Here is a 72,089-nt window from a genome sequence, read left to right as displayed (position 1 = left end):
GTGGATCACAGGCTCTAGGCGTGCAGGCTCAGTAGTTGTGGCTCACAGGCTCTAGAGCACAGGCTCAGCAGTTGTGGTGCATGGTCTTAGTTGCTCCACGGCATGTGGGGTCTTCCCAGAACAGGGCTGGAACCTGTGCCCCCTGCACTGGCAGGTGGATTCTTAACCACTGTGCCACCAGGGAAGCACTCTCATTGTAGTATTAATTTGCATTTCCTTAACTAATGATGTTCAATATCTTTTCATGTTCTAGCTGGCCATTTGTTTATTTTGTTTTGTTTTGTCTTTAATGAAGTATCTGTCCAAATTTTTTGCCCCTTTTCAGGGTTCCTTTTATTGAGTTGTTACAGTTCTTTATTCTGGATATAAATCCTCTGTCATCTGTATTAGTCACCTCAGGCTGTTACAACAAAATACCACAGACTGAGTGGTTTACACTATAGAATTTTATTTCCTCACAGTTATGGAGTCTGGGAAGTCTAAGATCAAGGTACTGGCTGATTGGATGCCTAGTGATAGCTCACTTCCTGGCTTGCAGATGACTGCCTTCTTGCTGTGTCTTCATAGGTGGAGAGAGGAAGAGTGAGTTTTCTGTGTCTCTTCTTATAAAGATATTAATCCTATTGGATCAAGGCCTAAAGCCTATGACTTCATTTAACCATAACTACCTCCTTATAGATCCTGTCTCCAAATATAGTCATATTGAGAGTTAAGGCTTTAACATATGAATTTGGGGGGGGGGGTACAGTTCACTCCATAGCAGTCTATGTATGTATTGCAAATATTTTCTCTTAGTAGGTTATATTTTCATTTTTTAAACTATGCCTTTCAAGATTGTCTATATTGTCATAATGTAAAATTTATCAATTTTTCTTTTGTGATTTTTGCTTTCTGCATCCTCTAAAAGGAGCGTCTGCCTATCACAAGTTAATAAACATTTTCTATTAATGCTTCTGCTTAGAGGGTTTGCAGTTTTATATATTTACATCTAGCTTAAATATTTAGGTCTGTGATCCATTCCAAATTGAGTTTTGATTATAGTGTGAGATAAGGGTTAAGTTTTTGGTTTTGATTCCAGATACATATCCAGAAATTCTAGTACCATTTGATGAAAAAATTATTGGGTCAGAGATGCCCAAGGCCACAAGCAGGCTGGATGATTTGCTAAAAAAAACTCACAAGACTCAGAAAAGCTGTTATACTCATGGTTATGGTTTATGATAGTGAAAGGGTACAGATTAAAATCAGCAAAGGGAAAAGGCACATGGGGTAAAGTTCAGGAGAAATGGCACAAGCTTCTAGGTGTCTACTTCCAATGGAGTCACATGGGGATCTGTTAATTCTCCCAACAATGCCATATGACAACACTTTGTGGTTTTGCTGAACAGGGAAGCTCACTCAGATTTTACTGAGTCAGTCGTGTAAGCATGCAGTGCCCCAGGCCTGGGTTTCTCAAAATCTACACACCTATTCTTCCCTTATTGAATTACATGGGCACTTCTGTCAAAAATCAATTGACCACATATGAATGTGCTTACTTGTGAACTTTCTATTCTTTTTGCTTGATCTCAATGTATACACTTACATCAATACCAGTCTGCCAAAATTACTATAGCATTATAGTAAGTCTTGAAATAAAGTAGTATGATGCCGAGGATTCATTAAATGTAACAATGGTAACTTAATTCTGTAACCTGGAAGTACTGAATTTGCTTAGGATAGTCAACTGGATTTTTAACTTCTTGTTAGAAAAGGATTGACATAGCAGAAAAATAACCAGAGGACAAATTATTTTAATTCAACTATGCATAGCATCTAACTCAGTATTATGAATCCATGCCATTTAATGCCTGTTTTTCTATTCTTTTCTTTTACTGCTAGCCATGCTTCCTATTACTGATCACAGGTATACCAATGACATTAAACAATAATCTAAAAATACCTTTTTAGTTGAACTTTGTATTAATTATTTTAGCAATTATGCTTTATTTTCTAGAGGATGTAAAAATGATATATTCTTGTTCTTATAAAATAGAAGCAATATATTAAGTAAACTATTAAATTAGGGAGATACTGATTTATATTTTTAAAACCTGCACCCACTGATTAAGTAGCTTTTTGAATTATTTGAAACTAGGTATTTTCCCATAAAGGAATAGGACAAAACCGCCTATTACTTCAAACTAATTAGAAATAAATCATTGGTAAACTTGGTAAAATGTTCTTGGAAATGTCAGAACAGAAATGTTGAAAACACCCAAGAAAATATATTTTGGAAACACTAACTGCTAACCAAAAGAACGCCCAATTCTAAACTATACTTCAGTTGATTTATGAGTTATTATTAGTCATAGATCCAAATACTATACCTCAAAAAGTGAATCTTTGTCAATACTTCGTGTGTATATGTGAGTAGATATAGTAGTACTTAACTGATTTCGTTTTTAATGTGAGTACACTATATTTTGCTCCATGACACCAATTAAGTTAGTTTTTCTCTGATTCTTCAAAAACGAGTTTTCTTCAAAAACGAGGTGGGGTCAATAATATTTTCTCATTCCCACTTTGTAGTAGTTTGCAAATACAAAAAGAGAAATGGTTATTTTTAGAAAAGAACAAATATCCATGGAATGTCTAAAACGATAATTATTAAGCTTTTTTCGTATACAATAAGTCCTCTACATATGAACCTTCAAGTTGCGAAATTTCAAAGATGCGAACATGCGTTCACATGTCCAGTCACGTAAGTTAGTTCACGTGTCTGGTATGCATTGTCACGTGCATGCATCCTCTACAAGCGGTTGTGCTTTTGTGTACTTTACTGTACAGTACTGTATAGAGTACAGTAGTACAGTATCTTTATTTCAAGCCCAGGATGTCAGGAAGCAAGCGCAAAACCAGTGGTGATGTAGCTGGTAATGCTAAGAAGTGCCAAGCGATAATGATGGAAACAAAAGTGAAAATAATTGAGAGTGGAGTGAGGCGAAAATATGGTAGACTTTGCTCATTCTTATAACATGAATCATTCAACCATCAGCATGATTCAAAAGTACAAGGACAAGATCACGGAACATGTGAAGTCTGCTGTGCCGATGATGTGGACAGTAATATCGAAGAAGTGTGGAAAAGTGATGGAGGAGATGGAGAAACTTCTCAGTGTGTGGATGCAGGATCAGCTTCAGCACTGAGACCCCGCTCAGCTTAATGCTGCATTCAAGCGAAAGCTAAAAGGCTTTATGAAGACTTGAAGAAGAAACATGGTGAAGAATCAGAGGGTGCATCTTTTAATGCCAGCCATGGTGGCTTCATTGGTTCAAGGCTAGAGCCAACCTTCACAATGTAAAAGTAAGTGGCGAGGCAGTGAGTGCAGATGTGGTAGCTGCCCAGGAATTTCCTGAACCACTCTGAGAAATTATTGATGGAGGTGTGTATTTACCCAAGCAGGTTTTTAATGCTGATGAGACAGGACTGTACTGGAAGAGGATGCCAGACCGAAGTTACATCAGTAAGGAGGAAAAGCTGATGCCAGGCTCTAAAGCAGCAAAGGATAGGCTAACTCTGTTGTTTGGTGGCAATGTTTCCAGTGATATGAAGCTGAAGCCTCTCTTAGTTTATCATTCAGAGGGCCCAAGAGCCCTTAAAAACATAGCCAAGGACTCTCTTCCTGTTGTGTGGAAGAGTAACCCCAAAGCCTGCATTACACAGGCCAGTTTCCTGGACTGGTTTTTCCACCACTTTATCCCGGAGGTAGAGAAATATTGCTTGGAGAAGGATGTCCCACTCAACATTCTTTTGCTGCTCAACAATGTTCCAAGCCACCCTCATTCATGGACGACTTTCATCCCAAGGTCAAAGTAGTGCATCTGCCATGGAATACTATGTCGCTCATCCAACCTATGGACCAGGGAATTATAGCGACTTTCATGAAATATTATTTACATCAGACTTTTCGTCAACAGCAAAGGTGAGTGACGAATCAGGAACAACCTTGTGACCATTTTCAAGGCCATAAAAAACATTGACTTTGCTTGGCATGAGGTTACAGCTGTCACCATGAATGGGGTTTGGAAGAAACTTTGCCCACAGATTGTTCACGATTTTCATGGATTTGAGAAGGTGGATGAAGAGTCCAAAGAGGTCTTCAGCAACTTAGTGACCCTCAGCAAGAAGCTGGCACTATATCTGCAAGAGGACGACTTCACTGAACTCCTTGCTGTGCAACACAAGCAGCTTACTAATGAAGACCTGATAGAATTGGAGGCCCAGAGGGAGGAAGAAGAGAGACAAGAGGAAGAAGAAGTAACTGAAGAACCGAAGAGATTCACGATGCAGGAAATGGCAAGGGGATTTTCTTTATTTGAGGAGGCACTGTGAGTTTTTGAGGCACGGAACCCAAACACAGAATGGTACACGAAGGTTGCAGCAGCCGTTCAGAATGCAATCCAGTGCTACCATGTCATCTATGACAAGAAAAAAAGAGCTACTACCCAGACATCCCTGGATCATTTTTTCAAGAGGGTAGATAGAATTGAATCTAGCAAGGAACCAGAACCTGTGCCGTCAACGTCAGGCGTGAGTGAAACTGCAGCTCACCCTCCATCTCCTATTGCTGATGGTCCTTCGGCTCTACCATCTCCCACCTCCTCTCCCTCCTCCAGTCAGTAACTCTTTTAGTCTGTTCACTTGATGTCAGCCCTTGTACACCAGCTGTTGTACTGTACTACTGTACTTTTCAAGGTACTATAAGATTTTTCTTTATTTTTTGTGTTTGTTTTTTATGTATTATTTGTGTGAAAAGTACTATAAACTTATTACAGTACAGTACTATATAGCCGATTCTGTTAGTTGGGTACCTAGGCTAACTTTGTTGGACTTATGAACAAATTGGATTTACAAATGTGCTCTCGGAATGGAACTCGTTCTTATGTAGGGGACTTACTGTAAAATTAAAATGTATAGGCATATGTACTTAAATATGAATATGCATATGTTAAGCTATGTGAAGAAGAGGAAGAGTAATGAAGCCACTCTCATTCACATCATCCACTTAAAGTTAGACAAGGGATCATATAATTTATATACATAAATGTCCTACATAGAAGGAGAGGCTAATTAAAAGCTTTATGAGGGGCCCATCATGGTGAGAACAAAACACACTTTTTTTTTCTTTTGATTCACATAGACTTTAAAATAAGACAAAGGCAAGAAGAAGAGATGATGAAAGATAGAAGGAAGAAGCTGTAAAAATTGTCTTTTTCCTGATTCATTCAAAAGCTTAAGAGTTTGCTATGGATTATACAGTTGTGTTTGAGGGCTGACTAGCATTATTCAACAGTATGGTCTTACTGCATCTTTGTCCTTGAAAGTTATGAAACTCATTACATAATTACTAATAAAGTAGGCATCTGAAACCTTGAGTCAAATGCACATGATAATAATTCTACCTTAACTTCTACACTTGCTTTAATTTTTTCCCCAATTCACTTATCACATTTGTAATTTATACCTTGCTTTGTCATTGCAAGACTGTGGTGAGTGGATAGTAGTTATAACTGTTTTATTGTTGATAAAATCTACATTACTTAGGATTCAGTGCTCTTTATTTTAACTCTTTTAGAGCATATATTTTGAACACCTGATACATGCAAGATACTATAAGGATGGGGTGGGAGGATAATGTTCAAAACAGAATGCCTGTTCCAAAGACGGCTACGATATTCTAGGATACAAGAGACTCTATGAATATCAAAATATAAGAAATAAGTATACAAGAGACATGAGCAAGGTACAGAAAAATCTCTCTAGAGTTCAGCCAAATAAGATTATTTTAGCTATAATTATATGTGAATATTTTATGAATAAGGTAGAATTTGAGCTAAGATTTGATGATAAAATATATGCTGGAATGGGAATAAGTAAGAAAAGATGTGGCATCTCATAATCCTCCAGTAGCTACTATTTGTTGAGCACTTACTTTATGCCAAGTCTTATGCTAAGTGCTTTTAATGTTTTAGTTTATAAATTATCACATCAGCTCTATGAGATAGATAGCATAAATATTCCCTTCATGTAGATGTGGAAATTATGTTAGGGCTTTTATAATATACCTAAGTCACAGAACTAATAAGCAACATAACCAGGATTTAAGTTCAACTTGACTACAGAGCTTCCAGACTGTAGTCAATAGAATCAGGCTCCCTCTTAATCAATCATGTTTGAACAATTAGGAAAGCATGTAATACATCATCACTTAAAAGGTACTATAGTTAAAGTTTTTAAAACATTTACACTGATGTTTCTGGATTAATTCAAATTAGAATTTTTTTCCATATCATGACAGTTTATAGCAAACATTAACAAAAAAGTGAATTATATTTTTAGAATGATAGAAAAAATTGGAGTATAAAAATGAAACCAATTAAAAAGAACAATGAGTAACTTTGTCAACATCATTACATATAGAAGGAAAGCAGAAAACAATGAATAAGAAGCATTCATTTGTTCCTAGATATTCATATCTTATTAGTTATCTAATCCTGTTGATTCTGGCTCAACATTTCTCAGCTGGGGATATGCTGGGTCTAATAGGAAGGAAAGAGATTACATTCTGAAGATGGTGCAAGTGTTAGCTAGCAAGTACAGGTAGGAGCCTGGGGAGTATCTTCTAAGATTGAATTTTGAGGGTGTTTCATCAAAGAGGTCAGAGAATAAGATTGAATATTTAAAATGTTATTAATTTGGAGGTACTTTCTGAAGATATGAAATGTAGTACTTAACAAGGACCAAAGGGGATGGGGCAAGCTTGCTGCTAGGATGACTCTAGAAGCTGGAGTAAGAATGGCCCATAGTAAGTGAAATAGAAATACTTAATTTTCCCTCGAGAAGATAGAAAAAGAAATAAGGTTTGGGGGGGTGGGCATACTGGAAAGGATATATGATGGTGAGGCCAGAAGACCCAGGATTATATTTCACAGGAGAGCCCAGAGGACATATCATTCACCTGAAGCAATCAGTACTGTGCTGCTAAGAGCACTTGCACCAACAAGAAATTTGGAGGTCACTCTTCTCTGCAGTCCAGGACTAAGCCACAACAGAGCTGGTCTCAATGGGGGAATGGGAACAATGGGACACAGAAATAATAAAGGGCAGGTGGTGGTGCTTCAGCCTAAGAATCTAGGAGACTGCAATTACTGTAAAGACAGGAGGGCAAGGATGGAAGGGTAGTCAATAGCACTGAACTCTGAGGGATACATAAACGTGGTAATGCTGGGGGAAAAATAGTTGGATAGCCAATGATGGTGCTCCCCAATATCCACAATAAAAAGGCACAAATGGAAATATAGGAAGCTGAATGTGACTGTATGGATAAAATATAACAACACATTGCTCAGTTCCCAGATCTGAGTCAATATTTAGATCTGGAACAAATTGAAAGTGGACCCTGCAACACCATGGCAAGTATATGCTATGAAAATTCCCTTGTCAATTCCCAAAGTTATCTCTGGCCATTTACTCAGGTAACTGTGCAACAGAAAAAGGTGAATGCTCATGTATTCTGAGGACTACTGAGCACAGCAGCTGAGTTCATACTGATGCCCAAAGATCTGAAGTATCCTCCTGCCTCCCCAGTTGGAATGGAGCACATATGGGGACATAAGGGATCTAGTGGTAAATACAGGGAGAAGGTCCTAAGCCATGCTTGGCTAAGGTCTGGTTTAAAATGAATCCACTGGGTCTACAAACTTTCCCAGTGGACATTTTCCCAGTCTGTGAGGGAATTTTTGATGGACATACATGGAAGTTGGAGTAACTCCCAAATGGAATCCTTGGCCTGTGAAGTAAGAGTTAGTATGGTGAGGAAAAGCCAGTAAAATCCTCTGAAACTGCCCTATATTCCTACCAATAAAATAATAAATTGACTCTACATCTCCATTTATTTAGGTGAGAAAAAAATACCATGTTCTGCACTGAATGCTAGACAAGTAACTATCATCCCACAACTCAAGTGGCATTCTCTATCAATCTAAAGATCCAAGGAATTTCTCATTGTTAGCACTTGGATAATTCAGAAAAAAGTAACATTTGAACTTTGTTAATTGTTCCTATCCTGCCTATCAGTTCAATAAATCTCAGATTTATAATATAATACATAAGCAAAATAATCATCAGAGATGGCAGGAGTAATTTATTGGCCCCCTCAGGGTCAGGGACAGCACAGATAAATGAAATATATAATAATGTAAAAACATCACTTTAATAATATCCATTAACATTGCTGGTAGTGCTAATAAAGCTATCACTGTGAATGTCATCATTGAGTACTCACTATGTTCTAGATACTCAATAAATTTCAACATGTGAATTCTCCCAGCAGTACTCTTATACAGGTACTATTATTTCCCCCCAACTTACAAAGAAACAGAGCCTCAGAGAAGTCAAGTTGCTTGTCTAAAGATGCACAGCTATCAGTGGAAGACCAGTTTTAAATTCATGCTTGCGTTTTTAGATGCTTTGGTTTTTTCCCTTTCTTGTGTTTCAGGGCTAAAATGTTGATTCTGTGAATGCTAGATCCATTTAATATGTGTTTTAGGGAGTGTCTGTGGGGAGAAGAGCTTCTAAGATAACAAATTCTCTGATCAAATAAATTTACAAAACACTGCCTACTCTCTTTGCTTAGGGAATTCAATATGTACCTTAGCATATTAAAGGCTTAGTGAAGTTCTGCAGTAAACAAAAAACAGAAAACAAACTAAAACTGACCCTCCAAACGAACAAGATTCTTTAATATTGTTAAATCTAGTGTTTCCTAGAGTTGTTAGAATATTCTATCAGTTAGGACACTTTGGCTAAAAGTAACAGCAAATTCAACTCAAAGTCATTTAACCAATGTGGCCACTTATCATCTTGCATAATAAGAAATCATAAGTAATTTAGCTTCTGAATTGGGTAATTCAACAGATCGACTCAATTAGGAAGTACTCAGAATCTTTCTTCTTTTCACTTTGCCAGCAGCAACTTTTTAATTATTTTTCAATTTTATACGATAAAATCTTGTATCAAAATATGCCTGGAAATAATTTTTCTTGACATGACAATTGACCTATGTAATTCTGTAAAGTGGTATTAAGGGAAATCTTCCATTTAAAAAAATGAATTTCATTTAGACACATGGTTTAATTTTCAAACTTCTAATTTGATGTCTAATTTCTTCTAATTAACCAAATATAAAGTTAATTTTGTTTAAGAATTTAAAAATATACTGTGTCAGCTGTACATGAAATGAGTAACATTTCTAAATGACCAGGGGGCAAGCATTACTTAAACATTTAGTGATAGGATTTATTTCTATCTTGATTAAAAATTGACAACGAGGGCTTCCCTGGTGGCGCAGTGGTTGGGAGTCCACCTGCCGATACAGGGGACGCGGGTTCGTGCCCCGGTGCGGGAGGATCCCACGTGCTGCGGAGCAGCTGGGCCCGTGAGCCATGGCCGCTGAGCCTGCGCGTCCGGAGCCTGTGCTCCGCAACGGGAGAGGCCACAGCAGTGAGAGGCCCGCATACCGCAAAAAAAAAAAAAAAATTACAACTAATTTTGCATTTCTTAGAACACAGCAGAATCATGAGATCAGTGTTTCATAACTAATATCTATATTCTGAGAATTCTATCATAATTGACAGTTTTACATTCTTTTTATTTTTTCCCAAAAGTTAAATAATGATGGAATTCTGGCCATACCATTTAGAATTACATTAGTAGTTCCTAAATAACAGTAACTGAAATTGCCATTTATTTTTCTTCTAGTAATAGTTCATCTGTCCTATGATGCCATTAGGAATCTAGGCTTTTGTCTTTCTAATCCACCAACCTTGAAGTAGAGGACTTTTTTTCTTTTCTTTTCTTTTCTTTTCTAATAATGGCAAGATGGCTACTGTAACTCCAGCCATCATGAGTATTCAATGAAGATATAAGGCGAAAATGTGACAGGGATAGTGCTAACCACATTGGTCTCTTTTACTTGGGAAAGAAACACTTTTCCAGAGACATTCATAACAAACTTGTTTATTGTCCAGAACTGGACCACCCGTATCTGCACGTGATGCTGGGAAAGTGAGGAAGAGAATTGTTACATTTGTTTTAGATCAGTTAAGGTAGAATGCCTAGATTTGTTCACAGGGCACCACAAAATAACTGAGGTTCTGTTAATAAAGGAGGTATTTTTGAATCTTTCCTTGGCAACATTGTCTTTAACACCGGCCTACTCTCAGGTGCTAGAATGTTTATAGGAAAAACATATGAACAGACTCCTGAGAGTTTAAATCTCTGTTTCTTCCCTTTATGAGTGATGTGACCTTGAAAAAGTTATGAGAAATATAATATTTCAGAAAATGAAACAATTAGAAGAAAGCTTTCAAGACTCCCACCACTATATATACTCTCACCTACCTTCATCCATACCCACAAGTCCTTCCCTACTGCCTGACAACATATATGGATTATCTGTGCTCCTATCTAAATCTCTCTCTCTATTTGTTCCCTATCTCTTAGCCCTTCTTACTTGTTCAAAAATATCACTTCAGCAATCCTCCCCAACTCTCTCCTGTGCCATTAATTATCCTCTCTACTGGATCTTTCTCATCAGTATCCAAATTTTTCTTCCATTTTCTTTACTCTTCCACTCTACTCCTTTGTACCCCTTTGTAGTAGCAGTTATTAAAAGAGCCACTGATATTAATATATAAATTTTGAAAACATTTGAAAGACTTGCAATAATTATAAAAATGATATTCAGATATGACAAAGTTCAAAGGAAAGAGATCTTTTCCTCTGTGTCTTTCATTCATCCCTGCCAGAATTTTATCACACAAGGGTGACGAAACAATGAGAATGGGACTACCGTAATTGCATTAGGCCAATCTGGGGTAAGCCTCTCCTTGAAATATATTTGACACATTTGGGACATGAGAGCAGACATTTGGTGGAAATTCAGAGTTCTTTTAATACAGAAGGAATGATGGAAACTGAATAAACAACCAACAACAGTGTTTGTGTAACCGGTTGTCATCCCAAAGACCTAGTCAGTTGGGAAGTAAATATCAGATATCTATTAAAGCCCAGAATGGACATCATTTCTGGTAAAGCATTAGTTCCTTTTTTGAGTAATAGCAGTTAATATCCCACAAGACACTGGTGTCCTGTGAAACACAATTTGGAGAGAGCCAGTATAGAGAAATAACATAGTATTAAAAAAAAAAAAGAGGCAGAGAAAGATATAAATGACTTGAGTAAATCTCTAAGGAATAATCAGTTTAAGTTAAACATAAACATATTTCAGAATTGAAAATACAGTGAACACTCAAAACAAATAAGATACACTAGGAAGAAAAATACATTAAAAAATAACAGAAACTTCTCTACCTGAGAAAGGAACAGTTCCATGGCCTTTTGAAGGTAACTCATACCAGTAAGCATTGGCATGGCACTTAAAATAAAAATAATAAAAACAACACCTATTTTTTTTGAGGAATTTAAAAGAGAGTTGTTAAGATAATCATAGATTCATGTCAATATAGTTATTGACTAATTTGTTTTTAGCCTCACAATGAGATATAATTTGCCATCACAGCCATCCTTTCTCATATCGTAATTCTCACAGAACTTGCTAGAATGGAGGAACTCTTATAGCATAAAGGAAGATCTTTAACCAACAGGGAAGTAATCCTAGGATGTTTCTGTTTCTGGCTTAATAAGAGATAAGATTTACTTCCAGTTTTCTGATCTTTTGTTAGCTATAAACAAGCTAGGAGGCACATACTCACCTAGCAAGAAATAAAAAAGAAGAAAATAGATGAGCAGAGAACCAGAACCTTTTATCAGCAGTCCTCCTCATGAATGTTGATCACATGGACTCCATGATGGTCTAGAACTATATTTCCGTTTCCTTGTTTCACCTACCCTCAAGTAGGTAAAAATGAAAAAAATGAAACCCTCAGGAAAAAAATGAAATAAAGGAGTCTGAACTCAAAATTTCTCCAAAGATTCTGTTGATAAATCTATTGCTTTGAGGTAGGAGCCACACAGTTTTCACTGGAGAAGGTATAAATACTAACCCTTTAAAATGTAAATATAATTTGGCCACCATTTTCCAGGAAAAGAAGTGGAGTGTGACCAGAGAGGACTAGAGTAGTTAATGATGACACATTCTCTAATGTCCAAACCAATTGGGAAATAAATATAAGATGGCTAGTAAAACACAGTCTGAGCATTATTTCTGACAAAATCAGATAAAAAAATATGAGGGAAACCAGGTTCCAAAGTAGAGTGTCTTATTCTCTGAAACCCTGAACTGAAAATAAGTTAAACTGCAGAGGAAGACCAAACTTACTATCCACTCATTTCCAAGCTCCAAAACTGACATAAAGCTAGTGTGATTATTTCATGTAGAGTAGACTCTGAAAGAGATATTTGTCCAACTTAAGGTTGTTCCAAAATAGGGGGAAAAAGAGAGAGAGAGTGAGAGTGAGAGAGAGAAAGGAAGGGAGAGAAATAAAGAAAAAATAAATGTCTAGCAGTAGAATATAACCTCTATGAAGGATCTTTGTTTTGCTCACTGCTGTATTTCAAGTACCTGAAACACAGAGGGAATATTTATAGAGTGAACTTCACAAAATTATCACCACCATATGTAAATGTATCTCAAGTTTGGAAGAATAGGGTCTCTTAGTTAAAAAAGAAAAGATTGTTCCTTAATTGAACATCAAAGACTATTCGGCAATTTCCATTTTAATGATTAGCAGCGTGTATACCTCTTCTAATTGAGGGTTAATTCTCTTACTAGTTAACTCCAGCTTCCAGAGTGTGTCCTCTGGCAGCAGAAATCCAGGATTCTGGGTTAGCCCAGAATGAGCACGTGCTGCACCTGGAAACAATTAAGCTCCAAGGCCATTTCACAAGCGCAGGTGTTCTGGCAAGCAGAAAACCCCCATTCTCTGTAACCAGCTGAAGATCCTGATTAATTGACTTGATTTTAATCTCAAGCAATGTCCACTGGGTTGCTAAGGAGAAATGAGCTGACAACGAACCTTAGTTACAAGGCAAGAAGTAACAGTCTTAACATGTTTGTGCGAAAAATAAACCTAATTCATCTCAGCAGGATATGTAAGAAGACATTAGTATTAATAATTCTTTAGATCATATGGATTCTTTTCCCTCTGATTTACAGTAGACTTAAATGAAAATAATGGACCTTATAGTGGAGTGGTGAAAATTCCATTTATTTGAGGGAAATATAATCATTCCAAGAACCTCCTCTTGAGGGATCTAAATTTTCCTATACCCTGGATTCAAATTTCTATTTTTTCCCTGTAATCTATGGTAAGGAATTGGGGATAATGTTTCCCGGGACAGGAGATTAATACAAATCTGTGATGTTAGTGCATCAATAATTCCCTTTCTAGACAACATTCTTGCTTAGACTACTTATGCACATGCTAAAAATAGTGACATTCCAAATTGGTGGTTACTGGTAGATACAAAATCTTTAGTAACATAACCCATGATGGCTGATTGATTGAATGATGCAATATTTGAATTTTTTATTTGTTTTTAAATTTTATTTTTTTGCTAATAGGTCTAGATCTGACAGCTTTCCAGAGCTACTGAAACCAGCTTCTACAAATTAATTTGTATGCTTCTTTTCACGCACAGCATGTTTTTAAAATCTATCTAAGGGCTGCTTTCTATTTTTCTCCTCTTCTTTTTCCTCCAGTGGTCAACTACCTTTGAAATAATAATATTCAACTATTGTTTTTGAATAACTTAGATGTTACCATATATCAACTAGACAAGGTTAGTCCAGAAAAACGTTTGAGAGCATAAAACCAAAATTATTCAAAGAAGATTGTCTATTACTTGAAATAAAAGGTGTAATTTCTAGGAAAAAAAATAAAGAATACAACTATGTCTCTACCAGCACAGAGATGCATTCTAATGACCAATCCATTTCCTGTACTTCATCTCTTAAGTTGTAAAGTATATAGACAGTGCTTTCTGTCTATATTATATTAGGAGGGTAGTTACAGTAAGAAAATGTTTTAAACACTAAGAAATCAATATGAAAGATACAAGGACTTTAATAAAAATAGTTCTATATTCTTTATACTGGTCATGTGTGTCTTTATTTTTGTTGAGACACCTCAGTTTATTCATAACTCTGATGCAAAAATATTTTTTTCTCTGCCTCCCATCATCCTTGTCCCTCTTCTTATACATACCACTTTCTAAACTACCACCTATTTTCTACATATTTTATCATTCTTATTACAGTTTCCTCTCTTCTTACTTGAATCTAGGCTTCAGGACCTGCTGATAATAAATAGGTCATAAATAAATATTTCTTGTATAGGTAATTCCATGAATTATATGCCAAAGGCAATAGCTTAACCTCTATAGTGCCGTTTGCTAGTTGTAAGATAGTCATTTAATATTTTTGAATTACAATTGGCTATGCAAGGAATAAAAAATAACAGCTATAATATTGTTACTATCATTGATTACAACTATCATCTATTGATAGGTATCAGAAAGTATACATTCATTATATCATGATGATTGAAGATTGTTGGTGATATCATTAAGATCTTTAGACCTATTTTGAAGGTGAGAAAACAGAAATAATTGTTCAAGTAACTTTCAAAAGATCATATGACTAGAGAAAAAAATGACAGATGAACAATTTGAGGCCTGATCTACATTGGCTGTGCACTTTTAATGAACAGGTTGCCAGAAATATGAACATGAATAAGTTTTGCAAACTTAAAAGCAACATACAAGTATAGAAAAACAAATCAACTTCTTCCCATATTCTTTTTGATGACTCAGAATGAGCATAGCAGATAATGTACTTTAATAAATAAATTTTGTAATCTTGGCATATGTATTTCCAATGATTCCAATGTTCTTCTGACTTCCTAAAGAGAACATTATACCATGGAATACAAGTATAACTTTATCCCTCTGGGGCTACTGTTGGTTCCAGTACTACTGGGGTCACAATTCCCTAGTGCCAAATAAGAAAAGAGGATGATGCTAAACAGAAGTTCAGGGAAGAGAGGGGAAGGGAAACAAAGTGAATGGAAAGATTCAGTTACTTCCCTCTCTATCCTTTGGTAAGATATAGGTCCTCAGGAGTGATTGGTGCTTAGAAAATAATTATGAGGAGTTGGCCAAGTCACTGAAACTTGTCAGCAGCTTTTTTAGTATGGTGAACATATCAGAATAGTATCAATACTACAGAAACTAAAATTTATTTTGGGATCCAGGTCTGCAGTACTCTACATAAAATTAATTTTTGTTTACAGTGCTTACAATAGTTAAGTATTTTTATGAAGGAGTTTCATATACACTGATTGAGGTTTTGTGTAATCCCTTGATTTGTGCTTTCTTCAAAATCTTCCTTATATATTTACTGGGTTTAAAACCATAGAAAAGATCTAGAGATGGAAAATGATCAAATATTATCATAGTCCCCATTTAAAAAATAGACTTTTTAAATTTTAGCAACATTTAGATTTACAGAAAAAAATTATGAAGATAGTAAATGGAGCTCCCTTATATGCCACACCCAGTTTCCCCTCTTATTAGCATCTTACATGGAGTGTTACAATTAATGAACCAATATTGATACAGTTAATAAAGTCCATACTTTATTCAGATTTTCTAATTTCTACGTTCATCCTTTCTCTGGTGCAGGATCCCAACCAGGACACTACATTATATTTAGTTGTCATGTCTCCTTAGATTCTTCATGACTGTGAGAGTTTCTCAGACTTTCCTTGTTTTTAAGACCCTTGACAGTTCTGAGGTGTATTAGTCAGGTATTTTGTAGAATATCCCACAACTGGGATTTGTCTGGTGTTTTTCTCATGATTATCCTGGGGTTATGTGTTTTTGACAGAAAATCACAGAGATAAAATGTCACTTTCATTACATTATATCAAGGGTACATACTAGCAACATGACTTAGCACCATTGATACTGACCTTCATCACATGAATGAAGTAGTGTTGTCAGGTTTCCTACTGTAAAGTTGCTCTTTTTTTCCCCGCTTCTTTCTATACTGTATTCTTTGGAAGGAAGTCGCTATAAACAACTCACATCAAAGGAATGGGAAGTAAATGTCCTGCCTCCTCAAGGGCCAAGTATCTATATAAACCATTTGGAATTCTTCTGCACAGGAGACTTGTCTATTCTCTTCACTCATTTGTCAAATTATTTATATCAGTATGGACTCACTGGTTCCTGGACTTTTTGTGACAAAGATTTTATTTAATTTCACTTAAATATATGGGCCTTATTATCACTAGGGAACTTACTCTTAATTTTCTTTCACCCTTTTTCTTTAACAAGATCTATAAAGCTATGCCTTTAAAGTTGAGGTCAGTAAATTTTTTTCTCTAAGAGGTCAGATAATAAATATTTTTGGCTTTGCAGGCCACATGGTCTCAATTACAACTATGTGAGAGCAGCCGCAGACAACATGTTAAAAAAACAAATTAACTGTGGCTGTGTCCTAAAAAAGTTTATTTACAATAGCAAGCAGGAGAGATTTGGTTCAGAAGCCTTGGATTGCTGACTCCTCCCTTAGAATTTCGATTTGTTGTCTCTAAGACCTTTACTCCCAGATCTTCTTCTTAAACTCTAACAACCTCTTTCCAGGAGTAACTTCTAGTATTGGGAGTTCTTAACTGTCTTCCTTGTAAATAGGCATTTCGATTTTTCATATGTAATTTAAAGCTTTGATGGAAGAGAGGTGGCACACAACTAAAAGAATATTAATTCTGAACTCAAGAATTTAGAGAATAAAGAATATAGACCCTTTGCCTTTATAGACTTTGGTTTAAGACAGAGCTAAACATTCTGGGGCAAGGTACTTGGTTCTATGTGTTACAAACATTCCTTTATGTTTTCCTAAGCCAATGATATGGTGATCATTTAGAGTTGGGGATAGGAAGAGGGGTAAATGGAAAGCACCATGTCTCTGGAAGCTGAGTAACTTGGTCAGTTCTCAAAGAGCTAAGTGATTTTTGAGCACTATTTGCAGGGATGCATACCACATTGTGACACTCACATTTATTAAAGATAAAATCAAGACAGAAAAAACTAAAAAGATTCAGAATGCAAACAGTTTAAGGAAAACTCTTCCTCCTTTTCATACAAAAACTGCATAATGCCCACTTAACATAAACATTGTATTAATGATAAAGCATCTACAATACAAGTTGATTAGCTACAATAGCTCCTGTCTATTCAAATGCATTAGTTCTGAAGGGACATTGCTGCACCTAATTTGATTTTCCCCTGAGCAGTACATGACGTGTTATTTGATGTCCTTCAGAGGACACGATTAGCTGAGCTATAAAGTGTCTGATTTTATTAGCTTTGCTAGATTTTATCAGTTTGTAAATGTGTTATTTTCTCCATTTATTGTGCCTATGGGATCCAGAGATAGAGTAAGCATCAAGTTAATATGTTTTGGGGAGGTAGCAATGGCCATACTTTAACACGCTCTGTTGTGATGACATTGAAGGTGGAGTCGTGGAAACTGTAATGTCAGGGCCATTTATCAAGGCGATTCTTCAACGCTATAAACCTCAGCTCTGACATTGAATTCAACAGTAGGCTTTTGTTTTAAATAGAACCAAGTGTTTCTGGGCTTCACTGCTAACAATCTTCCTTAACTGAATAATAAATAGTCAATAATAAGAAAATAGGTCAGGCAGGTGGTCAGAGGAGAAAAGGAAGAAAAGGTGTTGGCTTAAGACACTGTGATTACAGTTTTTTTGATGAGAGAAAAACAGAATTCACTTTTACGTATTTAGATAAAAAAGGAAGTGCTCCGTAAAGATATAAAAATGCCACCAACCCTTCGCTTTTAATTGGGATAGAAAACACAGTACACTCATTTAACTAGATCGTTTGGCAGGAAACAGTTTCGATGCCATGTATTCAAAGGGTGCCAAGCCAAATGACATAAACAGCATTGAAGTTGCTCAGAGTTGTTAACAGGTGTTTGTGGCTTCAAGTTCCTGTATTCTTCTCAGGTTGCCTTCCATTTAGTTTTCTCAGTGCTCATTCAAACCATTTGCCAATGCATCAAAGCTGGATACTGTCCTCACAGTTAAAGCAATTAATTCATTAAAGATAATGCCCACTCACACAATGTTTTTATTTTTTGCAATCCAATAATTAGTGTTTTCTTTTAGTCTGAAATCCAAAAGAAAATCAAAGGTTTCCTTCCCCCACTTTCCCTATCAGGCAAAACTATTCCTTTCATTTGATCATTTCTACCCACTTACAGAGATATGAATATGGCTGGTGATATGTTTTAAGTGATATGCATTAACAGAGATAAAAATAATTATTAAGCATTATTTTATAAGTTTAGGGACCTGAAAGCAACTTGGTGTGTGTTTGTGTGTGTGTGCGTGTGTTTGTACGTAATGCACATATACATTTATTGTGTATGTGTTAGGTGAGACAAGACAAAATGTATTATGTGCAGTATCCTTCTCAGTACATTTTCTGTATTGTGTGTTAAATATTATCTCCTTAACTCCACACTAAAACCTTATGAGATTGAAACCATTCTTATCCCAAATTCACTGATGTGAAAACTGTGGTTGAGAGGTTAAGTGATTTGCCCCCCAAACCCCATTAGTAAATAGTAGAGTATGGATAAGGCCATTGTCAGATGAGGTCTAAGACAAAGCAAATGAACCATTTGAATGTTGTATCCAAGATATGGTGTGAAATTTTCTGTTGAAACTTCTACATCAGCAATTCTCACATTCCCCATAGGTTTTCTTCTCCTGCACCCACTTATCACACCTTATCTTATATATAACCTTCACCTACAAGATGCAAACTCTGACTTCTATTAGAGAATAGGTGGGTAAATCAGTATTCAATATCATAGTTCAGTTAAAGGTGAGGGCTGTGTGCTTATACTAGTCTAATACGTCTTCATTCCACTAGAATGGAAGCAATTGAAGTTAGGGAACATAATTTTTCTTTTTCCCTGAGGTCAGGGCATAGTGTCTTCCTCAGTAGATTTCCATATACAATAATCATTATATAACTTATTACTTAAAATTTTAGATGACATCCTTTGTGTAATAAAGCATATTATATATTTACAATTTTCAAAACCATATAAAGTTTGGATAAATTACTTGAATGTGAAAGAATATATCTATGTCTGTATCTACTATCTATCCACCTTTGTCTTGAGCATTGCCTGAGTTATTGTGTCTTTCAAGATCATATCCAAATATGAGCAGATTGACATTAAGTTGCAAAAAGTTATTCTCTGCTATAAATTATTTTATCTTATTCTGAATCAAAGATATTCAGCACATATGCATGATATATGCATAAGCACGCACACACACACACTCAATTACAATGATTCAGTTCATTTTTTTAAATGTTGTTTTTCATACATAATCCAAGGTGAGATGAAAATAGGAGTTAGCAACTTAGATGCAGTACCACAGAGAAATGTGGGCATTTAAAACAATGTATATGTTTTAGAAAAAAACTCTACATCTCTTCCTTTTTTTTTCTAATTGAGGTTATATTCTTAAATCCTCAAAACATACAACTGGTTTGGAAAAGTAGCACCTGTGGACATAAGATGAAACACCTTTGATAGACTCTTCTGTTGCTACAGAGAGGTTAGCCATCTATAAGCCTGTACATTCTTATTTTCCTGGACTTGCTTTTAATACATATTAAGTTGCAGTTTAATACTTACCATACAAATTCTAGCATTCCTATTCTAATATACTGTTTTATTAAAGGGGAAGAGTAATATGAGTACTGATTTTCAAAGGAGGTTATTTCTCTGCTCAAATAATCACAGGAAACCAAACTGTGGGTCTCTAAGATGTTTTTCTTTAACAATGGAACTATGGCTCATTAATGATGGAAGTCACAAAACCCTTTCATTATTTACTTCCTTGTTTTTTTTTACACTCTCTTTTCAAAATCAATCAGCTACAATTGTTGTATGTCCACAATTTTCCTGTAGTCACTAACTATATATTCCCTATATTAGGCATCCTTTTAGATTTCTCACTTCTCCCTTGGCTGACAAATGTGTGTGTGTGTATAATAATTTTGGACACATGTATATATAATACATATAATCATGCATGCAGTATATGTGTAAAATATTTAGAATGTATATATGTGAAATATGTAATTTATTACATTCTCTTTTATTATAAACACCATTAAATACTTTATACTTTCTGATTCATAAAGCAATGATGGGGAAAATAGGCAGCAAAAGTGAAATAAGAAATTACCAAACTTTAACATGTAAGAAAGACTTCATTTTCCTTTAACGGGAAATAACATAAAATTTTGGCATTGCAAATGACCTTAAAGGCATTAAGTTTAAGCAGAGAGCTGATGCTCACTGTAAACAATAGCTACTATTATTTTGAAACAATTTTAGAAAAAAATCACATTTGATACATAGTTTTCATCTCTCTTTCTTCTTCTTTAATCTGGAACAGTTCTTTAAGTATCCTTCATGATGTTGATACTTAAAGAGTACAGACCATACAGTGTCCCTCATTTTGGATCTGTCAGATGTTTCATGTTGATTTGATACAGATTATGGATTTTGGGCAGATAGAGCACAGAAGTGATGCTGTATCCCTCAAGGTGCACCATATCAAGAGGCATATAACATTGATTTGTCCCATTGCAGGTGATGTACACACTGCTCACTGCACTCAGGTGCTGTCAGGCTTCTCTATTTTCTCTTTGAATTAATAAATAACTTACAGGGTTATACTCTGAGAATATGTAAATATCTTGTTATAATATTTTTGCTCATTAAATGTAACATCCATTGATGAATCTTGCCTGAAACAAGTATTGTTATGGCACTTTCTGAATAGTGATTTTTCTAATTCCATCATGCTTTCTACATTTATTATTTGAAATTATACTTTGAGGAAGAGTTTTCCCATCTCTGCTTATTTATTCATTAATATATATCAATCCTGAGTCATGGAATCTTATTTTATTCTATAGTTACAATCCTTTAGTAACATTATGTATTTGCTTGTCAAAATTGTCTCAGATTTGGCCAGTGGGATTCCTTTCAAGTTGGCTCTTGTGTCCTTTTTATTGGGCCTCCATCATTTTTCAGGGATTTCCTTACTTTATACCACAAGAATATCTTTGAGGCTTACTGTGTACTTTCTCAGTCTCAGAATTTCTTGAATACATCGTGCCCTCTCTGAATTCTAAGATTTTAAATTCTCATGGCCCTCTTCCTGCTGGTCTTTCTTGCTACCTATTTTTCCTTATACCACCTACTCTATACCCACTTAAATTCTATAAGCATTCAAACCTTAGCTTATACATTGCCTCTTTTGGAAAAACTCAAGCACTAATATTCCTTTACACTAAGCCAAGCACTAAATAAATCACGCTGGGTGGGATAACCACTATGTATAATCCTGTCATTGCATTTGGCAAATAGGCTTCTAAGTACTTTTTTTTCTTATTGCTTTTTTCTGGACTGTTAACTCCTTGAGGGCAGGGACTGCCTGCCTTGCTCACCAGTATAAAACATGGCACTTTTTTTTTTTTTTTTTTTTTTGCGGTACGCGGGCCTCTCACTGTTGTGGCATCTCCCGCTGCGGAGCAGAGGCTCCGGACGCGCAGGCTCAGCGGCCATGGCTCACGGGCTCAGCCGCTCAGTGGCATGTGGGATCTTCCCAGACTGGGGCATGAACCCGTGTCCCCTGCATCGGCAGGCGGACTCTCAACCACTGCGCCACCAGGGAAGCCCAAAACATGGCACTTTTAATGTTGTGAATCCTCAATAAATAATTGAAGAATGGAACCATATGCAAGAAACTGAGAAAAAGTAACAAAGTTCATGTAGCCCAGGAGTCATATGGACACAAAATAGATGGGCTTTAAAACAGGATGATATTTGATCTACCAGTAACTAGTTAGTGTAAATCATAATTATAAAATAATATATTTAAGGGTATTTAGATGTGCTTACTCAAGGTGTTTGAATATTAAATGTAGCTGCTTCAGTCATCTTACTAAGTGGAGGTTTAGCATGGTGGTTGATGGTATAGACACTGAAGTCCTACTGCTTGTGCTCAAATCTCAGGATTGTAATCCTGCACAACAATTTTTTGTTGTTGTTCCTTTCTATCTCAGTCTCTTCATCTGCAGGAAGGGTATATAATAGTGATCATCCCATAGTGTAGGACTAAATGAGTTAATATATGACAACTACTTAGAACAAAGCCTATCTCATTGCAAGTGTCATACAGAATTGCTTTTATTATTACTACTACTGATACTATTCATTACTTCTTATTACCTTTAATACTTGTATAGCCCTATTTCAAGTTTACGTAAAACTTATTGACACAAACTACATCTCAGGGAGTAAATATAAAGTGGCACATACCCTAAAGCTACTGTTCCAACCTGAACCCAGGTGGTTGCTCAGCTCTGTTAATTACACTATGTCATCTCGGCCTCCTCTGTACTTCAACTGCCTGCATATTTGGATGCATCTATTACTGGAATTAAACCAAAAGTCCTCTGATAGCAGAAATTTCATTTTAATCATTTTTTTGTCCTGCCTACATGCTACACACCTTCTGAAGTGCCCGCCACAGGGCTAGCATGTGTTGAAACCTCAGTGAATACTAGAATCGCTCTATGTACCCATTAATCTATTTTTCTTTCCCTGTATCTACCCTAGTAAGCCATATAAGTACAGTGATATGGCTGATATAAAATGGTAATTATATGCCTAACTTTAAAACTTCAGAAAAGTGAAGCTGCTCTGAAAATGAAATCAGTCATAACTATGACATATTTTTTCCTATTTATGAAAACTAGAAGGTGGAATTGTAAATATTTAATTTGATTATTCTTCTTTGCTAAGACATAAGCTCTCTGTTGCTCCAACATAAAATTTTTTCTCTAGGAATATGTTGTATAATGAAGGAAAGTGATTTATATTTTATTTTCCTTAATCAAACCATACATAGAGTTACATAGAGACATCTTAATACCGTTCCTCTCTAAGCCCACCTACACCCTGTCCCAGTGTAATCATTATCTTATAAACAGGAAAATAATGTGAACCACTTCATTCCATGAACAAATTCAGTAATGAAGACCTGTCATTATTTTTTCCCCATTCTACTTCAAATACTTTTTTATAGATTTGAACTGTGGTTACTCTATCAAACCAGTTTGAGTTCACTGGTTTGACTACAATGTCCTTTTTTAATAACCGATCTCTCAAAAGAAAACAAGATGGACTGACCTTATCAGTTTGAGAATAGCCAGCCTTTCACAGACTTTATTTGAGGGATTCGGTAAAGAGTCCTTTCTCTACATATTTTTTAAACTACACAAAAGATTGAAATCTACATTTAGTGATTTATTTATGCATTAGTTAAGCTTGTTTGGTAGGAATGACTAAGTTACTTCAAAATTTGGTCAAGAAAGTTTATAATATAGAAACTTGTAGAAATTTGAGCAGAGAGAAACTGAATAACTCCTTTTGTTCAGAAATTTAAATTTTTGGAACAATCATTACTATTAATGTTTTCTGATTTTTTTTTTTAAATGTCCCTGGGATGGGTGACATATGTCATCTCTTACATCTTATCAAAAGTGAATTTATTAGAAACAGAAACCACCAATTGATTGAGTAGGAAAGATGCTGAATATGGAGAATTGGAAAATAAAGGCAAATTTATGTCAAACATTTGTTTTTGTTGATGTATATACACTGTCCAATGTTTCTGTAGCAGTGAGAGACTGATGTATCATGTTTTCGGGTCGTGACCTCTTCCTTAAAATGACTGCCAAAAAAAGAGTTCTGAAAGGTCTACAAAGAATTATGTGTGTAACATCCCCCAGTGATGTGTGATATTAACGATAACACTGCATTAGATTGAGGATTTTATCAAAAGTAGGACGTTCAAAGCCTTGAATACTTTGTTCATTTCCATCTACATCTCCTAACATTGTCTGTTTAAGCTTCCTGAGCTTAGACTCTTCTCCCTGTCCCCCACATTACCCTTTATATTCCTCAATATTTGGCACATAGTACTTCTTGAATGATACTTGTTAAGTTATTTAGTTATTTATGTATGCACATTTGTCTGTTTTACTTTTATAATTTCCATGCATACTCCCTTTCTAAAAGGAAGCTTCCTAAAGATTTATGAAAACATAAAGACTATTTTGGGATAAGAGTTCTCAAAGTTATTTCTTAAGTCAATTTAGAGTTATAGAACCAGGAAAACACTATTTTTTATCCTTAGCCATTTGTATTACTCCAAAGAAGGTATTCATTTAGAGAGGGTGATAAAAAATAATTACATTGAAAAATTTAAGTCTCTATGTATATACATACCCTAAACAATTTTAAAATGTTTATTCATTTCCAAATATTTAAATGTTAAATAGATCCCCCTATTCTTCATGGCTATTATTTTTAAATCTTAAAATATTAAATGAAATAATAGGAAATACTGGAAATTACATTATTTTCGCATGTACTTGCTACATGAAAAACTGGGTGTTAATATCTACAAAGTTTATAAACATTTTATTGTTTAAAATCTAAAGCACATATCATGTATTTTTTAAAAAGAAATTCCTATTCTTCGTGTAGATTCTTCTTTATGTAGTTACTTTGAATTTGGAAGAACTGCATATGCAATTGCTCAGCAATTCAACGCCTTCAAGTAAAAACATATAATGTTGATAACCATTGTAGCTAAGCTTTAATTTTTCTATTTTCTGCCTTTGTGATTTTAAGTTTTGGCCTAAAAGTTTCTTCAATGCACCAGCATACCTATTATTTCAGTAAATGATTTCTTCTGTTCTTTAACAGAAGGAGTCATTTATGCAGAAGTAATAAATTGTAAGTATTCTTCCTGACTGTTTACAAGGAATTATTGGGACTGCAACTGGCAAAATGTGTTCTTTGAATTAAAAGTACAGACTTTCATTATAACTATTGCCATGGCAATAGGTGTTTATTTCTAATTGCGTATAACATATTATTGCTTGAAAATAAGTATATGATATCAATTAAATATTGTGTGCATAAATATTTGTAGATGTTTGTATACTAAAAGAAATGTACAGAATTATATAAACCAGAAAAACAGTGACTGCATAAGAAGGCAGATTTGGAGACAGAGTGTGGGTGTGTTGGAAGAAGGATGAGAAAAACAACTGACAGATTTTTCTTCAGAACTTTCTAAGTCTTTTGTATTGCTAAAAGAGCATGCATTAATTTTATGATATCAAGTTATGGACTTAAATTCAATGTTGCTATTTTAAAGCATGGGAAAAAAGGAGAATTCGAGGAGACAGTCAAATATCTCAGCATTTCGTGCTTGAAACATACTTCCCATGCACATATTTTTATTATTGTTGTAAAAGTCTATTTGTTTTCAACAAAACCAAGTTAAAGATACTTTATTCAACCAAATCACCTCTACAACTTGGAATTTTGGAAGACAAAAGTGTTTCTATGTTTGTATATCATTGTCCTAGAATATAGGTGGTTATTTCAGTAAACATGAAAATGCAGAAGATTTGAAATCTGTAGAATGTTTCATTTTGAGTTTCAAACTCTATAGTTAAATAGCAAAGATCTTTGGTTTAAAACTCTGTGGTATGCCTTTGTGCTTAGCCTTAAATGAGTTACTAGACTACATTGTATAATTTTTCGTTATACTATTAATGGTACATACATATTTCTTCAAATGAGATATTGAACATTCTATAATTTTATGTATTATAATTACTATAACATAACTACTATGTGATACTACACCTTTCTCCACATATAGTTCAATTTTATCCTTCCTTTGGAATATAAAATTTAGAATGGACTTATGATAAAATGTCACATTTAATTAATTGTACCTAAAAATTCAACTGCTTCTATATAGGGAAATAATTGATATTTTATCTTCAATCTTCACTTGACTAAAAGTTTATTTTTTATAATCTTTGTTTCTAAACATTCATAAAATTTACTTTGATTTTCTATACTTAGTTTTTCAGCTCTCACTTTTAAAGTCTTATTAGGCTCAGGGAGTGTGTGAACATTAAATTTCACTGATGTGATTTATTTTCTTTTATTTTTAGTCAGATTAGGTTTAAATTATGGCCCTTTACAATACTTGATCCACGTCTTATCAGTCACTCTTGTCTTTTAAAATACAAGTCTACATAAAATAGTCTAAGGAAACATTCTACAGTATAATACAAAATGACTACAAAAGGCAGAACATTTGATATCTGCAAACTGAAGAGATAAACCAAGTTAAAAGAGAAAGTTAAAAGTAAATAAAGTTAAAAGAGAATCTCTCTCCTTTTGATAGTTCATTGTTAGTGTATAGAAATGCAACAGATTTCTATACATTCATTTTGCAAATTTTCCTTTCCAATCTGGATTACTTTTCTTTATTTTTCTTGTCTGATTGTGGTGACTAGGATTTCCAATACTGTGTTGGATAAAAGTGGCAAGAGTGGGCATCCTTGTCCTATTCCTGATCATAGAGGAAATGTTTTCAGCTTTTCACCATTAAGTAGGATGTTACCTGTGGACTTGTATATGGCCTTTATTATGTTATGTTTCCTCTATACTCATATTGCTGAGAATTTTTTATGATAAACTGATGTTGAATTTTGTCAAAAGCTTTCTCTTATTGAGATGGTCATATAACTTTTATTCTTAAATTTGTTAATGTGGCATATCACATTAATTGATTTGTGGATATTGAACCATCCTTGCATCCCTGGGATAAATTTCACTTGATCATGGTGTATATGATCCTTTTTAAACATTGTTGAATTCAGTTTGCTAATATTTTGTTGGTGATTTTTGCATCTATGTTTATCAGCAATACTGACTTCTAATTTTTTGTGATATCTTTGTCTGGTTTGGTTATAAGGGTGATAATGGCCTTGTAGAATGAGTTCAGAAGTGTTCCATCCTCTGTAATTTTTGGAATAGTTTGAGAAGGATAGAGGTTAACTCTTCTCTAAATGTTTGGTAGAATTCACACGTAATGCCATACGGTCCTGAAGCTTTGTTTGTAGGGAGTTTTTTGTTGTTATTGTTGTTGTTACTCATTCAACTTGATTACTGGTAATTGGTCTGCTCGTATTTTCTATTTCTTTCTGGTTCAGTCTTGGAAGATTGTACATTTCTAGGAATCTGTACATTCCTTCTAGGTTTTCCATTTTATTGGTGTATAGTTGTTCGTAGTAAGCTTTTATGATCCTTTGCATTCCTGTTTTGTCAGTCGTAACTTCTCCTTTTTCATTTCTGATTTATTTATTTGGGACCTAGAGAGTATTATGTTAAGTGAAATAAGTCAGACAGAGAAAGAAAAATTTTGATTCACTTATATGTGGAATCTAAAAAACAAAACAAATGAACAAACAAAACTAAACAGAAACAGTGTCATAAATAAAAAGAACAAACAGGCAGTTGCCAGAGGGGAGGAGGTGGGGGAAGAAGAGAAATTGGTGAGGGAGACTACGAAGTACAAACTTTCAGTTACAAAACAAATGAGTCACAGGTATGAAATGTACAGTGTGGGTAATAAATTCAATAGTTATGAAACATCTTTTGTATGATGGGGCAGATGGAAACTGGACTTATCAAGCAAACTCATAGAAAATGAATTCATATGTGTGGTTACTAGAAGTGAGGGGTGAGGGGAGGGGGAATTGGGTGAAGGTAGTCAAAAGATACAAGCTTCCAGTTATAATATAAACAAGGACTAAGGATTTAATGTACAATGAGATAAATATAACTAACATTGCTGTGTGTTATATGTGAAAGTTGTTAAGAGAGCAAATCCTAAGAATCTCATCACAAAGAAAAATAATTTTTTTCTATTTCTTTACTGTTGCACCTATACGAGATAGTGAATGTTTACTAGACCTATTATGGTTATCATTTCATGATGTATGCAAGTCCAATCATGATGCTGCACACCTTAAACTTATACAGTGCTGTATGTCAATTATATCCCAATAAAACTGGAAGAAGAATAAAAAAAGAGAACCTCTCTCCCTGGGCTCCTTGAGAAATAAGTCAAGGAATGCTCTGTTGTTGTTTTCTTCTTGATAAAGTATTCAGTCAAACCCATAATAAACTTGTTAAGGAACACAGAATTTTAAATTTTTTGAAGATTCTAGGACAAGGGTCCCCAACCCCTGGGCCACAGACTGGTGGTAGTGGTCTGCAGCCTGTTAGGAACCGGAGCAAGGGAAGCTTCATCTGCCAATCCAGATCACTCTCCATTGCTGGCATTACTGCCTGAACCATCCCTCCCCCCCGCAACCACCCCGTGGAAAAATTGTCTTCCATGAAACCGGTCCCTGGTGTCAAAAAGATTGGGGATTGCTGTTCTAGGATGTAAAAGAGTAACTAAAAATCATATCCTTTTAATTTGTTTTCATATTTGTTGATGGTAAATCATAGAAGATACAGCAATATACTAGTTACAGATTGTATATCTTCCAATTACAAGTCTGATTAAATGTTTGAAATTAAAACAAGAATTCTGATTGTTACACCATTTATTAATACCCAGATGTATTCATTATTGTATAACTTTTATTTAGAACCTAATACATAACAAGATCTGACCTAGACACTGAGGTCATGGTTGTATAGGAGTAAGAAACTGCTCTGGCACTCATAAAATAATAAAAGACAAACTCAAATATCTTGGTGGGTAAAGTCTAAAACATTCCAGAAGTTGGAACTCTCATTATTAGAATTTTATTTGTTGGTTTGATAGCTATGAGTGTTGACTCCAAATCATCCTAGAAACATTTAAGGAAAATTAAATGAAAGGGTAATGTTAATAAACTTATGGCCTCACTTGGAGACTGTCCAATATTAGTTAATATATGATTTTATATTACATTATATTTATATTGAAACCTACCCATTTTTAATCACAACTATATTCCATGCATTATAGTTGTTTTAATTGTACTAACTGGAAAGGGGAGAGGGTAAACAAAAATAAGCACATAGTTGTCATGACAACAAAGTCAACAGTTAGAAAGTAATATCAAAAATTTCTTTCTTCTTTCTTATCCTTAAAGGTGGTTCAGGGGAGACTTTCAAGATGGTGGAGGAGTAAGACGTGGAGATCACCTTCCTCCCCACAAACACATCAGAAATACATCTACATGTGGAACAACTCCTACAGAACACCTGCTGAATGCTGGCAGAAGACCTCAGACTTCCCAAAAGGCAAGATACTCCCCACATACTTGGGTAGGGCAAAAGAAAAAAGAAAAAACAGAGACAAAAGAAGAGGGACGGGACCTGCCCATCAGGGAGGGAGCTGTGAAGGAGGAAAAGTTTCCACACACTAGGAAGTCCCTTCATGGCAGAGATGGGGGCGGGTGGCGGGGGGGGGAAGCTTTGGAGACATGGAGAAGAGTGCAGCAATAGGGGTGCAGAGGGAAAAGCACAGAGATTCCAGCACAGAGGATCGGTGCCGACTAGCACTCACCAGCCAGAGAGGTTTGTCTGCTCACCCACCAGGATGGGTGGGGGCTGGGAGATGAGGCTCAGGCTTCGGAGGTCAGATCCCAGGGAGCGGACTGGGGTTGGCTGCATGAACACAGCCTGAAGGGGGCTAGTGCACCACAGCTAGCCAGGAGGGAGTGTGGGAAAAAGTCTGGAACTGCCTAAGAGGCAAGAAACCATTGTTTCAGGGTGTGTGAGAAGAGGGGATTCAGAGCACCGCCAAAATGTGCTCCAGAGATGGGCGCGAGCTGCTGCTATCAGCACAGACACCGGAGACGCGCATGAGACACTAAGGCTGCTGCTGCAACCACCAAGAAGCCTGTGTGCAAGCACAGATCACTATCTACATCTACCCTCCTGGGAGCCTGTGCAGACGCCAGTGCCAGGGTCCTGTGATCCAGGGACAACCTCCCCAGGAGAACACACGGCACACCCCAGGCTGTTTCAATGTCACATTGGCCTCTGCCGCCGCAGGCTCGCCCTGCATTCTGTACCCCTCCCTCCCACCGGCCTGAGTGAGCCAGACCCCCCTAATCAGCTGCTACCTTAACCCCGTCCTGTCTGGGCAGGAACAGACGCCCTCAGGCGACCTACACGCAGAGGCGGGGCCAAAGCTAAAGCTGAACCCCAGGAGCTGTGTGGGTTACATCTCCAGTGGACTAAATCTCCACAATCAACTGGATGTACCCTGTATCTCTGGAATAACTGAATAGACAACGAATCACCCCAAAATTGAGGCAGTGGACTTTGGGAGCAACTGTATACTTGGGGATTGCTTTCTGCATCTAATTTGTTTCTGGTTTTATGTTTATCTTAGTTTAGTATTTAGAGTTTATTATCATTGTTAGATTCGTTTATTGATTTGGTTGCTCTCTTCATCCTTTTTTTAAATATATAGACATATATATTTTTTTTCCTTTTTCTCTTTTTGTGAGTGTGTATGTGTATGCTTCTTCGTGTGATTTTGTTTGTATAGCTTTGCTTTTACCATTTGTCCTAGGGTTCTGTCTGTCCGTTTTTCTTTTTGTTTCTTTTTTTAGTATAGGTTTTAGTGCTTGTTATCATTGGTGAATTAGTTTTTTGGTTTGGTTGCTCTCTTCTTTCTTTCTTCTTTAATTTTTTAAATTTATAATAATTATTTTTTATTTTAATAACTTTATTTTATTTTCTTTTTTATTTTTCTTTCTTTCTTTTTTGCTCCCTTTTCTTCTGAGCCATGTGGCTGACCAGGTCTTGGTGTTCCAACCAGGTGTCAGGCCTGTGACTCTGAGGGGGGAAAGTTGAGTTCAAGACACTGGTCCACCAAAAACCTCCCAGCTCCACATAATATCAAAACATACAAGGGAATCCCCATAAGGTTAACAGCTGATCTTTCAGCAGAAAGATCTGCAAGCCAGAAGGGACTGGCAGGACATATTTAAAGTGATGAAAGGCAAAAACCTACAACCAAGATTACTCTTACCCAGCAAGGATCTCAGTCAGATTCAATGGAGAAATTAAAACCTTTACAGATAAGCAAAAGCTAAGAGAATTCAGCACCACCAAACCAGCTTTACAACAAAAGCTAAAGGAACTTTTCTAGGCAGGAAACACAAGCAAAGGAAAAGACATACAATAACAAACCCCAAATAATTAAGAAAATTGTAATAGGAACATACATATCAATAAATACCTTAAATGTAAATGGATTAAATGCCCAACCAAAAGATATAAACTGGCTGAATGGATACAAAAACAAGACCCATACATATGCTGTCTACAAGAGACCCATTTTAGACCGAGGGACACATACAGACTGAAAGTGAGAGGATGGAAAAAGATATTCCATGCAAATGGAAATTAAAAGAAAGCTGGAGTAGCAATTCTCATATCAGACAAAATAGACTTTAAAATAAAGACTATTACAAGACACAAAAAGGGACACTACAAAATGATCAAGAGATCAATCTAAGAAGAAGATATAAAAATTGTAAATATTTATGCACCAAACATAGGAGCACACAATACATAAAGCAACAGCTAACAGCCATAGAACGGGAAATTGACAGTAACACAATCATTTTAGGGGACTTTAACATGCCATTTTCACCAATGGACAGGTCATCCAAAATGAAAATAAATAAGGAAACACAAGCTTTAAATGATACATTAAACAAGATGGACTTAACTGATATTTATAGGACATTCCACCCCAAAACAACAGGATACACTTTCTTCTCAAGTGCTCATGGAACATTCTCCAGGATAGATCATATCTTGGGTCACAAATCAAGCCTTGGTAAATTTAAGAAAATTGAAATCATATCAAGTATCTTTTCCAATCACAATCTATGAGACTAGATATCAATTACAGGAAAAAATCTGTAAAAAATACAAACACATGGAGGCTAAACAATACACTACTTAATAACAAAGAGATCACTGAAGAAATCAAAGAAGAAATAAAAAAAAAACTAGAAACAAATGACAAGGAATACACGATGACCCAAAACATATGGGATGCAGCAAAAGCAGTTCTAAGAGGGAAGTTTACAGCAATACAATCCTGTCTCAAGAAACAAGAAAAACTCAAATAAACAACCTAACATTACACCTGAAGCAATCAGAGAAAGGAGAACAAAAACAACATATATTAGCAGAAGGAAAGAAATCATAAAGATCAGATCAGAAATAAATGAAAAAGAAATGGAGGAAACAATAGCAAAGATCAATAAAGCTAAAAGCTGGTTCTTTGAGAAGATAAACAACAAAGATAAACGATTAGACAGACTCATCAAGAAAAAAAGGAAGACGACTCAAATCATTAGAATTCGAAATGAAAAAGAAGTAACAACTGTCACTGCACAAAGGCAAAGGATCATGAGAGATTATTACAAACAATTATATGTCAATAAAATGGACAACCTGGAAGAAATGGACTAATTCTTAGAAAAGCACAACCTTCTGACACTGAACCAGGAAGAAATAGAAAATACAAACAGACCAATCACAAGCACTGAAATTGAGACTGTGATTACAAATCTTCCAACAAACAAAAGTCCAGGACCAGATCGCTTCACAGGCGAATTCTATCAAACACTTAAAGAAGAGCTAACACCTATTCTTCTCAAACTCTTCCAAACTATAGCAGAGGGAGGAACACTCCCAAACTCATTCTACGAGGTCACCATAACCCTGATACCAAAAAAACAGACAAAGATGTGACAAAGAAAGAAAACTACAGGCCAGTATCACTGATAAACATAGATGCAACAATACTCAACAAAATACTAGGAAACAGAATCCAACTACACATTAAAAGAATCATACACCATGACCAAGTGGGGTTTATCCTAGGAATGCAAGGACTCTTCAATATATGCAAATCAAACAATTTTTATAAACCATATTAACAAATTGAAGGAGAAAAAACATATGATCATCTCAATAGATTCAGAAAAAGCTTTTGACAAAATTCAAAACCCATTTACGATAAAAACCCTCCAGAATGTAGGCATAAAGAGAACTTACCTCAACATAATAAAGGCCATATATGACAAACCCACAGCCAACATCGTTCTCAATGGTGAAAAACTGAAACATTTCTTCTAAGATCAGGAACAATACAAGGTTGTCCACACTCACCACTATTATTCAACATAGTTTTGGAAGCTTTAGCCACAGCAATCAGAGAAGAAGAAAAAATAAAAGGAATCCAGATCGGAAAAAAAGAAGTAAATCTGTCACAGTTTGCAGATTACATGATACTATACATAGAGAATCCTAAAATGCTACCCAAAAATTACTAGAGGTAATCAATGAATTTGGTAAAGTATTAGGATACACAAAATCAATGCACAGAAATCTCTTGTATTCCTATATACTAATGATGAAAAATCTGAAAGAGAAATTAAGGAAACACTCCCATTTAGCACTGCACCAAAAAGAATGAACTACCCAGGAATAAACCTACCTAAAGAGACAAAAGACCTGTATGCAGAAAACTATAAGACACTGATGGAAGAAATTAAAGATGTGAGAAACAGATAGAGAGATATACCATGTTCTTGGATTGGAAGAATCAACACTACACTACTAAAGTGACTACACTACTCAAAGCAATCTACAGATTCAGTGCAATCCCTATCAAACTACCAATGGCATTTTTCACAGAACTAGAACAAAAAATTTTACAATTTGCATGGAAGCACAAATGACCCCGAATAGCCAAAGCAATCTTGAGAAAGAAAAATGGAGCTGGTGGAATCAGGCTCCCTGACTTTAGACAATAAAACAAAGCTACGGTAATCAAGACAGTATGGTACTGGCACAAAAACAGAAATATAGATAAATGGAAGAGGATAGAAACCTAGAGATAAGCCCACGCATATATGGTCACCTTATTTTTGATAAAGGAGGCAAGAATATACAATGGAGAAAAGATAGCCTCTTTAAGTGGTGCTGGGAAAACTAGATAGCTACATGTAAAAGAATGAAATTAGAACAAGTCCTAACACCATACACAAAAATAAACTCAAAATGGATTAAAGACCTAAATGTAAGGTCAGACACCATAAAACTCTTAGAGGAAAACATAGGCAGAACACTCTATGACATACATCACAGCAAGGTCCTTTTTGACCCAACTCCTATAGAAATGGAAATACAAACAAAAATAAACAAATGGGACCTAATGAAACTTAAAAGCTTTTGAACTGCAAAGGAAACCATAAACAAGACGAAAAGACAACCCTCAGAATGGGAGAAGATATTTGCAAATGAAGCAACTGACAAAGGATTAATCTCCAAAATTTACAAGCAGCTCATGCAGCTCAATATCCAAAAAGCAAACAAGCCAATCCAACAATGAGCAGAAGACCTAAATAGACATTTCTCCAAAGAAGATATACAGATTGCCAACAAACACATGAAAGAATGCTCAACATCACTAGTTATTAGAGAAATGCAAATCAAAACTACAATGAGTTATCACCTCACACCAGTCAGAATGGCCATCATCAAAAAATCTACAAACAACAAATGCTGGAGAGGGTATGGAGAAAATGGAACCCTCTTGCACTCTTGGTGGGAATGTAAATTGATACAGCCACTATGGAGAACAGTATGGAGGTTCCTTAAAAAACTTAAAATAGAATTACCATATGACCCAGCCATCCCGCTACTGGGCATATATCTTGAGAAAGCCATAATTCAAAGAGACTTGTACCACAATGTTCATTGCAGCAGTATTTACAATAGCCAGGACATGGAAGCAACCATCAACAGATGAATGGATAAAGAAGATGTGGCACATATATACAATGGAATATTACTCAGACATAAAAAGAAATGAAATTGAGTTATTTGTAGTGAGGTGCATGAACCTAGAGTCTGTCATACAGAGTGAAGTCAGAAAGAACAAAACAGATACTGTATGCTAACACATCTATATGGAATCTAAAAAAAAAAAAAAAAGGTTCTGAAGAACCTAGGGGCAGGACAATAATAAAGATGCAGACATAGGGAATGGACTTGACACAGGGAGGGGGAAGTGTAAGCTGGGACGAAGTGAGAGAGTGGCTTGGACTTATATATAGTACCAAATGTAAAAGAGATAGCTAGTGGGAAGCAGCCGCATAGCACAGGGAGATCAGCTTGGTGCTTTGTGACCACCTAGACGGGTGGGATAAGGAAGGTGGGAGGGAGACACAAGAGGGAGGAGATATGGGGATATATTTATATGTATAGCCGATTCACTTTGTTATAAAGCAGAAAGTAATGCACCATTGTAAACAATTATACTCCAATAAAGATGTTAAAGAAAAAGAAAAAGGTGTTCAAGGTCAAGATTAGTTATTGTGGATTAAGGTATTCCTGTGAGTCTCAAGTGATGATAAATAATATTCTAGGGCCTCCCTGGTGGCGCAGTGGTTGAGAATCCGCCTGCCGATGCAGGGGATACGGGTTCGTGCCCCGGTCTGGGAGGATCCCATATGCCGCGGAGCGGCTGGGCCCGTGAGCCATGGCCGCTGGGCCTGCGCATCCGGAGCCTGTGCTCCGCAACGGGAGAGGCCACAACAGTGAGAGGCCCGCGTACCGCAAAAAAAAAAAAAAAAAAAAAAAAAAAAAAAAAAAAAATAATATTCTACCTGTTCTCTGATTTCTCTTTCTCTGTTTTTTCTTTTTGTTGTTGTTGTTGTTTTTTCGGGGGTTTTGGAGGCTTCTTTTGTTTTGTTTGTTTGTTTGTTTTTGGAAATCAGAAAACTGTCAGAGTAAGAAAGGGATAGCTCATGCATGGTACTTTTAAGTGCTCAAAATGATATAATTCAGAAAGGTGTAAATTTTGTTCCCATATACAATGTGATAGATAACAAGTTGAAGAAAAAGACTGTTAACAAAACAAAAAAAGACACATACAAATGCATGTTTAGGACATTTAGAAATAAAGAAAACAGAATGGGTAAAAACGCAAAACATAAAGATTAAAATTAATGAAGAAAATTAAATGCTCAGAAAGAATTTTAATATTATATTGCATAAAGAACAACAATATATGTGAAGTAATATCATAAGAAGTGATGTTTTATATATCCCCTAATAAATCAAGAAAATGGTGAGAATTAAGAACTAAGACTATAGGAAAAATTATTGCATATATGCCTTCTATTTTAAAGTAATATGAAATACAGAAATCATTATGCCAAAGGTGTATATTAAGGAAAACTGAATATGCAATTTCCAAAGTCAAAATTCTCAAAGAAGTAAATTATGAATCCAGATGAGAAATTATAGTAAATGATTAGGACAGGATGGTATTTATCAGAAAATCCTAGGAGAATTACAATGTGAGTTGTAATAAATAGTTGAAAACATCAGTATTTATGAAAGATTAGAAAGTAATACATTGCCTAGTCTTTAGAAAGAATTATTGTCCTTGAAGTTCTGAAAAACATAACTTGCTATTTTTAAAGACAGAATGCCATGTTACTTTGTTACCTATGTTGACAGAAGCTTTAATATTTTTTTTAATTTATCCATCACTTTAACCAACATTTACTGAGCACATTTTATGTTCCAGAAAAACATAACACTCTGTATTGTACAGCTAGAATGGATGAATGATGACCACTACGATCCTTACAATCTATGAGTTAATATTGGTATATTGCAGATTACTTACAATATTTTAAGTGCTATAATAAGGATTGCCATAGATATGAATGCTGAGGTAAAAACAATTATTTTTTCTTATAGTGGCAGAGGAAAAAAATTACAGAATTAAACTCTTTATACTAGAATTATATCCATTACATAAGTCCAACTAAGTTTTTAACAGAAAAGAATAAAATCTTAAACAAGTAGTCTAATTAACAATGGCTTGTAAAGAAATATTGTAATTAATAAATGCATCAAAATCATGTTTTTCAAGTGTTTATTTTGGGTAAAAGGACCTATGTACATGTTTCATTTCAAGGTATCTGCCTAGTACCCATAATTAACACTAGTATGACAAGAAGCCAGAAATAAAACAGAATTTCTAAGCCAAAACCATCCAGTAACCAAACAGGAAACACATCACAAAATGTGTTCACTAGACCTCACCATATTGGCCACAGTAAAATCAGAGTGTGAAATATGAGCATGTCTCAAGAGATCTGAATGGTCAGTTAGACCAGCACATTAACAGTGAATATGAATGATCCTAAATAGAAGGCAATGCCAAGCAGACAGCCAAAAAATGTAGATAAGACTTCACCGTTGAGCAAGAGATCAAATGAACAAGGTCTTGATCAATACAAACAAGGGTATAACTGGGCATTACAAAAGGCAGGCAAGGCACCAGTCAGGGGAGGCCATAGCACAACAACTGAAATATATTTACATATATATTCAAATATTTATTGAGCAAGTACTCTATGAAAGATACTTTATGTGTGTGTGTTTCTTAACAGGGTCCAACATCCTCACTGGGAAAGGGGTTAGAGATACAAATAAATTTAACTTTTCTGAATTCCTGAGGTTGATTCTCTAATTCTTCTTTCAATACTGGAGATATTTATTTTATACCCTCATAGAATTTGTACATATCTTTATAATGTAATTTGCCACATTCTTTTCTCCACACTTAAATTTGTAATACCTTTACTATGCAACTTACCATATGATTTTTTTCTTCTGCATTATAATATTCTAAAGGGTGTATTGTATCAGATATATTTAGCTATAATAAGTGCTTATTGAACAACTAAAACAATGACCTAGTAGTTCAGCATCCAGTACTATAACTTTTATGAAAACCATATGCCCTCATTTGGGCAGAGAGGGAGCCAGCATTTTTAGGATAAGTATTGGCATACATTAACAAGCTTATGAGCATGATGCATGGATACTGTTGGCTTCTAGTGTAGATTTTCAGGTCATATCCTTTTCAGTCGACACTATCCAACAGTGAATAACAGTGGTGCCAAGACTCCAAGAGCAAAATTATCCAGGTGTTTTACTCTATTAATATGTAAGGGAAACAGTGAAGCATGTAGTGCCGAATTTGGCAAGGTAGGAAAATAATTGCCAGAATACGTGGTGAATTTTAAAGATATGAAGGGGCCACAGTTCATTGACCATTGATAATGTCAAAGTTAGTGACCGAAAGTTTCTTTTTTTAAAAGCAGTTTTGTTCCATGTTACTTTTTAAAATTAAAGTTGTATTTATCTATTTATTATCTATGTATCAGTTATCTATCTATCCATCTATCTATGTACTAATCTATCAATCTATCTATGAGGTTCAGGAGAATTAAGATATTCTTATAATTAGAAATAAACCCAAACACTTTATCACAACTAAGAAGACTTCTCAAAATATGTCTCCTACCCCTCTAATTTCATCTCCTGCTAAGATTTTCTTCCCTCATTTTGTTCCAGCTACACTGAACAAAGAGCTTCTTTCTACTCCTTATCCAAATAAGGTCATTTTTATTTCACTAGCATGACTAGGTGTTCCCTTTGCCTGGAACACTCTTCCGCAGATCTTCACATGACTGAACCTATCTCATTAATCAGTTTTCAGCTGAAATGTCATCTCCTCAAAGCAGCCTGACCTAAACTCTATTAAAGATAACTCTCCTTTCCCTCTCTTCCTATCCAATCACCCTCTCTGACATCTTTCATAGCACTCGTCACTCTCTCAAACAATCTTATTTATGGTCTTATGTACTTATTATCTCTCTCTTCCAAGAAGACAGGGAGCTTATTTTGGTTAGTGTTGTTTCCACATGTAAATGCAATATACTTAACAGTGCCTGGCACATAATAGATGGTTAAAAAACTAATTGTTGAATAAGTGAATAATAGTAGTGAATAAATAGTCATATTTGCTTCTTTATATCCATGTATCCTCACAAAATACACTATTCATTTCAACTTTGTAAATTTGTATTCTATGGAATTTTTTATGTAGTTTGCAACTTCCTAATTGCAATGCATACCCAGGAAATCAATGAGCTGATACCTTGGACATAAAATTTAATGCCTTACCACACCCAAATGATAGATCCTAAGGTCTCAGAGTAATATAAATTAAGACAGAATTTTTTTAGCTGACAGAGTGTTAGAAAAGTTGAATGACCTATGGTTTAAAAAATATGATGGAAATGAGATATAAATCAGGACTTAGAGCATAGGCTGATGAAGATGGCTGAAAAGAAAAATGAACCTGGTTTGCTCACAGCTGGCCACACCTGTGAAGCACAAGGACATGGAAAGTGGATGCTTGACGTTCCCGACCAACTACTGGCTTTTCTGCCATAGTCCTTCTTTTCACAGTTCGGTTGCCTAACCAAATAACACTGTTTATAATTCAGAGATCAGGACCAAGAACACAACTACCAAATCTTCCTAGAATTCCAAACCTATGGCTAAGCTTCAACTCAGACCATTTTTGAACAGCTTCATCTCTGGAATTGGAGTCTGAATTTTCCAGCCCAAGAGGTGACCATGTCTTAACACAGCTCAAGATCCTAGAGTTGGAATCTTCCCTTGTCCCTCATCTAGATATCCACCTCCAGAGGACACCTGGCAGCATGATGTGCTCCTGCACACAAAGCTGTGCTCACACCCCATCACTTTGGAATCTTACAGACTTCCTAAGAGAGGGATAATTTTTGCTGACAAATTTGGTACAATTTGGTTTCTGGTACAATTTGGTTTTATTGTTTTTGAGATCTTGGCTGAAATAAATGAAGATATTTGTGAAAAAAATGTTGGAAATGAAATCATTTCCATCAAAAAATGGAAATCATTTTTTATGATTTCCATCATAAAAAATATGATGGAAATGAGAATATAGTGGGATACGTTTTATAAGAATATAAAACGTATCCCACTCAGTTGGATAAGGTTTTTAAAGACTCCTATGATATCTGACAGTTTCAAAGATAGGGAACAGCTCTATACAGAGGAAAAATTACAGGATAAACAAGATATATTACTTCATCCTTTCTGAGATAACTTACCTTCTCCTTGTGGGGTTTTATGATTTTCAATTTCCAACAATATCATAGAAGAACCTGGGGTTTCAGCTGGCACTCATGCTCTTTCCCTATGTTCAGTGAGCTATATACATATATGAATATATATAAATATATATCCTATCATCACCGTCTGATACACATATACACGTGTCCACACATACAGGAAAAGGGAAATATCAGGATGTAACCACCAAATGGCTCTTTTCACAGATCAGGGACTATTGATTTAAGAGCTTAACACAAATCAGATCCTAACCCTGGTGCAACTATGTGTCCAGACTCACAATACTTCCTCAATTTATTAAAGATATTTTTACTAAATATGTGAGGAACTGTACCAGAAGATTTGTATACACTAATTCAATTAATGTCCATAAGAGCACTGCAAGAGGAAGAGCACCATGATCATTCAACAAAGCAATAAACAGGGGTGGGAAAGATTACATACCTTGCTCAATGTCACAGCTATTATGTGGAGAAGTTAGGATCTCATTACAAGATGATGCTCTACCCACAGCAGAAGGTGTTCTTTGCTGAAAAATGATCAGTGATAATTCATGAGTGGTTTGAGTCTGAGATAAAAGTTTACTAGTATATTATTTCTCTTACTTTCTAATTCATGATGGGTTAAACATCACTGCCTTTTTTTGATGTTAGATGTGGCTATGTGACCAATGAAATGTTGCAAATATCACTTTAGAAGTAAAGAATTTAGTTTTCAATTTTTAGCCATCATGTTCCCTCATCCCATGCCATATTGACAAAAGATGTCACATATTCCAAATAGTGTACCCATCCAGAATGGCAAAGCCTCCACCAGCCTAGGTATCTGTATTATCCCATGGAGACTTTCCTAGAGAACTGGTAAGGCCTGTAGAAGACAGTGAGTGAGCAATAAACCTTGGTTATATTAAGCCATTAAGAACTTGTAGTCATTTGTGAAGCATCTATCCTAGCCTATCCTGACTAATCAAAGTTGAATATGACACAGAACTTGAAACTCCCTAACAGCACTATAATTAATGATTATTCATTCCTTAAACAGGAGTAAAACTTTCAGCTTTATTAAGGTATAAGTGACAAATACAATTGTAAGACACTTAACGTGTACAATGTGATAATTTGAAATACTTATACATTGTGAAAGGATTCTCCCCACAGAGTTAACACATTCCTCACTTCATATATTTGCCTGCCTTTTTGTTGTTGTTGTTTAGTGAGAAGATTTAAGTTCTCTCTTAGGAAATTTCAATTATACAATACAGTCATCAATCATAGTCACTATATTATACATTAGATCTTCAGACTTTATTCATCTTATAATTAAAAGTTTGTGCTCTTTAACCAGCTTCTTCCTATCTTCCCCACTTCACCCCAGCCCCTGCTACCATTTTTCTACTCTGTTTCTATGAATTCAACTTCCCTCCTTTCCCTTCTTCCTTTCTTTTAGATTCCACATATAAGTGATACCATACAGTATTCGTCTTTCTCCATCTGGCTTATTTCACTTAGCATAATGCCATATAGGTTCATCCATATTGCCACAAATAACAGGAGTTCCTTCATTTTTAAGGCTGAATATTATTCCATTATATATATTTCCTCATATTTTCTTGATCAGTCGATGTATACCTTGGCCATTTCAGTACTTTGGCTATTATGAATAATGCTGCAGTGAATATGGGGGCATGATGTCTCCTCAAGGAAATGGTTTTATGTCCTTTGAATATATACCCAGAAGTAGAATTACTGTTTCATATGGTAGTTCTATTTTTAATTTCTTGAGGAAACACCATGCCATTTTCCATAGTGGCTGTACTAGCTTCCATTCCCACCAACAGTGTACAAGGGTTCCACTTCCTCTACTTCCTCCCTATCATTTGTTATCTCTTCTCTTTTTGAAAATAACTATCTTAACAGGTGTGAGGTGAAATCTCCTTGTGATTTTGATTTGCATTTCCCTGATTAGTGATGTTGAACACCTTTCCATGTACCTGTTGACTATCTGTATGTCTTCTTTGCGAAAATGTCTTTTAAGGTCCTTTGTCTATTTTTTAATTGGGTTATGTGTTTTTATGGGGTTTTTTTTTGTTTTCTTGGCTACTGAGTTGTATGATTTCCTTATATATTGGATATTAACCAATTATCAGATACATGGTTTACATATGTTTTATTTTGAACTAATTTTTAGACACACAAAAAGCTGCAAAAGTAATACAAATATTTTCTATGTAACCCTCCCAGATTTCCTTCATGTTATCGTCTTATAAAATTATGGTATAAGTATCACAAATAGAGATTTAACCTTGGTGTAATACTATTAACTAAACTTTAGAATTTATTCAGATTTTACCAAATTTTTCCACTAAGGTCCTTTTATTGTTTCAGGATTCGATTCAAGTCCCCACATTGCATTAAGTTGTTATTTCTTCTTAGTTTCCTCCAGTCTTTCTTCTTTTTCATGACTGATGCTTTTGAAGAATATTTTTCAGTTACTGTGTAGAAATACCTTAATACGGATTTTTCTGGTGTTTTTTCATGATTGGACTAAGTATGCGTTTTTGGCAAGAATAACACAGAAATGCTATTGTGTCTTTTTAAATCCACCATATTACAGGGTTTATGATGTACTTTAAATAAGCATGCAGTCATGGATATTTAGTTTATATTAGGGATTATAATTCAACAAAATCACTATACATTTTTTATTAAGATTTTTCTTCTGAGATATACATTTTAAAGTAATAACTAGAATTATGACTTATAACATTATACCAGAACATATAAGATCTTTAGAAATTTCATGTAATGTCTGAAACATTTATATTAACATATTTCCATACAAATAACCCAAAGAAAGTTTAGTATTAGTTGTTTTATTGTTTGTTTTTTTGTACTGAATGTTCTTATTAGTCATCAATTTTATACATATCAGTGTATACATGTCAATCCAAATCGCCCAATTCAGCACACCACCATCCTCACCCCACCGCGGTTTTCCCCCCTTGGCGTCCATACGTTTGTTCTCTACATCTGTGTCTCAACTTCTGCCCTGCAAACTGGTTCATCTGTACCATATTTCTAGGTTCCACATACATGCGTTAATATACGATATTTGTTTTTCTCTTTCTGACTTACTTCACTCTGTATGACTGTCTCTAGATCCATCCACGTCTCAACAAATGACACAATTTCGTTCCTTTTCATGGCTGAGTAATATTCCACTGTATATATGTACCACATCTTCTTTATCCATTCATCTGTCCATGGGCATATAGGTTGGTTCCATGACCTGGCTATTGTAAATAGTGCTGCAATGAACATTGGGGTGCATGTGTCTTTTTGAATTATGGTTTTCTCTGGGTATATGCCCAGTAGTGGGATTGCTGGATCATATGGTAATTCTATTTTTAGTTTTTTAAGGAACCTGCATACTGTTCTCCATAGTGGTTGTATCAATTTACATTCCCGCCAACAGGGCAAGAGGTTCCCTTTTCTCCACACCCTCTCCAGCATTTGTTGTTTGTAGATTTTCTGATGATGGCCATCCTGACTGATGTGAGGTTATACCTCATTGTAGTTTTGATTTGCATTTCTCTAAGAATTAGTGATGTTGAGAAGCTTTTCATGTGCTTCTTGGCCATCTGTATGTCTTCTTTGGAGAAATGTCTATTTAGGTCTTCTGCCCATTTTTGGATTGGGTTGTTTGTTTCTTTAACATTGAGCTGCATGAGCTGCTTATATATTTTGGAGATTAATCCTTTGTCTGTTGATTCATTTGCGAATACTTTCTCCCATTCTGAGGGTTCTCTTTCCGTCTTGTTTATGGTTTCTTTTGCTGTGCAAAAGCTTTTAAGTTTCATTAGGTCCCACTTGTTTAGTTTTGTTTTTATTTCCATTACTCTAGGAGGTTGATAAAAAAAAGATCTTGCTGTGATTTATGTCAAAGAGCGTTCTTCCTATGTTTTTCTCTAAGAGTTTTACAGTGTCTGGTCTTACATTTAGGTCTCAAATCCATTTTGAGTTTATTTCTCTGTATGGTGTTAGGGAGTGTTCTAATTTCATTCTTTTATATGTAGCTGTTCAGTTTTCCCAGCAACACGTATTGAAGAGACTGTCTTTTCTCCATTGTATATCTTTGCCTCCTTTGTCATAGATTAGTTGACCATAGGTGCATGGGTTTATCTCTGGGCTATCTTGTTCCACTGATCTATATTTCTGTTTTTGTGCCAGTACCATGTTGTCTTGATTACTGTAGCTTTGTAGTATAGTCTGAAGTCAGGGAGCCTGATTCCTCCAGCTCCGTTTTTTTCCCTCAAGAGTGCTTCGGCTATTCGGGGTCTTTTGTGTCTCCATAGAAATTTTGAGATGATTTGTTCTAGTTCTGAAAAAAATGGCATTAGTAATTTGATAGGGATTGCATTGAATCTGTAGATTGCTTTGGGTAGTATAGTCATTTTCACAATACTGATTCTTCCAATCCAAGAACTTGGTATATCTCTCTCTCTGTTTGTATCATCTTTAATGTTTTTCATCAGTGTCTTATAGTTTTCTGCATACAGGTCTTTTGTTTCCCTAGGTAGGTTTATTCCTAGGTATTTTATTCTTTTTGTTGCAATGGAAAATGGGAGTGTTTCCTTAAGTTCTCTTTCAGATTTTTCTTCATTAGTGTATAGGAATGCAAGGGATTTCTTTGCAGTAATTTAGTATCCTGCAACTTTACCAAATTCATTGATTAGCTGTAGTAGTCTTCTGGTGGCATTTTTAGGATTCTCTATGTATAGTATCATGTCATCTGCAAACAGTGACAGTTTTACTTCTTTTCCAATTTGTATTCCTTTTATTTCTTTTTCTTCTCTGATTGCCATGGCTAGGACTTCCAAAACTATGTTGAATAATAGTGGTGACAGTGGACATCCTTGTTTCGTTCCTGATCTTAGAGGAAATGGTTTCAGTTTTTCACCATTGAGAATGATGTTTGCTGTGGGTTTGGCCATATATGGCCTTTATTATGTTGAGGTAGATTCCCTCTATGCCCACTTTCTGGAGAATTTTTATCATAAATGGGTGTTGAATTTTGTGAAAAGCTTTTTCTGCATCTATTGAGATGATCATATGGTTTTTATTCTTCAATTTGTTAATATGGTGTGTCACATTGATTGATTTGCATATATTGAAGAATCCTTGCATCCCTTGGATAAACCCCACTTGGTCATGGTGTATGATCCTTTTCATGTGTTGTTGGATTCTGTTTGCTAGTATTTTGTGGAGGATTTTTGCATCTATATTCATCAGTGATATTGGTTTGTAATTTTCTTTTTTTGTAGTAACTTTGTCTGGTTTTGGTATCAGGGTGATGGTGGCCTCATAGAATGAGTTTGGGAGTGTTCCTTCCTCTGCAAATTTTTGGAAGAGTTTCAGAAGGAGGGGTGTTAGCTCTTCTCTAAATGTTTGGTAGAATTCACCTGTGAAGCCATCTGATCCTGGACTTTTGTTTGTTGGAAGATTTTTAATCACAGTTTCAATTTCATTACTTGTGATTGGTCTGTTCATATTTTCTGTTTCTTCCTGGTTCAGTCTTGGAAGGTTATACCTTTCTAAGTATTTGTCCATTTCTTCCAGGTTGTCTCTTTTATTGGCATAGAGTTGCTTGTAGTAGTCTCTTAGGATGCTTTGTATTTCTGCTGTGTCTGTTGTAACTTCTCCTTTTTCATTTCTTATTTTATTGATTTGAGTCCTCTCCCTCTTTTTCTTGATGAGTCTGGCTAATGGTTTATCAATGTTGTTTATCTTCTCAAAGAACCAGCTTTTAGTTTTATTGATCTTGGCTATTGTTTTCTTTGTTTCTATTTCATTTATTTCTGCTCTGATCTTTATGATTTCTTTCCTTCTGCTAACTTGGGTTTTGTTTGTTCTTTCTCTAGTTCCTTTAGGTGTAAGGTTTGATTGTTTACTTGAGTTTTTTCTTGTTTTTTGAGGTAGGCTTGTATAGCTATAAACTTCCCTCTTAGAACTGCTTTTGCTGCATCCCATAGGTTTTGGATCATCTTGTTTTCATTGTCATTTGTCTCTAAGTATTTTTTGATTTCCTCTTTGATTTCTTCAGTGATCTCTTGGTTGTTTTGTAACGTATTGTTTAGCCTCCATGTGTTTGTGTTTTTTACATTTTTTCCTTGTAATTCATTTCTAATCTCATAGCATTGTGGTCAGAAAAGTTGCTTGATATGATTTCAGTTTTCTTAAATTTACTGAGGCTTGATTTGTGACCCAAGATGTGATCTATCCTGGAGAATGTTCCGTGTGCACTTGAGAAGAAAGAGTAATCTGCTGTTTTTGGATGGAATGTCCTATAAATATCAATTAAATCTATCTGGTTCATTGTGTCATTTAAAGCTTCTGTTTCCTTATTTATTTTCATGTTGGATGATCTGTCCATTGGTGTAAGTGAGGTGTTAAAGTCCCCCACTATTATTGTGTTACTGTCAATTTCCTCTTTTAGAGCTGTTAGCAGTTGCCTTATGTATTGAGGTGCTCCTATGTTGGGTGTATACATATTTCTAATTGTTGTATCTTCTTCTTGGATTGATCTCTTGATCATTATGTAGTGTCCTTCCTTGTCTCTTGTAACATTCTTTATTTTAAAGTCTATTTTATCTGATATGAGTATTGCTCCTCCAGCTTTCTTTTGATTTCCATTTGCATGGAATATCTTTTTCCATCCCCTCACTTTCAGTCTTTATGTGTCCCTAGGTCTGAAGTGGGTCTGTTGTAGACAGCATATATATGGATCTTGTTTTTGTATCCATTCAGCAAGCTTGTGTCTTTTGGTTGGAGCATTTAATCCATTCACATTTAAGGTAATTATCGATATGTATGTTCCTATGACCATTTTCTTAATTGTTTTGGGTTTGTTTTTGTAGGTCCTTCTCTTCTCTTGTGTTTCCCACTTAGAGAAGTTCCTTTAGCATTTGTTGTAGAGCTGGTTCGGTGGTGCTGAATTCTCTTAGCCTTTGCTTGGCTGTAAAGCTTTTGATTTCTCCATTGATTCTGAATGAGATCCTTGCTTGGTAGAGTAATCTTGGTTGTAGCTTCTTCCCTTTCATCACTTTAAGTATATTATGCCAGTCCCTTCTGGCTTGTAGAGTTTCTGCTGAAATCAGTTGTTAACTTTATGAGAGTTCCCTTGTATGTTACTTTTCATTTTTCCCTTGCTGCTTTAAATCATTTTTCTTTGTCTTTAATTTTTGTCAATTTGATTACTATGTGTCTCAGCGTGTTTCTCCTTGGGTTTATCCTGTATGTGACTCGCTGCGCTTCCTGGACTTGGGTGGCTATTTCCTTTCCCATGTTAGGGAAGTTTTCGACTATAATCTCTTCAAATATTTTCTGTGGTCCTTTCTCTCTCTCTCTTCTCTTTCTGGGACCCCTATAATGCGAATGTTGTTGCGTTTAATGTTGTCCCAGTGGTCTCTTAGGCTGTCTTCATTTATTTTCATTCTTTTTTCTTTATTCCATTTCGCAGGCCGTGAATTCCACCATTCTGTCTTCCAGGTCACTTATCTGTTCTTCTGCCTCAGTTATTCTGCTATTGATTCCTTCTAGTTTAGTTTTCATTTCAATTATTGTATTGTTCATCTCAGTTTGTTTGTTCTTTAATTCTTCTGTTCTTTGTTAAACATTTCTTGCATCTTCTCGATCTTTGCCTCCATTCTTTTCCAAGGTCCTGGATCATCTTCACTATAATTATTCTGAAATCTTTTTCTTGAAGACTGCTTATCTCCACTTCATTTAGTTGTTTTTCTGGGCTTTTATCTTGTTCCTTCATCTGGTACATAACCCTCTGCCTTTTCATCTTGTCTATCTTTCTGTGAATGTGGTTTTTGTTCCACAGGCTGCAGGATTGTAGTTCTTCTTGCTTCTGGTCTCTGCCTTCTCTACCACTATACATTTTGAGCTCAATCTTTTCCAGCCCATCTTTTTTTTTTTTTAACATGTCCTTACTTTTTGACCCTACGAGAAATTCCAAGCTCATCTAGAATTTTCTCTGCTCTAGAAATTAACCACTGGAATTAACCCTTTTTCCAAAGGAACTTGCTCCTTTTATTGAAGAATGTTGTTTAGAAATTAAGATATAGGGAAGAAGCATGCTCATTATTAATGTGGTGTCATTGTTTCTAGTGCCTCTTAATGAACAGAGCTATTAAATATGTGAATGTATAACAACACATACATGTATTTTTGTATATTTCTATTTTTCTATCTTTTCCACATTATAAAATTAAAAACTACTAGTTCTAACAGATAGCTCAAATTCAGGAAACTTTGACCTAGAGATGTACATCCACTCCATTAAGTTAATTTGATTATTAAAAACCATGTCCATCACAATTAGGATCTATTCATTTATATTTATTTTTGCAAAATGAAATCATAAAAGCTTACTGTTTCCAACAAAGAGGATAAAATAAATGTGTCATGAGCTCTGCTCTCAAAGTTTGTACAATTTAATGAGAGATAGGCAGAGTTTGATAGAACTATAAAAGTCCAATCTTTTGGCATGAAGAACTATAGAGGTGAATAAATAATACATGATCATGTGTCATTACATGATAGTAATTATGCAGAGAAAGAATCTTTATTTAGCAAACAGCTGGAAATGGAGCAGAGGATAATAATAACATTTAATGAGTACTTAGTATATGCTGGGTACTTTGCTAAGTTCTTTATATATATGATTTCATTTATGTTCATAACCAACCTATTAGTTAGTGTATGACTCCATTAGGACTGCTATAACAAAATATCACTGACTGGGTATCTTATAAACAGCAGAAACTTATTGCTCACAGTTCTGGAGTCTGAAAACTCCAAGATCAATCACCAGCATGGTTGTCTTCTGGTGAGAGTCCTCTTCCTGGTTTCCTGCCTTCTCACTGTGTCCTCACATGGTGGAAGTGACAAGGGATCCCACTGGAACCTCTTTTTTAAGGCATGAATCCCATCCATGAGCGTTCTACCACCATGACCTAAGCACGTCTCAAAGGCCCTACCTAATACCATGATTTTGGGGGATTAGGATTTTAACACATGAATTTTGAGGAACACACAAACATTCAAATATAACAACTAGATACTATTTTTATCTCCTTCTTATAAATAGGAAAGCTGAGATGCAGAGAAATAAAGTACAACACCAAAAGTCAAATAGCTATTGGGGCAGACCAGAGATTTGAATAAGGGAAGTCTAATCCAGGGTTTCAACCATGGTAGTTCAGGGAATAGATTGGGTATCATTGGGATAGAGTTCAAAAACACAGCACAGATGAGGTAGTCAGTGATTGGGATGGGTTTAGAAGAAATATCCATGACAATCCCATAGCAAATAGATATTGACAGCTCAATACCAACTTTTAAGACTCAGTCTACAAGGAACTGATGCCTCTCTCAGGAAAGAAGGAAGAAATATGTAGAAGGTTATTTTTCTTTTCTTCAGTTATTATGTAACTTTATCAGGAAATTACAGGGTCTTTTAAGTCTGGGGCCAATCACAAGGTAAGTGGATTCCTTTAATTTTCTATAGTTGTTATTGTATATGACATTAATTGGGATCTAGGTTGAGATCCTTATTAAATATGTTAAGAATTGTTAACTATACATGGCAGTCACAAACTTATGTATCACATATTTAAGTGCTGCACATAATCTGAAATCTTTTTGCCAAGGCTGATCCTTTGATTCTAAAAAAGAGGAATATTTGGATGACATTCCACATCATGGTTCTTAAGTGATTAATTCATCCCATAAAGTAGTTAGATTGAATTTTAATGCTTTGTAAAATATGAGCTGTACTTCATTGTATGGCTGAATATATACTTCATGAAGTATAGCTCACATTATATTAAATCTCACCTTAAAATATGAGCTTTAGTGTATTTATTGAAACTACAGTATATTAACAATTGTTAACAACATTAAATGCAAAAAACTTACTAAATATCATTTATCTTGCTCAGTTAATCTTACTAAATGAATTTTTGCATTAGTGTATATTTGAGAGTAATATTTATACTAAGTGCTCTCAGTTTAAAGAGGAAATAATTATAAAATCACATTGATAGTTTGAAAATGTACCTGAATCCTGGTATAAAAGTATATGGTAAACACATAAGTATTTATGGTGATTAAATAAATACATATCCGCAAACTTACATGAGTATTATAAGAGCTAGTAAGATCTCACTCCTTATTTCTTAGCAAATATTTGTATCTTTCATATGAGAAGGGAAATTCATATTGGATTATCTCCATATGGAAAATAAAACAGGCTGGGAATACAAAAACAACTGCTAAGCAAAAAGTAAAAAAGAGGATTGGAAGAATCAACATTGTGAAAATGACTCTACTACCCAAAGCAATCTACAGATTCAATGCAATCCCTATCAAACTACCACTGGCATTTTTCACAGAACTAGAACAAAAAATTTCACAATTTGTATGGAAACACAAAAGACCCCGAATAGCCAAAGCAATCTTGAGAAAGAAAAACGGAGCTGGAGGAATCAGGCTCCCTGACTTCAGACTATACTACAAAGCTACAGTAGTCAAGACAGTTTGGTACTAGCACAAAAACTGAAATATAGATCAATGGAACAGGATAGAAAGCCCAGAGATAAACCCATGCACATATGGTCACCTTACCTTTGATAAAGGAGGCAAGAATATACAATGGAGAAAAGAGAGTCTCTTCAATAAGTGGTGCTTGGAAAACTGGACAGCTACATGTAAAAGAATGAAATTAGAACACTCCCTAACACCATTCACAAAAATAAACTCAAAATGGATTAAAGACCTAAATATAAGGTCAGACACTATCAAACTCTTAGAGGAAAACATAGGCAGAACACTCCATGACATAAATCACAGCAAGATCCTTTTTGACCCACCTCCTAGAGAAATGGAAATAAAAACAAAAATAAACAAATGGGACCTAATGAAACTTAAAAGCTTTTGCACAGCAAATGAAACCATAAACAAGACGAAAAGACAACCCTCAGAATGGGAGAAAATATTTGCAAATGAAGCAACTGAAAAAGCATTAATCTCCAAAATTTACAAGCAGCTCATGCAGCTCAATATCAGAAAAACAAACAACCCAATCCAAAAAAGGGCAGAAGACCTAAATAGACATTTCTCCAAGGAAGATATACAGATTGCCAACAAACACATGAAAGAATGCTCAACATCACTAGTTATTAGAGAAATGCAAATCAAAACTACAATGAGTTATCACCTCACACCAGTCAGAATGGCCATCACCAAAAATCTACAAACAATAAATGCTGGAGAGGGTGTGGAGAAAAGGGATGGCTGGTTGGAATATATATATATATATATATATATATATATATATATATATATATATAGCCACTATGGAGAACAGTATGGAGGTTCCTAAAAAACTAAAAATAGAACTACCATATGACCCAGCAATCTCACTACTGGGCATATACCCTGAGAAAACCATAAATCAAAAAGAGTCATGTACCACAATGTTCATTGCAGATCTATTTACAATAGCCAGGACCTGGAAGCAACCTAAGTGTCCATCGACAGATGAATGGATAAGGAAGTTGTGGCACATATATACAATGGAATATTACTCAGCCATAAAAAGAAACGAAATTGAGTTACTTGTAGTTAGCTGGATGGACCTAGAGTGTGTCATAAAGAGTGAAGTAAGTCAGAAAGAGAAAAACAAATACCGTATGCTAAAACATATATATATATAAAATCTAAAAAAAAAAAAAGGTCATGAAGAACCTAGGGGCAAGACAGGAATAAAGACGCAGACCTACTATCAAATGGACTTGAGGACATGGGGAAGGGGAAGGGTAAGCTGGGACAAAGTGAGAGAGTAGTAGTGTATATATGGACATATGTACACTACTAAATGTAAAATAGATAGCTAGTGGGAAGCAGTCGCATAGCACAGAGAGATCAGCTCTGTGCTTTGCAACCAGCTAGAAGGGTGGGATAGGGAGGCTGGGAGGGAGGGAGATGCAAGAGGGAAGAGATATGGAGATATATGTATATGTATAACTGATTCACTTTGTTATAAAGCAGAAACTAACACACCACTGTAAAGCAATTATACTCCAATAAAAATGTCAAAAAAAATAAAGTGCCTAAATATATTAATAAACACTTATTGAGCAAGTGTTCAAAAAAAGAAAATGAAAAAGAAAAAAAGAAAATCAAAGACAGTAATTTATAATTCTTATTATGATTAACAGTACTACCACATCCTCAAATATAGTCCTAGATAAAATATTACACATATTTAGATGTACTTGATCATTATTTATCTTTCCTATACTTTTTACAACTGAAGCTAAGGTCTAATTGTCTTCTATTACAAGTTATTCATTAGATTGTAAATCTAAACCATATATTTAATGTCATTTACATTGCATTGTCATAACACAATACAACCCTTTTTTCCTAAAGGCAAAAGTTTAATTTATGGACACTGAATCATAATTTTGAATCATAGTTAGAATGCTGCTTATCTTAAAACACTTATTCTTCTATTGCTTTAATATTTATATTTAAGGGGTTTATCAGCAATTCTTAAAATAAATTAGATAGTGACAATATAAGCAGTAAATAAAAATACATTGAACAGGCTATGGTTTTTATATTAAAAAGAAAATAAGTAATGTTTACTGTATACTATTTTTCATTATTATGGTTGCAAAAGAGATTCAATTAAAGCAGGGCATCCTGACTGTCTAAATTCCATTTAGAATAAACAGTAGGTTTATTCTATTCTATTCTATTCTATTCTATTCTATTCTATTCTATTCTATTACATTTGTTTAGGTCTGAACAAAAGGACAAATCAGGATCTTAATACAAGTGAACCAGGTTAGTATGGTGGTAAAAACTACAGGTATCAAGGTCCTATACCAATGCAGCTACTCAAAATATGTGAAAAATTGTAATTATTTTGTTCCAATCTAAGACAAATTTCTAAGAGGACAAACACTGTAAGTTTCCCCTTTGGCATCTGCCTTTGCAGAGAAAATATCAATGAGAAAGAAAAAAAAATCATGGGTGAATTCTACTTCATTTCATCAGTTATGTATATACCAGAATTTCATGCTGAAATGTTAAAACTGACCTGAGCAAAATATCAAAATACTGCTCCATATGTGATTTTATGAAATACTGGTAATCCAATTTCCCACTAGGCATTTCTTAATTTGGCTTAGTGTTGTCCTCTATCCACACTGTAAAAAACATAAAGCCTTTTAAAGGATCTAGGCCTTTTAAAGTATCTCATGTTTTCTGCTGGCATCCATGAAACAGTGACAGGCCCCAGACTCTTCACAGATCCTGAAACTACTCACCTACCTAAGAGAATCTTGACATCATTGGCATAATCTCCACCTCCGGTGCCTTTCCTCCCATGGAAGGAAGCTGAGACAGGGCATGAGTCAAGTAACATGATAAACAGCTGAGAAGTTTGTCCATTGTTAAACATAACTTTGCAGTTGAATACATACCAGTTTGGCTCCATTCAAAAAGCAAATAAATCTCCTCATGAGCAATTATCGACTGCCTCCTAAGTACCTGGCACTATTTTAAGGTTCTGGGAACACACAGAAGAAAACACCTTGAAAATTTACAGTCAATCTAAATATTGGTTTTGTTAAAAAAAAAAAAAAAATGCAGCTCAGCTGATTCAATGTGCTCCAAGCTGAAACTTGAAACATAAAGCAGTTTAGTACCTTGAATCTACAAAGCAAGCGGAATACTCTTTGATGTTAAGGCAGCTCAGTGCTGTGTATTGAAAGCAGTGTATTGTATAAAACTGAAGCTCATACTTAACGTTTGGGATGCTTTAGTTTCCTACCCAGTATATGGAACAATGAGGGCCTCATTAATACTGAATTCTTCAATTTAAATGTTTAAAATTTTAATATTCTTGGCTTTGTATTACATCCCTTAGAGAAAATATATTTAGCTAAGTTACAGACCTCACTCATGATATCATCTAATAACCCCAATGAGACCAATATCATTAATATTCTAGCAAATGTTGAGGTTTAGAAGATAGAAATATAGCCACCAACATTACGTCTGCAATGTGCAAATACTAGGGAAAAAACGTCCACAACCTCTGGCTTTTCTGTATTAGTGAAAAGAAAAGTAATTGTCCTCTTATAGATGCAAGGAGAATATTGTTGTTGTGTATTCTTATTACATGCCTCTTCCACCTGTGATTATTTTACTAGTTCTTCTCAATGTGGCTATTCTAATATTTTATCTTGCTTTGACTCTTTTTCCTATTTACTCCAGGACTAAAATTCTAGCCCTAATCCAATCATTGGTCTTGGCAAAGTATGCCTTTTCTTTGCAACCCATCATTTGTTCTACTTTTAACAATAAATGTAAAAAACAACACATGGTAGGCACTACTGTAGGTGCCAGGGACAAAGTTAAGAACAAGGGTCCTGTTTATGAGGAGTTTACATTCTATTGGGTGTTGTATAAATAAAGAAGTAGATAAATATCAGATTATGGTAAGTATTATATTGAAAATTAAATAGCTTAGGTATACAGGATTTTACTTAAATGGATTGACAGATAGAGAAATTAGCATGCACTGTGGTCATAACAGTAAGGATACAGCCAAGCAAAGATCAAGGTAAAGGACATTACGGGTTAAAGATATAGATGGTTCAAAGGATTCAAGGTAGAAACCTTCACAGAATTAGAAAAAGAATAAAAAAATCTCAGTGACTCTGTGTGCAGCAATATAATAGGTAAAAGAAAGAATGCACAGAGGTTGGAAAGGAGCCAATTATTTCTTATGTTTACCATTATTAATATTTTTGTACAGAAGTGTGATTTATGTGTTTTTTTTGTTGTTGTTTTATTTTTTTGCTGTACGCGGGCCTCTCACTGTTGTGGCCTCTCCCGTTGGGGAGCACAGGCTCCGGACGCGCAGGCTCAGCGGCCATGGCTCACGGGCCCAGCTGCTCCGCAGCATGCAGGGTCTTCCCGGACTGGGGCACGAACCCGCTTCCCCTGCATCGGCAGGAGGACTCTCAACCACTGCGCCACCAGGGAAGCCCTGATTTATGTTTTTAAAATGTATGTCTGTTATGCTGAGAATAGATTGTAAGGAGGTGGACAAGAGTGGAATCAGGACATCAACTGGGAAACTATTGCTTTGTTTTATGCAACAGATAAACATAGTTTTGACTATGTTGGCAGTGGTAGGATAGAACTAGATATAGTATGGAGTTAGGATAGTAAAGGAAATAAGGATAATGCCCATATTTTTGGTTGAATTGCACTGTAAAACCATTTACTAATGGATAGAGACATACATTTGGGAGAAGAGTAGACGGAAACAAGGAGTTCTCTTTAGAACATATTAAATTTGAGGTAAATAATGTGACCTAGTTATTGTTGGATACATGCATCTGTAATTCCAGAAAGAAATTAGAGCCAAAGACATAGATTTGTGAAGCTCTCTCTTGCTCTTGCTCTTGCTTTCTCTCGCTCTTCGTTATTCCCCACCTGTAGATGCATCACTATATCAATTTCCACTTTTAGCTCTGAAGCAAATCGATCTTTTCAATGATCATATTCTCTTCTTTGCCAACACCGTCTTAATCACAATAGTTTGGAATTAGTTTTGGTATCTGACAGTGTAAGTCCTCCAGCGTTTGCCCTTTTCAAATCCACCTTTGTTGTTTTGCTCCTTTGCAATTTCATACCAATTTTAGAATTAGCTTGTCAATTTCTATAAATTCACTGTACAGGTTTTTCACATGTTTTGTTATATTAATTCCTAGGTACCTGACATATTTGATATTGTTTTAAATGATAGTTTATCAATAAATACATTAAAAGAAATTGTACTTATTTAAACCACCACTTTAGTTGCTAAGTCTATTACTAAAAGATGTTTAAATAAAGCTTGTTAAAAAACAAGCAAAAAACCCCAAAACTAACACCCAAAAGCATGTAGCAAGGATATTCAGACAGTGACATTATTTAATATGCTTCTCCCTTCTTTCACTGAGCAGAACACATTTGGGGCTTAATTTGTGTGGTGCCAGAAGCTGGACATTCATCGACTTCAACTGAAACTTTTAAAAAATGCAGTCTCATTACAGACAATTTGGAAAATCCAAGAAAGTTAGATAATAATTCTTATAATCTCATCAAAGACAGGAACATTTAACTCTATTTCTTTCTAATGTTATTTTTTCTACTTATCTCATTTTCCTTCTGATGTATTTCTATCACTACTAAAGTAAAATATTTTTGGTCTTAATGTATGAATATTCTAATTTCACTCTTACACTTAAGAGTAAATACTTGAAAAAAATCCATCTAGGAACTTATATAACTGACTCACTAGGAAATGAAACAAAAATATAATACAAATGTTCCTCAGTTTTATAGACTTTCCTGAATTATCTGATATCAATGCACAGTTGTAATGTGTATTTATGACACTTTATCCAAAACATCCTAAAACCCTCTTATTTCTTGATATCCTTTTCATTACCCATGACTATGTAAAGGCATTCATTTTCATGTTAAGTAGGTATAACATATTACGTAGAGAATAGCCAAGATAAACATTAAACTTTTTGGATGTCAGCAAGTGTCAAATCAGAAACCAAACAAAATTTAGAGCATAGAAGTATGCGGAATTAGTTGGTCAATTGGAAAGAGTGTCCTCCAGGGAAACGAAAAGTTTGGCAGTGTCATTTCAAACTTTTACCTACATTCCAACCACCCCGCCACTGGCTGGTTTACTTGATGCCTGTCAGCTGGTTTTGATCTCTTCTCAACTAGTGTACAGAGTAGATCAGATTCAGGCAACATTCCATCTGGAATCCGTTGGTTCTGTGTATTCAACGTGGAGATTGAATGGTAAAGCCTTGGCAATAATACTGACACAATATGAGAAGTTTTACATCTTTGATTGGATTTCAGCCATCCCAGCCACAACCTCCACCACTGTGATAAATTTTGGATGCAGCTATCTAACAGAAGGCTAACTGAGATTATGAAGAGACAACTGTTTGGCTCATTATAAAGTCAGATGTGTTCTTTGGCATTTGACTGGACAGCAGAGACTTTGACATTAACACATGGCTCATTAGGAATGAATTTGAGCTTGGCCTTTTGCTGCACTTAAAACAAAATATCTAATATAGAGAAGCAACTCCTTGAAAATGCCGATACAATCTCTTAAACATACATAGCTGTAATTTAAAATGAAGGCACCATTCCTCTAGGCATTTGCCATTAAGAGCATAGTGCGTGTCTTAAAACTGTGAAGCAAACAACGAAACAGCACAGGATCATGTTCCTTTTATCTTTCTTGTTCCTAGTGACAAATACAATGACTTTCCCTGTTCCTCCTAACTGTTTGTCATGTTCTAGAACAGGCTGTCTTGTAGTTTCACAATAGGGTCATGTTTACAGCATTACATTGTAGTTAATGGTCAGTTACCACTTTTATGATAAGTTTGATTTTGCAACTCAGTTGATTCAATTTGCACCAAGCTGAAACTTGAAACATAAAACAGTTTACTACCTTGAATCTACAAAGCAGAATACTCTTTGATGTTAAGGCAGCTTAGCACTGTGTTTTGAAAGCAGTATGTGTACTATTAGCACAAATTGTTGTTTTTAACTTACAGTGTTTATCGGCTTTGCATTTCTACCAAACTTCATCATTTCTGTTGCTTCAAGTACTTTCAACAATAAAATGCAAAGTGTTTCATTCTAAAATACTTTAAATATTATTTTCATTTAATTTTGAAACTAGTCTATGGTATAATATGTTTTGCTGCTCTGAGAATTTAAAATTGTAAAGAAATAAATGCTGCTTTCATAACTTATGTATAACAAAACATGTACCAAGTCAATTGAGAAAAGTGCGTCTGCCAGTCCTGTCAGTTATGTTGAAAATTACAAATTCCTTATACTTTGAGATATGTTTGTAGAAGCAAATATGATGCTCAAGGAAAGAGCATATCTATCACATATTTCATGGACAACATGACATGACTAAAAGCTTCAGAACTTGAGTAATGCTGAAATGCACAAAATGGGTTCACGTATTTTTATACCTTCAAGATTTTAAATGATAAAAAGATACTACAAAGAGTCCACAAAACAAACAAAAGAACAAATAAAATTAGCCTCTCTAAGCAAAGGAGTTTAGTTTGAGACTGAACCAATATCCACAACACACTCTTCTGCTGCTTATTACTGGTAGGGCCTTGACCAAGGCATATTTCATACTGCAAATGATGGGAATATTCTGCTAGGTGGAGTAAGAGTATGGCAAAACTTTCCTAAAAGGTCTCTCTGTCTTGTATTTAACTGAAATATATCCTAACCAGAATTAATCTATATTCTGTTTTATTACTGTATGTCTCCATGGTTCCTCACAGGAGGCACTTAAATAGGTATTTTTAAATGACTAAGTAATCTTTTAAATGATTTTATCTTTGTACAAGTTTTCTAAAAGAAAAATATGCATGGGTGAACCCAAATAGATAAGATCCCAGAATATGAAATGAAAATAACTACACAGTTAATAGCACTGAATAAGAATCAGGATAAGTACTTTCTAGATATGACCAATGATAAACTATTTAAGTTGTGTCTCATTTTTTAATCTGTAAAATAGAAAGAATGACATTTGCCTTCCCAAATTCCAAACTTGTGAAGAACATAATAGAAAACCTATGATAATACTTTACAAAAATTATATAAGGCTTGGGAAAATGGCATGCATTTAGAAGACCCAACTTTGAAAAAATCTTGAAAAGATTTATGAAATTTCCTGTCTAAATTCCCAATAAAAAGTGTGCCTCTTGCAAATATGATTTATATTTTAAGAATAAGGAAAGATATCTTAATTAAATTAGTAGAAATTAAAAAACTTCCCCATGCTTATTATTTTAAAGGATCATCATCACTCAGTAATTCTGAGAAATCTGAGGTGGACTTCTTTCCTGAGCTGGAGATCATAGTGCCCCTGACCTCAGACACATGCTGAGGTACAAAAGAGTTTGGAATTCTCTGAAGAATTATTCATTTGGTGTGATTTCTGGGTTCTTCTGACCAACCTAGATCACTTCTCATTGAATAAATAAGTCTTTTACAAAGGAACCATTCTGACTTAACCCTGTTTTGTATAGATGGACAATATGTCTATGTTGCTTGTTCTACATGAAGAGTACAGAGAGAATCAACAGCTTGAAAATGTGCCTGGCCCAAGTATTTTAAATAGATTCACTTGGATTTGGAAAGCATAGAGTAATGCCAGTAAAGAGTAAACATGAGAACAAGAGACAGATAGAGAATGTACAACTGAAGACGGGTTTTATAACTGTGACCAGTAAACTGGGTAAAAGATTATGAACTATCATAGAGAAATATAAGGATATGTGTGTTAAAAAATAATATTCTGCTGCTACTTGGCAAATGTTCATTCAGTTCTCAGTGTGGAAGCAGAATGAAGACAAAGTAAAATGTCTCATTTGTAATGATTCCAGAGTTGAAGGAAATATGGACTTGAGGACTGATGCTTAAGAAATTGCTATTCTATCAAGTACAGCAGATAACTACATTCAATTCAAAATGACTTTTATTAACGATTTTAGAGACTCTGCCACATGCACACATATTTTTGCTCATTAAAATTTTTCCAGTTATGATTCACTTAAAAATTAAAAGGTAACTCTGTATTTTATGTATAAATAATGCTTATGTCACCTGTGTAGCAGCAAGAAAAATGGAGTCCTCAACTAAAACAGCCTTTTAACATTTCCTGAAGAGACTGTCTAAATTTTCTGCAGTATAACCTTTGAATTCACTACTATATCTAGAGTGATTTAAAAACAGCTCCAAATTCACTTAACTCCTTACCTAGCCATCTCCCTGATCTTTAGCTCCCAAAATGCACATAAATATCTTCTAATAAGTTTCAGAAAAAAATTCCTGTTTATCCCAGAGTTCCCCAAGGTGTAAAAGTAAGCTAAGTGACTCTAAAAATGATGTGGGATTATATGTACATGTGAATCTTGGGAAGAATAAAATTTTTTAATATAATTATTATTATATAAAAGTTTATTGTCCCTAAGTTTGCACTATATGCATTCTTTTACTCATCACCAGTTCTACCCATCAGTAACCCAAAGTCTGAAATTAAGAGAACAAAGAGAGAGACTTAAAAAATAATCCTTCAAAGTTATGCCACATGGATGGCCACTTCTAGAAATGAAAGGGTGGAGATGATTCTCAGCACACAGGATATTTTTAGTTTTAAGCTCCGTGGCCTGATTTCTACTTGACTACCATATACATTTTTATTTGTGAAGTCTTTATAAGTATATAGTAGAAGAACTTGTGCTCAGTTTTACACTGTCATGTACATTTGCCTTATTCTTTTTTACTTGTTCTTGACAGCGCTTCCTATCTTTTGGAATTAAATTTGAGGAGAATCTATATCACCATCATTTCACTAACAAGGGACACTTTAAATAGACATTGGTTACTGGTGAAATTGTAAGCACTGACTTCTGAACGTCCTAAAGGAAAAAGCTCTCATCCATTGCCAGAAAAGGTCTCTCAGGGATATTTCTACTTGTACTTGGCTGGATTTCTAAGCCTGAGAATCTTTGTGCACTACAGAGAAGGTTATTCCTCCTGGTATAATCAGCCTATCAAACAGTCATTTATCCTGAACAATACTGTGCTGCTGCCTACATTTAGTCTCATAGTGAAAATGAAGTCATTTCTCATGAAATCCCTTAATAGATATCTCTACAACTCATTATTTTTTATTGTAAATAAGGTGCTAGACAGTAATAAACATGATAAAATGTAAAATGCATTAATGTTTTTGTTAAATCTCAAGTTGGTGGTGTATTTTAAACCACATTTTTCAGAAAAGGTTTCTTATATTTAAACATATAGGGCCCAAAACTATCTAATTCAACAATTTTAGTTTCATGGATCTGTAAAATAATTGACAAAGAAAGGAGTAAGGAAATGAGGATTTTAAGCATCAAGTATACTGAATGCAATGACAATACCCTACCATAAGGAGAGCTGAAGAGAAAGAATTATTTCCCTACAGGATAAGTTCCAGTTTAGTGAGGGATCAGACCTGATATTTAAACACAGTACTTGAAAACCCATTCACAAGAGGAAAATCAAGTGTAAATAAAAAGTTTTAGCATTTGAATATCAACACAGATTTGGATAAATTTCAATGTCTTTATTTCAGAATTTTCTTTTGTACTATGCAAAGGATCAAGCAACTCCCTTCCTCATATAGTCAAATGATTGAGCTCATTCACAAAGCTGTGTATATTAAATGGTATAAGGTATTTGAAAGATACATTTATTCTTTGATCAGATTTGGATAAAACTGCAGAATAGGTAAGATTTTTTAAATTGCTGTTTAGTTTTTATTTTATAATCATAAACTTAACTCTTCAACCTAGCTAGACTTGGAGAGGGATAAAGAAAATATGGAACCCAAGGAACAGTAGCAAGAGCACAAAAGTTATAGGATAATGAGAGCAGATGGAGGTGGAGGGGAATTCTCCTGAACTACGAAAGAAATGGTCTGGTGATTGAGATAAAAGCTAAGTCAAATTTATTACAGTTTTTCACAGTGGGCAATGGTGATCTTGCTGGTCTTGTCATTCCTGGACCCAAAGTGCTCCATGGCTTCTAAATCATTTATAAACTCTTTTACCTTGACAAAGACCAACCCCTCAGTCTTGGCAATGCAAATAAAAAGTAGGAACTGTTTGTGTTGGGCCCAGAATTTGCCATGGGCAAGATACCAGGACCCGTGTGCCTCAAGATGAAGCTCTCATCATCAAACTTTTCCCCATAGATGGACTTGCCGCCAGTGCCATTAAGGCATAGGAAGTCTCCACCCGGGCACACAGACCCCAGAATAATTCTGTGAAAGCAGGCATCCTGATAACCTTTCTTCCCAATGCTAAGAGCACAAAAGCTTTCTGCTGTCTCTGGAACTTTATCTTCAAAAAGCTTAAAGGAGACACTGTCCAGGGACTCATTGTTGATGGTGATGTAGAAAAAATACAGTGAGGTTGATTAAGGCTGGTATGTCTCCCGGTGGCAGCAACAGCATCAGCAAAACCCAGAATAGGTAAAATTTTAATTGAACTCTCTATTCAACTTTTCCTTCTCATGTGTTCTGTCACATCTCCCAGAACAGCACTCCTCATTCATCTTTAGGCCTTAATATTCTCTTCCCCTCTAACCTTAAAAAGGAAAGCTGATAAACATATTTTGATCAGATTTCAATATCTCAATATTTTAGTCCTCAAGCTATTTCCTCATTTACTTATCCTGAATGCTATGGAAGAAACTGACATGTTCTGCTGTTTTCTCCACTTCTCGCACATACATTCCAGCCTCTGTTACAGGTACGTGTAGCCACATGACTGATTACTATCAAGAAATGGTACCGGAAGTGTTGTGTGCCACTTTCAGGCCACAGACCATAAAACTATTTGGTGTCCTCTTTGCTATTTTTCTTCTTCCAGGTTAGGGTAGAAATGCTTACGTTGACCATGGAGAATATACATCGAGGAAGGTAAAGACTGCAACAGCCTGACTCTCTGAATGACCATGTAGAGAATCACCCTTCTGTTGATCTCAAATACCTATCTTTGGTCAGTTACACAGAAAATCATAAAGTTCTGTTCTGTTTTGTTCCTTATCCACTTTCTGTTTCAGTGAGTAGATTATGTCTTTATACAAATGCTTATAAAGATCATTTACATATGGTGGAATTTCAAACACCCACACTCATACGTTATAGAAAGAGGAAATTTTGCTTAGCAATTCATCCTACATATCTTTCCATACTGGTGAGAAAAAATTTATTTTACTGTTGTAAAGGCTGCATAATATTTCATTTTGCCATATTTTATTTAACTAGTTTCCCATTGATAGGACATATCATACTCCATTCTGTTATATATTTAAATGTATTCAATGCTTACTGAAAGTCCTTTCATACCACAGTTTTATCAGCCCTGATTTATTTTAATTTATATTACATCAGTTGGCTGAATTTTAAAAATTTCAATTTTTGTCAGGAGTGCTTGGATGCTGTCATGTCCAAGCACATTATGTATTTGAGATTTTTTTGTCTTTACATTTGAATGAGAACTTGGTGAGGCCAAAAAAAAATCTTGGTTTATGATTATTTTCTCTTAAGATTTGTAAGACATTGCTCCTCAGTCATCTTATGCTGAATGTTTTAGTGCAAAGTACTGAGACAAACTAGATTTTTTCCTATATTTTTTGTAATGTGTCTTCACCTGAATACCCGTAAAACTTTATCTTGGTGATAACTGAAAGCAAAGGCCTCCCTGCCCACCCCAAATTTCCATAGAATACATTATTTTACTCTACTACTTCATTACTATATAAGGATATAGTAAATATTTACAGCTCTCTATCAATTCCTCTTTCATCAGTATGCCATTTGATCTGGAGATTCAATTTTTTTTTTTTTTTTTTTTTTTTTGCGGTACGCAGGCCTCTCACTGCTGTGGCCTCTCCCGTTGCGGAGCACAGGCTCCGGACGCGCAGGCCCAGCAGCCATGGCTCACGGGCCCAGCCGCTCCACGGCATGTGGGATCCTCCCGGACCGGGGCACGAACCCGTGTCCCCTGCATCGGCAGGTGGACTCCCAACCACTGCGCCACCAGGGAAGCCATGGAGATTCAAATTTTAATCTAATGACTATAACTACTCTTTTGTAGTGTTAGTAATTTTCAGGAGCTTCACTTATGTCTTAAGTTGTATCACCTTTGCCTAACATCTTTATATATTACCATCTCTTGGGTTTCATTCATTCATTCATTATCTACTGCAAATTAACATGATTTTTCAGAAGTGACATTTCTTTCCTTAACTCACTTTTAAGATGTATCCTTTCTAATCCTTATTGTTTTTAATTTGTTTCACTTATTTTATACTTTATTTAAAATTTAGGTATCCTTTACAAAAGTGAAAACATTTATTACTTCCTAATATATTCTTTCTTCTTGGTTATCAAATATTTTTCATTGCCTTTGTTTTCTTAAGAGTCATATTCTCTGTTTTATGATAGGGAGTAGTATTTATCTGATTGTTTTATTATATAAAAGTTCCATGTGTCTTATTTTTACCATTTACCTAACTTTTATTCATTTTATTTCTCTTGTCTACCAACCTATCAATGGATGCACTTCATGCTGTGCTGTCTTTATTATTAATAATATTTAGATAAGCAAAGTCTGTCAAGAGAAACAATTTGCCTAAGGATAAGTGATAAAGGAAATTGGGAAATAAACTGGAGGCAATAAGGAACACACTTCCAAAATATGGAACTGGAGGACAAATGTAACTAAAGAATGTTCCAAACAGACAGGTCATCTTTGTTTTCTGCAGCACAGATCCTTAACTCATAGCAATGGTTTGAAGTTAATGTGGGATTTGAAAAAGATACAGTGTAGTACTCTAAATGTGCGGAACTCTTTCTTTTCAAATAAATTTACATTTCACAAGGTCCCAGTCCTCATATAAACTTCCTTCAAAATTTATCCCACCAGTTCTGCTGACATGCCCAGTCTAAATCATTCAGGAAGCATATCTTGATTTTCAATCAGGTTTCTCAGGAAACAAGCAGAGTAAAATGCAATTGTTGTAAAGAATATAAAAACTAGGGCTCCCCTGGTGGCGCAGTGGTTAAGAGTCCGTCTGCTGATGCAGGGGACACGGGTTCGTGCCCCGGTCCGGCAAGACTCCACATGCAGCAGAGCGGCTGGGCCTGTGAGCCATGGCCACTGAGCCTGCACGTCCGGAGCCTGTGCTCCGCAACGGGAGAGGCCACAACGACAGTGAGAGGCCTGTGTACCTCAAAAATATATATATATATAAAAACTTAATATGTTTTGGGAAATAACAGAAGGAAAAACATTTCAATAAGAATTTTGAACATGCAAAAGTTTTCCAAGTTGAAAGTTAAATCAAGAAGAGCATTCAGTAAGAGAGACCAGAAACACTGAGTCATTAAAGAGCTTTTTATATCTCAGAAACATTTTTGACGATCACAAGATATAAAAGAGGGCAGGGTGTGCAACGCATGGGAGTAAGTTAGGAGAGAGATTATGTAGGGTCTCTTGATTAAGCTAAAGAATTTATGCTATCTTTTATGGCACAGATAATCACATAAGTTAAACCTGGTTGGTATACACACTTCTAGTTTTTTTTTTTTTGTTTTCTTTTAAGAAGAAATTTGGCCATACAGTACATGGTAAGCCAGTTTGGAGAGAGATTATTGGTAAAGAGATCTGATAATTCTCTTGGATTAGTTCAAGTAAAGGCTAATCAGTGATTATTTAAACAGTGGCAATGTAGTACAGGGGGAATCTATATTCAAGAGCAAGTTCATTAATAGATTTGAGAAAACAACTAAAAAATATCAATGAAGTTGGACTATGATAAGAAAAAAGGAGAAGAGAATAAGTGGAGCTTGTTGACAAGAGAATTTACTTTTATTACATTATATCTTGGAAGGGTAAATCATGAATTCAATAAAAGTTTGAATTAAAGTAATCCTAAATGGGAATTCTATATGGAAATGTTTGTGTGAACTTTCAATAATGTCATTCTTAAATTCAGTATAGTTTAGAGAAAGAGATACTGATTCAAGAGTGCCCAGCTTTGGGCCTCCCTGGTGGCGTAGTGGTTGAGAGTCCGCCTGCCGATGCAGGGGATGCGGGTTCGTGCCCCGGTCTGGGAGGATCCCATATGCCGCGGAGCGGCTGGGCCCGTGAGCCATGGCCACTGAGCCTGCGCGTCCGGAGCCTGTGCTCCACAACGGGAGAGGCCACAACAGTGAGAGGCCCGCGTACGGAAAAAAAAAAAAAAAAAAAGAGTGCCCAGCTTTGAAATAAAAAATAAAATTATTAGAGTTAATAATATGCCATTAAAGATTTGTTGAGTAACAGTTAAAGTAAAAATAAAAAGTAATCAAATTAAAAATGGCTAGGAAGTCCATCATTTAATGTGTGGGTAGACAAGGATGACCTGCAAAGGCGGGGACATCAGAAATGTAGTAGGAGAATCAGCTGCTACCAGAAGAAATGAATTGCAGAAGCCAAGGGAGAACATGTTGTAAAACTCAGCATATGGACAATACTGTCAAAAACTGTAGAGAGGTAAGATATGCTAAACATTTTATATAAATCAATAAGTATAATTTTATAAAAAGCTAAAAACCATAAGTTGATCTTGAATATAATTTAAAAGGGACTGGGTAAAATTATTTGTGTTAATGGCCAGACACTAGTGTCTTAAGAAATGTGTGCCACTGAGTAATATGAGAAGTTTGAGAAAATAAGTACAAAACATTATTTCAAGATGATGTTGTGGTAAAGGAAGGATGCATTTTGTAAGGAAATGGATTTTGATAGGCTTTTTCTTGGTTGATTGGTTGTTTTCATTATGAAAGAATGCTTATACACAAGAACTGGGACAAAGACAGAGGGAAGACAGAGAACAAGGATCAAAGAGAAAAGGAAGGAAGGAGAGCAACAGGGGGAAAGGAGAGAGAGAGGGATGGAGGGAGGAGAGGGAGAGAGAGAGGGGGGATGAGAATGAATGAATGAATATGAATGAATAATGGAATAATGTAAGTAGTTAGGGGTGTAAATTTCCTGAAAAAGATTTGTAGGAGGCAGAAGGAAAGAAGAGATATGAGCTTTGAAAAATGAGAGATAGCACAGTCTCTATGACAGAATGAAAAAGTAGAATAGGTATGATTAGGAAGTAAAGGGGATGGAAGTGTGTTTTTCTTTTTTCTGACCTTATTTTTAATCTCTAAAATATGAGGTATGAATATTGCCTTTACAGGAGGGAGGCATTATTTCTGTAGACTTAAAAATGGTGTCAACGGGTTTTACAAAGAACCTATGGCACTACAAAGATCATTATGACTGTGCTTAGAACCCAGGTATGTCTGGAAAGTGTGGATTTATGGCTTCAGTTTCAAGGTTGTGCACTTTTCTCTAGCAATGTCAGCAATGTCAAGTAACGTTAAAATATTTAGTATTAAAGGTGAAAATGGATGACTTGTTTTTATTCAATGCTTAGGCTAGTCAGAGTTTAAGGATAAACATGAAGTTGAGATTGTTGGTAGTCTTGGGGGAAAAAGTGTTGTTGTTATTAAGTCTGGAACCCAGGTTTAGAAGGTTCTTACTCTGAGAGCCCTTATTTCACTTGAAGATCACAGTGTATAAATTCTTGCGTCAATCTGTTTTTCCATACTGAAACATCTTAGTCTTTGTGTCTATCCTTTAATAATCTCTGCATTCACACAGGGAGTAGTACCCACCTTTCCATCCATGCCTAAATGCTTTACCTCTGCGTTCTCTCCACACCTAGCTCCCTCATTTTTCATTCTCAGAAACCTTTTTAATCTCTTGCTCTCCAATGATTTTTTGTCTGCAGTTTCAGATTTTCATATTTTCTTTCTCTTTCCCTTGCAATTACCATATGCTTCACCGTTCCTTTTCAGTCAAGTTTTCAGTTTATAGACGTTGTTTCCATCTCTTGATCACACATATATTCTCTCTTAATTTAGTCTTGCTTCTGACATAACCACATTTCAGAAATAAAAATAAATTATCAAAAGATTCCCATATCCTGGACTTTCCTGGTGGCACAGTGGTTAAGACTCTGACTGCCAATTCAGGGTACACAGTTTCGATCCCTGGTCAGGAAGATCCCACATGCCGTGGAACAACTAAGCCCGTGTGCCACAACTACTGAGCCCACGCACCACAACTACTGAAGCTCACGTGCCTAGAGCCCGTGCTCTGCAGCAAGAGAACCCGCCTGAATGAGAAGCCCACACACCACAACAAAGAGTAGTCCCCGCTCGCTGCAACTAGAGAAATCCCATGCGCAGCCAAAAAACAAACAAACAAAAAAAGATTCCCACATCCTTTTTGCACTTTCCATTTTCCTTGACCTCTACTGTATGTGGCAGCCAGTTCCCAAATGTCCCCTAGCAATCCCTGCCTGCTGGCATTCATACATTTGACTGTAAAATGGTTGGTCTATGTGACCAATAGGATATGGCAGAGATGATGAAACAGTACTATTGAGATTGTTATGAAAGACACTGAGGCCTCTCTACTTCTGTCTCTGTCTCTCTTCACTTCCTGGGGAAAGTTTGCTGCTATGTTGTAACCATTCCTAATAGAGATGCCTACTTATTGAGGATATTCTGACATCCCCCTGTTTTATTTCCTGGTAGCACTTATCACTATCTAAATGTATTTCACGCATTTATTTTTATGTGTTTATTACTTTTCTCCATACTAGATCGCAATGTCCATAACAGCAGGGACTTTTACTATTTTTTCACCACTGAAACTCAGAACCTAGAACAAGATCTTCATGGACTGGATCAATGACTGTTTATTGAATAAAAGAATTTAAATGCCTCATCCTCACAGAAAAAAAAGGAAGAGAGACAGAGAGACAGTTTTATTACCCATCCCTGCATGTACCATATGAAAAGTATGATGAATTTAAGTGCTATGTGTACATATTCCATCAAACCAAGAAACATAATTTCCATATGTCATCTTTCTAATATGGTGCCCGGCAGCTTCCCTGATTATTGGCTACTTCCGTGTAGTCAGTATAAATGTCACTTGACACTGATTTTTCCATTTCAGGATGTACAAACTCTTACTTTATTATTTTCCCAAATAACCACCTCCATTTTACTCTAATGTATGTGCTGGTAGACAACCCCACAGTATTCACTTTATAGTTCTCACAACTGAAGGGAAGAGGCAACTGCTTCCCATGTCACCATCTCAATATCCTCCCCTAAATCAGAGTTTTAATACGGGACATCTAGATATGGTTTGATTCCATGAGGCTTGCAGTAGATCCAATCCATAAGGTGTTCTGTAAGTGAAAACTTCTGATCTGTTGATGTTTCTAGCAGTCAACAAAACCTGGGACTACTAATACACATTATACTTTTGTGAATCTTTTAGATTATTGTTAAACGATGGTCATTATTATTATTGTTGAGTATTTTTCAAAATACTAATTGCATATTTACACTTTTCAATAAAATTTTTATCATTATTGTTTTTGAGCCCTTAGAACTTCGGAAGAAACGTTTACATATGCATTCAAATATATTTACTAAGTAAAAGCAAGTCTTAAAAATCTGTTTCCACAAAATTTGCTGATGTCCAGCTATAGGACAAAAGTGCTGCCATTAAACAAGGTATAAAACCATTCCAGAAGAAGCAAGCTTAAGAGTCTATGAAATGTGCAGAATATTTCTAAGATAAAAAATTAATGAATAATAAATATGAAGTATAACCATTTACAATCTCTTCATCAGAGTAAAATCCAAGAATCAGAAACTAGCTAATTATATACATAATTTTCGTTATTGTATAAATTAAATCACACAACAGAAAGCATAATTTATAAATACTTAAGATTTTTAAACATATAGAATGAAAGGAGCTGTTTAAAGCCTCTAAATGCATGGTATCACGTTGTCTCTAAATTATTTTTAAGTGCCTCTCATTTTGTTCTATATGATTCGCTCTGCAAAAATTGGTGGTTAGGTTTGATTTACTCTACTTTCCCCATAGAGTTGTTGGAATTGGCACACTTCATTGTAACTATCCTGTTACATTCATATCATTTAAACCCCCTCACAATCCCAGATTTAGTAACTCAGTGGCACTTACACTTGTATTGCAACATCTTCCATTTGGATGTGCATGTTCTAAAGCCAGTTTTTTAGGGTTTAATCAATTGAATCATATACCTTTCAGAAATGAATTTGGATACTACAGCCAAATTTCCACCAAAAATATTAAGATGTGCCTTGTCTGTTTTATTAATGCATTATAAGAATTAATTAGTAATAAGTTTCCAATTCCCTTGGCTTGGCTTTATGTCCTTTATAAGTGATTTCACAGCTTCCACATAATTAATTCTGCTACTATTCTTTGATCTTTAATCAACATTTAACATTCCTCTGTTTATTTCTAATGGTATCCTGCAGCTTTTAAATTTACTTTATTCCTGCTTTATTTTCAAGGCCTAAAAGCAAAGCTTAATTTTCTAGGTGTAACAACAGGAACAAAACACCTGTGCTTCAATTTCAATAGCAAACATAAAATAAAATAAAATGAGAAATAAATAAATAAATAAATAAATAATTGAAGAGAAAAAACAAAAATAAAAACAAAATACCTTCTATCAAGTCCTTAGAATCTCATTCACTGCTCTTACTAAGGTTTTCTAATCTTTAACATATATGTGCTGTAAGTTCACCAAATTTAAATATCGTACATATTTAAGACCTTAAGATAATACATATATTGATGCGTCTTGAACAAAAAAGCTGTGAGGTCTAAGACATACCCAATAATTTTAGGGATTTTTTACCTCAAAAGACCCATGAAGCACACAAAATGTACCTACATTCCATGAGTTAGTGCTATGTTGTGACATTGATTTTCAATATAAAAAATATCACAATAAAACATTTGGTTTTCTGCTGTAATTGATAATTGATTCTACTTAACAAGGTCAAACATTCTCTAAGGGAACATACAAAAAATTATATATGAATTGAAAGTTTTTTTAAAAAGTAGGTGATATGATTCTTTAGGTAGAAAATGCAGTCTGTTAGTTATAAATGTACAATATATTTCAAGTTTAGATATAAGACGATTTTACTTGCAAAATGTTTTACTAAATGGTTTAAAAAAATAAGTTATAGTGTTCACAAACAACTCATTTTTTACATTAGGTGATGTATTCACTAACTTTCAGGATAATAAAATACAGTGTAAAAACACTCTAAACATACATCTGACTGGAGATAATGCTAAAACATAAAGACTTGGATTGAAAAAGTTTGGAGCTGAACTCAACCAATAGAATCATCATGACATTATCTAAAAATCATTTAGTTGGTTAGGAAAAAGAAATTTATTTACAAAATGGGTAGAAGTACAATATCAAATAGAGAAATAGAGAAAGGATGCACTGACTTAACAAAATTCACAACTGCCAAAACTTAATATAGCTTTTTATATAAACTGCATTTGACTTCACTCATTTATTTTTTAGACACAATATTTGTCTTCATATTTCTCTTTGTATCTAGGCTTAAGCAGAAAATGTGGAATTTTAATTTCAAAACGTCAATGAGAGACTTTCTTTTCTAGTTAAAATGAACAACTTTTAGAAGTACAATACTCCCACTGAAACAATCAGATTGATATTTGACATACATAGATATAAAGATAGAAAAAAACTCTTGGAGCCCTGCTGAGAAAGCAAAGATTTAAGGTGCTAAGATCTCGAAAAAAAAGGAAATCAAACAGAAATAAGTCAATCTTGCCTCAAGGCCAGTGGCCTGTTTTTGGCAAATCTAAGCAGAAGGCTACTGCTGAGGAAAAAACAAACCTGCAGAGTCTTTTGTAGCCTTATAAGACTTGGAAAGCAGAAAATGGAGTTCTGGGATACAGAAGCATCTGATACATATGGGTCAAGATCCCAAAGAGAAGAGAGGCACAGAAGCATGAGTCTTTTATTTTGGTGCTTTTTCCGTAAGGCATATTCCAAATTCTAAATATACAAAGACCAACGAGAGGATCTTTCTATATTTAGAATTTAATATTCTAAATATCAAAACTTAAATATAAATAAAATGAAAACCAGTGGATTTTTAGCAGTTTCACCATTCTGAAGTG

The sequence above is a fragment of the Mesoplodon mirus genome (assembly GCF_964341445.2).
Source record: "Mesoplodon mirus genome assembly, chromosome: 4".
Classification (NCBI taxonomy): domain Eukaryota; kingdom Metazoa; phylum Chordata; class Mammalia; order Artiodactyla; family Ziphiidae; genus Mesoplodon; species Mesoplodon mirus.
This window is presented reverse-complemented; position numbering follows the sequence as displayed.